This window comes from Lynx rufus, unplaced genomic scaffold (genome assembly GCF_022079265.1).
Source record: "Lynx rufus isolate CCGP_SWC_20201006 ecotype Redwood Valley unplaced genomic scaffold, mLynRuf1.p SCAF_4, whole genome shotgun sequence".
In the NCBI taxonomy this organism is placed as follows: Eukaryota; Metazoa; Chordata; class Mammalia; order Carnivora; family Felidae; genus Lynx; species Lynx rufus.
Window position 1 is genome coordinate 53,761,976 of NW_025814856.1, and position 60,060 is coordinate 53,822,035.

The window sequence follows — 60,060 nt, forward strand, 5'->3', positions numbered from 1 at the left end:
TCACTTTGCAAATGAGGAAGCTGAAGCTTTGAGGGTTATAATAATTTATTGTGAAACCTTCCGCTTTGTCAAATGTTTGACTCACAAGCTTTTGCATTTAACCCTATGAGATATCCAGCCCACAGCTGTCATTAGTGAATTTAGGAAAGTGAAAAACAAGATCTGACTGAATTGCTACATGTCCATACACACCCATCATGCTTTTTGTTGGAAGTTCCCCTAAGAAGGCTAATTTGGGGATCAAATGGGGCCAATTCTGCCTAATTTCTTAAGAGTGGGAAATCAAACCCAGTTGAGAAAGTTTTGTTAGCTTTTATTCCTGGCCGCTTTTTGGATGAGCTTTATTTCCAAATGCTGTATGCCAGGATGTTTCCTCATTTGATTTTTCCAGGATCATGATGGAAAAAAAAAAAAAAAAAAAGAGGCAAAAGAATTGCCAGCCCAAATTAAACACACACGTGTTTTGACTCAACGATTCCATTTCTAGAATTGGAAACTTAATCTGAATAGTTGTAATAATTAAGATAATTAACTACTATGACAATTGTAATTATTCAGATAATCATTAAGGATGCACCAAAGATTTAGCTTATGAGAATGCTCCTGGAAGAACAACCTAAATGTCCATCATATTTTGGTGAGGAATTTATCGGCGTGACACATAGAAAGACTTTGTAAGGCTATACACTAAGGCAGTGGTCCTCTAAGTGTGGCCTGGGGAGCAGCAGCATCAGCATCACCTGGGAACTTATTTAAAGTGTAAACTTTTGGGGGCGCCTGGGTGGCTCAGTTGTTTGAACCTCTGACTTTGGCTCAGGTCATGATCTTGCAGTTGGTGAGTTAGAGCCCTGCATCAGGCTCTCTGCTGTCAGCATGAAGCCCATTTCAGATTTTTTGTCTCCCCCCACCCCATCTCTCTGCCGCTCCCTCTCTTGCTCTCTCTCTCTCTTTCTCAAAAATAAATAAAACACTTAAAAAATGTAAATTCTTGAGCCCCATCTCACACCTACAGAAATTCTGCAGTGGGGCCCAGCTCTCTGAGTTTTAACAAGTCTTCCTGGTGATTCTGTTTACATGTTCAAGTTTAAGAACCACTGCTCTAGGGGCTCCTAGGTGGCACAGTCAATTAAGCATCTGACTTTGGCTCAGGCTATGATCTCACGGCTTGTGGGTTTGAGCCCCACATTGGGCTCTGTGCTCAGAGCCTGGAGCCTACTTTGGATTCTGTGTCTCCCTCTCTCTCTGCCCCCCCTCCACTTGCACTCTATCTCTCTCTCAAAAATAAATAAACATTAAAAAAAAATTTTTTTTTAAAAAAGAACCATTGCTCTAAGGTGTTATTAGAGATTGTTTCTTTCTGAGTGGAAATATTTCAATGTTCTTATATTTTATGACTTCCCTAAAGTAAACATTACATTGCCAACTGATATAAGATACCCAGTAAAAGAAAAAAAAAAGTGAAAAGAAGAAAAAGGAAACTCTGAGTTTAAGTGAAGGGAAGAAAAAAATGTTAAGAAAAAACAAAGCAGAAAAAAAGGATTCCCGCCTCTCCTATGTTTTTTCTTTCCCCCACTTTATCTGTACCCCTACACCAATGGGAAGCTATGTATTTATAAACTTGATTAGTGCCTAGGACATTTTGCAGCTGCCTTTTTTTCTCATTTAATATTACACAGTAGCATTTCTGGTGATGCCATGGGCTCTAGAATCATCATCATCATCATCATCTCTCTCTCTTTCTCTTTTTTAATGTTTGTTTTTGAGAGAGAGAGTGTGTGCAAGGGAGGGAAGGGCAGAGAAGGAGAGGGAGACACAAAATCCAAAGCCTGACACAGGGCTCGAACTCAAGAACTGTGAGATCATGACCTGAACCAAAGTCAGAGGCTCAACTGACTGAGTCACCCAGGCACCCCGTCATCATCTTTTTTTTTTTTTAATGGAGGTATTAATTTTACTTTGTTCTCTTGGTCACCTTTCCCCCTGTGTTGTTTTCAATTTTTGCCATCATAAATAATGCCACCAATATTTGCACATACGCCTCTCCCCAGATTTCAAATTATGCCCTTAGGATAGGTTCTTAGAAGTGAGGTTGACGGATCAAAGGATAGAAACATTTTTAAGACTAACATTGCACAAGACTGCCAGTTTCCAAACAGTGAGAAATGTCATGATTTAAAATAGTTTTGCTAATTAACAGAGAAAATAAATTACTTCTTGTTGTTTAAATTGTCATTTCTTTGATTGTTGGAGACAATGAACAGCTTCTCTTTTCAAAATAAACTAATATTTATTCTTCCGGAGTTTGAGCTGGGGAGGAAAGCTCTGGACCTCTCCCCATTAACGTCTCTGGGCCTCAGTCTCTTCATCTACAAAATGGAGTGATACCAGACTAATTGTGAAATTGAGATGAAGTTGGGAAAGCTCTTTCACACAGTATATTCTGCATCTGTGCATCACCATTACCCAACTTAGCATCAGATTTACATAGTCATTGTAAAACCTTCTGTTTTGTCAACAATCCAGATAACTTTTCACCACAACCCAAATCTTGAAAGCCGCCTTCTTTTGCAACCTGGTGCCTTAGAAGGCTATGGGCAAAGTCCCCTCTTAATCTCTTCCGGTTTTTTGAGGGAAACACGACGTTGAGGGAAACAAGGCGTTTGTAGCCTTGATGGAGAAGTGCCGTCCATTAAGGCCTGAGGGTGTAATTATCTGACATGGGGGAGAAAACAAAGTTCAGGCACGCAAGGGCGCAGCCTCTCCAGCTCTGCAGACTTGACCTCACGTTTGGGAGAAGAACCCATCAGGAAAGGTCAGAGACGCTCTTAGACCCAGTAGAGACACTCCACGTACCAGAAACAGACCTGGGGCTGACCTGGCAGGTGCAGGAGCCAGAATACAGGTTAACTACTCTGGGCAAATTTCCTCTTTAATGTTTTTCTCCGTTGCTAGGAAACCTCATTCCGCCGCTGCTCACTGGTTAGAGCTCCCTCTTGTGTCCACATGCTGTAATCGTATCTTCAGTTGAGCAAAGAGTAAAGATTAGTTTTGTTTTGTTTATTTTTTTTTAATGATATTGGAGAAAGAGAGAGACAGACCATGAGCGGGGAAGGGGCAAAGAGAGAGAGAAACACAGAATCCAAAGCAGGCTCCAGGCTCTGAGCTGTCAGCACAGAGCCCGAAGCCGGGCTTGATCATGACCTGAGTTCAAGTCCAGCGTTAACTCACTGAGCCACGCAGATGCCCCTACTTTTTGTTTCTAATATAGGATTTGGTTTAAACCGTTGTTATTGTGGAATATAATACATATAAAGGTATCCAAGATAGACACACCAGTTGGAAAATAGTTACAAAGTAAACTCGCAGGTTAACGACCACCCAGGCAAAGAAGAACGCTACCAGTACCTCAGACCTCCTGCACCTGCCTCCTTTCCTGCTCAGTCGCTCTTTCTACAGTTTAAACACTCTGCCTACGCTTAGTGATCCGTGTATCGCTTTTCTTCACAGTTTTATTACCTGTATATGTGTCCATAATTAATATGGCTTTGGTTCTTTCTACTTGGAGACTTTATATAAATAAAACTGTACATCTCCCCCCAGTAGTAGGTCATTCCCGCTGCTCCATGGGGCCACAGCTGGTATTGCCAGACACCAATCTGGGGGCTGTGGAGTGGTATCTCATGGTCATTTTGTGTAATTTATTTTAGTTTGTAGTTATTTATATTTAATGTAATTTAGTTTAATTTCTTTATTTCCCGATAATGAGATAAAGCATATTTTCATGTTTATTGGCCAATGGCATTTCCTCTAATTCAAAGTGCCTATTCAAATTTTTTTTTGGTGCTTTTCTTTTGGGTCGTTTGTGTTTGTAGCAGAAATCTCTAGTTCCTGATCTTGGCTAATCTTGGATTTCAGCAGCTATTATGGTGAGTAGATTTTTTTTTTTTTTGCTTTTTTTTTTTTTGACATGATTTCAAACATAAAGAGAAGTTGCAAGAATAAAACAAATATCCCTTTCACCAGATTCCCAAATGTTAACATATTACCACATTTATTTTATCCTCCCTAAGTACATTTTTTCCTGAATTTAAGAGCAACTTGAAAACATGATCCCTCTTTATCCTAAATCCTTCAGTGTGTGTTTACTAAAAACAAGGGCATTTCCTTACATAGACACAGTAGGGTGATCAAAGCCAAGAAACTAACAGTGATACATTAATAATGTCTTAATAGTGACACATTGGTAATGTTTTATTGATCCCAATCATGTCCTCTATAACTGAAGAAAATTCAAGATCATGTTTATATTCACTTGTGATATCTCTTTAGCCTCCATTAATCTGTAACAGCTCCTTTGTCTTGTATAACATTGACACTTTTGAAGATTGTGGATCAGTTATTTTGTAAAATGTCCCTTGATCTGAGTTTGCCAGATATTTCCTCATGATGAGATTCAGTTTATGTATTTAGGCAGGAATGTCACAGTAGTGATGCTGTTTTCCAAAGCATCATTTTAAAGCCCCAAATCCATCCAATGCATTGTTCGTTCCTTTAGAGATAAGAGATTGTTGAATATAAGATTAGAGATTTTAACATCATAAAACGTGAAAAGATGAGAGAAGCTCACTGAAACATACATATTTAGACACCAAATATTAGACAAAGGATAGCATCAAAAATACACCGAGGGGGCACCTGGGTCGCTCAGTTGGTTGAGCGTCTGACTTCAGCTCAGGTCATGATCTCACAGTCTGTGAGTTCGAGCCCCCCGTCAGGCTCTGTGCTGACAGCTCCAGAGCCTGCAGCCTGCTTCATATTCTGTGTCTCTCTCTCTCTCTGCCCCTCCCCTGCTCATGCTCTCTCTCTCTGTCTCAAAAATAAATAAAAATATTTAAAAAAATACATCGAGAATTCTTACAATCAATAGAAAAAAGGTAAACAAACCAACAGAGAAAAAATGGGCTAAAAACTTGATCCAGCTCTTCCCAAAAGGGGAAATTCAAAAGGATACTAAATATGTTAAAAAAAACTAATAAAGTGCTTAATCTCATTAACAAACAAGAAAATGCAAATTAAAACACAACAGGATAACATTCTATGCCTAACATATTGGCCCAAATTAAAAAGCCATCAATGGGGCACCTGGCTGGCTCAATCAGGGGAGCATGTGGCTCTTGATCTCAGGGTCCTGAGTTCGAGTTCCATGTTGGGTATAGAGATTGCTTAAATAAATAAACTTAAAAAAACACACTTAAAACTAAAATAAAGAGACATCAATACCAAGTGTTGGTAACCTGATAATGTCACTGGATGTGTCAGAGGATAATTTGTCAACCACTTGGGAAAGGAGTGTGGTTTAACGTAGGAAAGCTCAATATATGCACACTCTGAACCAGCAATTCCACACCAGGAATCCCTGCACCAGGAAGGACGTGCACAATGTTCATAGCATCATCGTCACAACAGCCAAACACTGGAAACCACCAAAACGTTCATCAGGAACAGAAAAGATAAACTGTGACATGCTCGCCCAAGAGAATACTCCACAGCAGTGCCTCTCAAATTTGAGCATGCTTCAGAATCACCTGGGGGGCTTTGTGTCCACCTAAAAACTGGTACACGAAATCGCTGGAATCTACTCCTGAAATCATTATTGCACTATATGCTGACTAATTTAGATGTAAATTAAAAAGTAAAAAAAATAGGGGCGCTCGGGTGGCCGAGTCAGTTAAGTGTCCCGACTTGGGCTCAGGTCATGACCTCACGGCTCATGAGCTCAAGCCTTGCGTCAGGCTCTGTGCTGATGGCTCAGAGCCTGGAGCCTGCTTTGGATTCTGTGTCTCCCTCGCTCTCTGCCCCTCCCCTGCTCACACTCTGTCCCTCTCTCTCTCTCTAAAATAAATAAACATGTTTTAAAAAGTAACACAATAAAAAAACAAATAAAATTAAATTAAAACTAAAACAGGGGCACCTGGGTGGCTCAGTCAGTTAAGCGTCTGACTTCGGTTCAGGTCATGATCTCGCGGTCCGTGAGTTCGAGCCCCGCGTCGGGCTCTGTGCTGACCGCTCAGAGCCTGGAGCCTGTTTTGTATTCTGTGACTCCCTCTCTCTCTGACCCTCCCCCGTTCATGCTCTGTCTCTCTCTGTCTCAAAAATAAATAAACGTTAAAAAAAAAATTAAAACTAAAACAAAAAAACAAAAAACAAAAAAACACAAAACTACACACTTGTACACAAATGCTCGGCAGCATTACTCATCACAGCCAAAAAGTGGAAATGGCCCAAGTGCCCATCGACAGAACAACGTATAAACAAAATAGCCCATACAATGGACTATTATTCCACCATGAAAAGGAATGGAGTGCTGACACACAGTACAGCATGGATGAACCTTGAAAACATTATGTTAGGTGAAAGGAACCAAACGCAAAAGGCCACCCATTATATAGTTCTGTGTATATGAAATGTCCAGAATAGACAAATTCATCGAGGCGGAAAGTAGATTATGGTTGCCATGGGCTGAGGGAAAGGGAAATGGGGAGTGACTGCTGACAAGGTTTTCGTGGGGGGGGGTGATGAAGACGTTCTATACTAGATTATGATAATTGTGCATCACTCGGGGACTACAACCAAAGCTATTGAGTTATACCCTTATTTAATTTTTTAATTTTTTTTAAAGTTTATTTATTTGTTTTGAAGGAGACAGAGAGGGAGGCAAAGAGAGAGAGGAGAGAGAGAATCCCAAGCAGGAATTCCCATGAACTGTGGGATCATGACCTGAGCCAAAATCAAGATTCAGAAGCTTAACTGACTGAGCCACCCAGGCACCTCAAGTTATACCTTTAAATGGATGAATTGTATGCCATGTGAATTATATTTCAATGGTGTTTAAAAATCACATATGCAGGGGCACCTGGGTGACTCAGTCAGGTTAAGCGTCTGACTTCCACTCAGGTCATGATCTTACAACTCATGAGTTCAAGCCCTGCATCAGGCTCTGTGCTGACAGCTCAGAGCCTGGAGCCTGCTTTGGATTCTGTGTCCACCTCTCTCTCTGCCCTTCCCCTGCTCTCTCTCTCTCTCTCTCTCTCAAAAATAAACATTTAAAAAGAATAAAAATAACAATCACATATACAGATTGCAGACCTCACCCCACAAAGTTTGTGATTCAATAGGTCTGGGACAGGGCCCAAGACATCTCATTTCTTTCTTTCTTTTTTTTTTTTTTAATGTTTATTTATTTTTGAGACAGAGAGAGAGAATGAGCTGGGGCGGGGAAGAGAAGGAGGGAGACACAATCTGAAGCAGCCCCCAGGCTCCCAGCTGTCAGCACAGAGCCTGGTGGGGGCTCCAACCCATGAACAGTGAGATCATGACCTGAACCGAAGTTGTATGCTTAACAGACTGAGCCACCCAGGCACCCCAAGACATCTCATTTCTAACAAGTACAGAGATGATGATGACGGTGGTGGTGGTGATGATTGGCACTGGGTCCAGGACCACGCTTGGAGAGCTCCCACTCTGCAGCAGTAAGAACAATCAAGTTACAACTATACACAACTACTCCAGATTATTCCAAACCAGCATTTACTTTGCTTTCTGAAACTTAAAAGATTCCTTAAATTCACCTCCTGGGACCCAGGCATCCTTGCTGTATCCCTGTCCGACTTACTGATGCTGAGAATGGGCCACTGGCCTGGTAGATGGGGCAGGCAGGTCCCCTCACTCCTCCTCCCTCAGATACCCCTGTGCTGGAGTTGCCTTCTGGAGGTGAGATAGATCCCCACCCTGCCCCCTACAGTTCCCAGACACTCTTCTCTCTCCTTGCTCCTCCTTTCACCCCAGGTTCCCCTCCCAATTCTCAGATTACCCAGGGTTCCCTGAAGCCCCACAGGCCACCCTCTCACTGCAGTCTTAAATTTGCAAAGGCCCACCTCTTGGGCCATGTTCTCTCCTGTAAGGGCCATGTTAGAGGTGAAGGAATGGTGCATTTTTAACCTTGGTTGAGCCCCTATTAGGTGCCAAGGACTATAAGAAGTGCCCCTCATTTATTCCCACAACTACTCTATGAGATAGTAATAATATTATCATCCCATATCACAGATGAGGAAGTCAAGGCTGGGAAAGATGAAGTAACTTGCCCAAAGTCACACAGTCAGTCAGAATTAGAAACCAGCTTCTTGGGGTGCCTGAGTGGCTCAGTCAGTTAAGCATCTGACTTTGACTTGGTCAGGATCTTGCGGGTTTGTGAGTTCCAGCCCCACTTCCGGTGAGCTCAAGTCTTGCCTTGGGCTCTGCATTGACAATGCAGAGCCTGCATGGGATTCTCTTTCCCTCTCTCTGCCTTTATTTTTCCCTCTCTCTCTGCCCCTCATGGGATTCTCTCTCTCTCTCTGCTCCTCGCTCACTTGCACTGCTCCCCCCTCAGAAAAAAAGAAAGAAAGAAGCCAGCTCCTTTCCACTTGGCCACTTTGCAAGAAGCCTTTTTGAGCCCCATTCTTTGCTTCTCCCCTAGAAAATTTGCATTCTCTTGGAAGCCTATTTTCCAGGTGAGGAAACTGCGGTCCACAGAGGGGCAAGGACTTGATTGAAGGCACACAGGACATCTTGACAGGGCCTGGGCTTCCTTCAGGAGGCCCAGTCCTCTTCCTCCCCAGGCCAGACCTGGGGACAACTGCTACAGCTGGGGTTGTCTCTGCAGTAACCCTGGCTGGTCCACTCTGACCATCAGCTCGGCCTCCTAGGCTGGGATGGGTCAGGGCCTATGCTCAGTAGCCTTGAGCCTTTCCCAGTGGGTAGGGCATCCTCCCAGAATTCTTTGCTCAGCGGCCGAGTCACTGAGGGAGCACCAGCCTGCTGTCGTCTGATCCTTTGCCTGCCCCTAGTCCTGCCACAGCTCAGGACTACCCATGTCCTCTGGGCCAATATCTTTCCTCCTCTGTGTCAGTTTCCTCTCACCCAGGCTTCGACCAGCCTATTCCCACTCTATAGTCAGAGGGGGCTCTCCAAAACTCAGAGCTGAATGCTTCACATCCCTCTCCCTGCAATTCCTTTCTATGTGTCCCCACGGCCATCAGGAAAAGCCCCAGGTCCTCCTCAGTCAAGGCCCTTTGATATCTGGCCCTCCCATTGCCCCACCACGGTATTTCCAGCCACTCCCCTCATACCGCTGATCTCTGACCTCTTTAGAAGTACCCAATGTGCCCACCTAGATGTCAGAGAGCCTCTCAGCCTTTGCACACATTATTTCCTCTTCTCAAACCACCCTTTCCCTACCTCTCCATTTGGGAAAACAAGAGGTTGAGGGTAAAAACAAATAAAAGATGATGGGGCCTCTCCAGGGAGGGTTGTGATTCTTTCCTGTAGTTGCAGTCTTGGGGATCTCATCCAGTCTTGGGGCCTTGAATTTCATCTTCATGCTGATGTCTCCCAAACGTGTATCCCCAGCCCAGACCTCCCCCTAGATCTCCAGACTCACAGACTCAACCACCCACATTTTTTACCTGGATGTCTGTCAGCATCTCAACCTTGACAGGCTACAGTATGAACCTTGTTCTTCCCAACATTCCATCTCCCCATTCCCAGCCCAGCCTGTCTGGTCTCAGTGGATGGCAACTAGATCCGAGCCACCATCGTCTCTTGCCTCCTGTTATCTCATATCGGTGGAGTCATACAACGCTTGACATTTTATGTCTGGTTTATTTCATTTAGCGTTATGTCTTTAAGGCTCATCCATGTTGTACATGTATCAGAACTTCCTTCCTTTTTATGGCTGAATAATATCCCGTTGTATGGATGGAGCACATTTTGTCTATCCAGTCTTTCCTCAGTGGATGGACACTTGGGCTGCTTCCATGTTTTAGCCATAGTGAATAATGCTGATATGAATATTGGTGCACAAGTACCTGTTTGAATTCCTGTTTTTACTTCTTTTGAGTACATGTCTAGGACTAGAATTGCTGGATTCTGTATGTAACTTTTTGAGAAACTATGAAACTGTTTTCCACAGTGGCTACATCATTTTATGTTCTGACCAGCAATGCCCAAGGAAGGTCTGGCAGATGGTCCAGCCCCACATCCTCATCAACACTTGTTATTTTACGTTTTTTTTTTAATTTTTAAAAATGTTTATTTATTTCTGAGAGAGAGACAGTCAGAGCATGAGTGGGGGAGGAGCAGAGAGAGAGGGAGACACAGAACCCAAAGCAGGCTCCAGGCTCTGAGCTGTCAGCACAGAGCCCGACGCAGGGCTTGAACTTGTGAACTGTGAGATCATGACCTGAGCCGAAGTCAGACGCCCGACCGACTGAGCCACCCAGGTGCCCCTATTTTGTTTTGTTTTTTAATGTAATAGGCATTCTAATGGGTGTGAAGTGATACCTCATTGTGGTTTTGATTTTCAACTCCATAATGACTAAAGATATTGAGCACCTTTTCACGGGCACACTGGCCATTTGTACACATCTTCTTCGGAGAAATGTCTATTTAATTCCTTTGCATTTTCCCCCTCCATTGTTGGATTGGGCTTTTGCTGTTGTTGAATTGCAGGTGTTCTTTATATATTCTGGGTATATTGGATATGTGATTTGTAAAGACTTTCTCTCATTCAGTGGGTTGTCTTTCCACTCTCTTGTTAGTGTCCTTTGATGCACAAAAGGGTGTAGGTTTATTCTTCAGAGGAAACTGTAGTGGCAAAAGACACCAGGGGAGCAAGTTGCAAAAATTAACTATAACCATCTACCAAGTGGCCCAAACTAGAGCACCAGGATCATCCCAGATTCTCCTTTTTCCTTCACTTCATTCATTCATTCATTCACTCGTTCATTTATTTATCGGACAAACTCAGAGTCTAGTGGGGGAGACAAAGATGGACATAGACAGTTCTCATGCTCGGTGTCAAGAGCCTGAACCCTGAGGAAAACCCAGGGGGCTAAGGGTGGGTGTACACACTTGAAGACATTCTGTGGTTTAGACCTTTAAGATGTCTTCAAATTTACCCTTTGTCTCTGTTCCTGTGGCCACCGGTATCCCTTGCTTCTAGTTTCACCCCGTTAGTCTGGGCCCTCTGGGATACTAGTGCCAGGATGGGATAAACTATGGAAGGATTTTATTAGGTGAAGCATCTGTGCAAGAGAAAAGGGGGAGTGGAAGGCTGGGAGAGCTGTCAGGCTGTGATGTCCATTTAGCCCAGGTGAAGAAGACAGGGAAGGAAGGTTGGATGGAAGGGTCTAGTATGGCAGGTTGTCTAAGGAAGGTCTGGCAGATGTCAGGCAGTCCTGTGTCTCCCAGGAATGGGCCTGCCTTAGTATTCCCCTTGTGTTGTCATTGGCTGGGAGCATTCCATGGGAAGCATGGCCTTGATGCAAACAAGGAGCAGAACAGCCCTTGTCAGTTACAATCCTTGGAGTTCAAGGTCTATGAGGCTCATTTTTTCTTTTTCTTTCTTTCTTTCTTTCTTTCTTTCTTTCTTTCTTTCTTTCTTTCTTCTAAATAAGTTTATTTATTTTAAGACACACACACACACACACACACACACACACACACACACGGCGTGGGTGGGGAAGGGGCAGAGAGAGAGAGTGAGAGAGAGAATCCCAAGCAGGCTCCACACAGTCAGTACAGAACCCTCCATCAGGCTCACACCCACAAACTGTGAGATCATGCCCCAAGCCGAAATCAAAAGTCAGATGCTTAACCGACTGAGTCACCCAGGGGCCCCGTGAAGCTCACTTTCTTGAACTCCACAACCCACACAGTGGTGCCAGAGTGATCTTTCTAAAATGCAATCTCACTGTGCCATTCCTCAGCTCAAACCTTCCATGGCTTCTCAGTGTCCTTGGGCTAAATCCTTATCCTGGCTCTCAAAGTCCTGCTGGGAGAAAAGGGACAATTTACCTTATGTGCTCTGTTGCCCCGCTAATCCTCACTCTTATGCGCAGTCTATATGCCTCAAGCAAACTGGACCGACTACTTGTTTCTTCGGAGACATGTACCCTCTTTAATTCCCCTATGCCCTTGCCCACACTCTGCCCTCTGCCTGGAAGGCCCTTCCCTACATCTCTCCCATCAAAGCCTAGCTCAGTGTCAAGTCCTTTCCCCAGCTTCCCAGGTTCAGTCAGCAGCATCCCTGGCTCTATCTCTGGTCCAGGCCCACGTCCTCTGGAGTAGACGAAGGATTCCTGTTGTTGTGTCAGAAGAAAGGGACAAACAACTACCACAGTCCTCTCCGGCTTCTCTCCTATCTTCCCAGAGCAAGCTGGCTTGTAATGGCCTCAAAATATCCTCATAACTCCATGTTCTCTCCAGTGGTTACAACAGAAATGCACCGCACAGAATCCAGGGCGACAGAGATCGAATTCCACCCTGATCCAAGTGCTTTCTCCCTCCCTCCTCCGCTTGCAATCCTGCCTTCCTGGGCTTAGGGTTTAGTGCTTTATTTTTAGACCACACATTGCACTGGGAAACTGCTTGACGCCTGAGGTGTAATCAGACCCTGGGCTGGCCCTGGCCTTGAGCTCTAGCTGAGCAGAGGGGCAATGAGAAGGTCCAAAAGCTGTGCTGGGGGCTGGGGTCCCTGGGGCAGGGCAACACGCTAGGGCAGACAGAGCCCCCGCCCTGAGATCCAGAGAGTGGGGGGGCTTTCTCCCAGGGCATGACCCACCTGAGCCCCTCCTTTGACACCTGGGGCCAGAGAGGCCAAGATTACCAGCAGCAGAACTAGAACTGAACTCATGTCCCCAACTGCACTGTGGGGACAAATTGGAAAGCAGAGCAGAAATGATTGTATCCTTGTTCTTGCTCTGGTCCCACTCCGTGTGCACCTCCAGCTTAACACTATGGAGAGCCCCCCCAACGCAGATGGCCTGTAGGCCAGATCCAGCTTTGTTTGGCCACAAATAATTTGAATTTAAAAAAATTGTGGTAAAATACATGTAACATAAAATTTACATCTTAACCATTTTTAAGTGTACACATTCAGTGACATCAAGTACTTTTTGCATTGTTGTGCAAACATCACCACCAACCATTCCAGAACTTTTTCGTCATTCCCAAGTGACACTGTACCCATCAAACATGAACTTTCCATTCCCAACTCCCCCCGCCCAGCCAGCCCCTGACTCTGGCCTTTCTAATTTCTGTCCCTATAAATCTGACTACTCTAGGGACCTCATATAAGTGGAATCATACAATATTTGTCCTTTTATGATTGGTTTATTTCACTTAGCGTAATGCCCTCCAGGTTCATCCATGTCGTAGCACGTGTCAGAATTTCCTTCCTTTTTAAGGCTGAAGAATATTCCATTTATGGAGAGACCACATTTTGTTCATTCATTCATCCACTGATGGACACTTGGGTTGCTTCTACCTTTTAGAATTGTGAATAATGCTATGAACAGAACGCGCAAATATCTCTTTGAATCCCTGCTTTCAATCCCTTGAGGTGTGTGCCCAGAAGTGGATTGCTGGATTGCATGGTAATTCTACTTTTAATTTTTTTAAAGAAATACTGACATTTATTTTTTATTTTTTTTTTAATCTTTATTTATTTTTAAGAGAGAGAGAGACAGACTGTGAGCGGGGGAAGAACAGAGAGAGAGGGAGACACAGAATCCGAAGCGGGCTCCAGGCTCTGAGCTGTCAGCACAGAGCCCAATGCGGGGCTTGAACTCATGAACCATGAGATTATGACCTGAGCTGAAGTTGGATGTCCAACCGACTGAGCCACCCAGGCGCCCCTACTTTTAATTTTTTTGAGGAGCCATTTTCCACAGTAGAATTTGAAATTTAAAAAAATTAGTTGCCAACAAAAAACATCTGGCTTCTGTTCAGAGATTGGAGGTCAGACATCACTGGTCCTGAACCAGCCTCGTCAGGCCTCCTGAGGGACACCAGCCCTACCAGGCAGTGCCCCTTCCTTAGAGGTCTGGGACACAGCTCTGTGGGGCCCTCTCCTGAGCTTCTCGGTTGTAAATCTCAAACCTGTTTCTTTTGTTCTCCAGCCCTAGGCATTACCTATTTCTCTCTCTTAGGCTCTGTGATACCTCAGTGGCCCCTTTTGCCTTTTTAATCCACCTGTGCCTGTTTAACATATCCCCTATATTAGATCTCTCTATTGAAACACCTGGTGTGGTTCCATTTTCCTGACTGGCTCTGGCTGGTACCACTTAGCTGCTGTTCCTGCCTGGGTGAAGCTGGACAGCAGCTGACCCCTTTGGTCAGGTATCAGCTTTCCTGGTTGCCTCACCCCAATTTCCCATTTTTCTACATCTGGCTGACTTGGCCTGCCTGACTTAAGAGATCTGATGTAGACCCTGCTCTGATCAACGACTTTCCAATAAGATGTTCTTATTGAGAACCTACTCTGTGCCAGAGACTGTGTAGAAGACTTTATGCATCAACTATACTTGAATAATAAAAACAAAAGCAAAAACAAACAAACAAAGGACTGCCTTCAAATAAAATAATATAAACCTGAAAAAACCTCCAATTACAAGCTGGTTTTTTTTTTAAGTTTATTTATTTATTTTGAGAGAGAGCAAGAGCAGGGGAGAGACAGAATCCCAAGCAGGCTCAGCTCTGTCAGCAAGGAACCTGACATGGGCTTGAACTCACAAACCGTAAGATCAAGACCTGAGCCAAGATCAAGAGTTTTTTTTTTTTTTTAATTAAAACACATTTTTAAGTTTATTTTAGTTTTGAGAGAGAAACAGAGAGAGAGCAGGGGAGGGGAAGAGAGGGGGACAGAGGATCTGAAGCAGACTCTGTGCTGTCAGCAGCAAGCCTGATGTGGGGCTCGAACTCATGAACTGTGAGATCATGACCTGAGCCGAAGCCAGATGCTTAACCAACTGAGCCACCCTGGCGACCCGAGAGTTGAGTTTTAATAAAACGTTATGATTTTTAAAAATCATGGGGTTTTAATAAAGTAATTATTATAATATATGAGACATAAAACTAGGCAACTAATAAAAATCCTTTATGGATGATTTTTTTAAAGTTTTATTTATTTAAGTAATCTCTACACCCAACGTGGGGCTCAAACTCATGACCCCAAAATCAAGAGTCACATGATCTTCCAACTGAGCCTGCCAAGCACCCCATGGATGATTCTTTAAAAAAAAAAAAATCTTATGCAATTATCTCATGTAGTCTTTGCCACAACACCATGAGGTGGGCACTGCCGCGATCCCCATTTTACAGTTGAGGACACTGAGGCCGGGACAGAGAAGGTCTTGACCAAAATCACAGCCAGGCAGTGCCAGAGCCAGCCACAAAGACCCAACCTCCTCATAAAATGAGGCTATAACCACACCATCCTCAAGTCAGTAAGTTCATATTTCTATCACGAAAAGTTGTGTCCTATTTGTACATTTGATAAATACCTGACTTGTACATTGCAGACTCTCTTTAGAAGCAAGTTAAGTTGTACACAAATGCCTGAAATCAAAACCTCACAAACCATTTTTCATTCTCCTCATCTCTTAAATGGAAATCCTGGGGGTGCCTTAGTGGCTCAGTTGGTTAAGCATCTGACTTCAGCTCAGGTCATGATCTCGTGGTTCGTGGGTTCGAGCCCTGTGTCAGGCTCTGTGCTGACAGCTCAGAGCCTGGAGCCTGCTTTGGATTCTGTGTCTCCCTCTCTCTCTGCCCCTCTCCCACTCCCACTCTGTCTCTCTCTCAAAAATAAATGTTAAAAAAAATTTTTTAATAAAAAAAAATAATAAAATGGAGACGCTACCTCATGGGGTTTCCAAGAAGATTAAATGACGTGATATACATGAAGTACATAGCTCCATACTCAGCAGGTAAGAAGTGCTGAACAGATGGTAGCTATTGATATTATTACCTAGATACAGAGGGATTATCATGCAAAGCATGAAAAGCACAGTGGCTGGAAAAGATGCATATGGAAATATCTTTATTATATAATGGAAAAATCCTTATTATAAGTGCAAGAGAAAGGGGTCCAAAGTAAAAATAAATTACTCGTGCACTAAAGGCTCATGGGAAACACACCCAAACATCAACCGTGGTTGATTTTGGGTGCTGGGATTTGGGGTAATGTTTTTTTTCTAATATAAATGTTAAAGAGGTAATAAATGACTAAAAAAGAAGCACCAGGCTTTTAAAATTTATCTACAGATGCAATTGCGACCCTATTAGAATTCCTACTGGCTTCTTTGCAGAACTGGACAAGCTGCTCCTAAAACTTGCATGGATCCAGGACAACCAAACAGCCTTGAAAAAGAGGAGTAAAGGGGGAAGACTATGTCATGGGTGTCCATGTCAGGGTCAGGCTTAGAGCTGAATGTCGAGAGACAACACAGTTGTGACTATCAAGAACATTCCCAGGGGTGCCTGCGTGGCTCAGTTGGTTAGGCATCCAACTTCAGCTCCTGAGTTTGAGCCCCGCGTCGGGCTCTGTGCTGACAGCTCGGAGCCTGGAGCCTGCTATGGATTCTGTGTCTCCTTCTCTCTCTCTGCCCGTCCCCTGCTCATGCTCTGTCTGTCTGTCTCTCTCTCGAAAATAAGTAAACATTACAAAAATTTTTTTTAAGGGCTGGTTCAACATTCGCAAATCAATCAACGTGATACATCACATTAACAAAAAAAAAGAGAAGAACCATATGATCCTGTCAATCGATGCAGAAAAGGCCTTTGACAAAATCCAGCACCCTTTCTTAATAAAAACCCTTGAGAAAGTCGGGATAGAAGGAACATACTTAAAGATCATAAAAGCCATTTATGAAAAGCCCACAGCTAACATCATCCTCAACGGGGAAAAACTGAGAGCTTTTTCCCTGAGATCAGGAACACGACAGGGATGCCCACTCTCACCGTTGTTGTTTAACATAGTGCTGGAAGTTCTAGCATCAGCAATCAGACAACAAAAGGAAATCAAAGGCATCAAAATTGGCAAAGATGAAGTCAAGCTTTCGCTTTTTGCAGATGACATGATATTGTACATGGAAAATCCGATAGACTCCACCAAAAGTCTGCTAGAACTGATACATGAATTCAGCAAAGTTGCAGGATACAAAATCAATGTACAGAAATCAGTTGCATTCTTATACACTAACAATGAAGCAACAGAAAGACAAATAAAGAAACTGATCCCATTCACAATTGCACCAAGAAGCATAAAATACCTAGGAATAAATCTAACCAAAGATGTAAAGGATCTGTATGCTGAAAACTATAGAAAGCTTATGAAGGTAATTGAAGAAGATTTAAAGAAATGGAAAGACATTCCCTGCTCATGGATTGGAAAAATAAATATTGTCAAAATGTCAATACTACCCAAAGCTATCTACACATTCAATGCAATCCCAATCAAAATTACACCAGCATTCTTCTCGAAACTAGAACAAGCAATCCTAAAATTCATATGGAACCACAAAAGGCCCCGAATAGCCAAAGGAATTTTGAAGAAGAAGACCAAAGCAGGAGGCATCACAATCCCAGACTTCAGCCTCTACTACAAAGCTGTCATCATCAAGACAGCATGGTATTGGCACAAAAACAGACACACAGACCAATGGAATAGAATAGAAACCCCAGAACTAGACCCACAAACATATGGCCAACTCATCTTTGACAAAGCAGGAAAGAACATCCAATGGAAAAAAGACAGCCTCTTTAACAAATGGTGCTGGGAGAACTGGACAGCAACATGCAGAAGGTTGAAACTAGACCACTTTCTCACACCATTTACAAAAATAAACTCAAAATGGATAAAGGACCTAAATGTGAGACAGGAAACCATCAGAACCTTAGAGGAGAAAGCAGGAAAAGACCTCTCTGACCTCAGCCGTAGCAATCTCTTACTCGACACATCCCCAAAGGCAAGGGAATTAAAAGCAAAAGTGAATTACTGGGACCTTATGAAGATAAAAAGCTTCTGCACAGCCAAGGAAACAACCAACAAAACTAAAAGGCAACCAACGGAATGGGAAAAGATATTTGCAAATGACATATCGGACAAAGGGCTAGTATCTAAAATCTATAAAGAGCTCACCAAACTCCACACCCGAAAAACAAACAACCCAGTGAAGAAATGGGCAGAAAACATGAATAGACACTTCTCTAAAGAAGACATCCAGATGGCCAACAGGCACATGAAAAGATGTTCAGCGTCGCTCCTTATCAGGGAAATACAAATCAAAACCACACTCAGGTATCACCTCACGCCAGTCAGAGTGGCCAAAATGAACAAATCAGGAGACTATAGATGCTGGAGAGGATGTGGAGAAACGGGAACCCTCTTGCACTGTTGGTGGGAATGCAAATTGGTGCAGCCGCTCTGGAAAGCAGTGTGGAGGTTCCTCAGAAAATTAAAAATAGACCTACCCTATGACCCAGCAATAGCACTGCTAGGAATCTACCCAAGGGATACAGGAGTACTGATGCATAGGGGCACTTGTACCCCAATGTTTATAGCAGCACTCTCAACAATAGCCAAATTATGGAAAGAGCCTAAATGTCCATCAACTGATGAATGGATAAAGAAATTGTGGTTTATATACACAATGTAATACTACATGGCAATGAGAAAAAATGAAATATGGCCTTTTGTAGCAACGTGGATGGAACTGGAGAGTGTGATGCTAAGTGAAAAAAGCCATACAGAGAAAGACAGATACCATATGGTTTCACTCTTATGTGGATCCTGAGAAACTTAACAGGAACCCATGGGGGAGGGGAAGGAAAAAAAAAAAAAAAAAAAAAAGGACGTTAGAGTGGGAGAGAGCCAAAGCATAAGAGACTGTTAAAAACTGAGAACAAACTGAGGGTTGATGGGGGGTGGGAGGGAGGGGCGGGTGGGTGATGGGTATTGAGGAGGGCACCTTTTGGGATGAGCACTGGGTGTTGTATGGAAACCAATTTGTCAATAAACTTCATATAAAAAAAAATAAAAATAAAATAAAATATGCAAAAGAAAAAAAAAATTTTTTTTAAAAGAACATTCCCTACCCGTAGGTCACTATTCTTCTGAAATAATGCCTTAAGCTTCATTGAGAGAGGTGTCTTAGAACACGAGTAGAAAAAAAAGGATGTACAAGTCCTCAGGAATTTAATTCTCTAGTTTCATGGTTTCCCAAAGAAGATTTTTTACCAAACCACAGTGATTTGAGGAAAAAGGGCATTTTCATACAGTACCATTTTCATAAAGCACCATTTATTCATTTAAAACCTTATTTTGCTTCTGATGATAATTTCCCTGCTTTTTTGGTGTAAAACTATTGTTTCTTTCACAAAATGATGTTGAAAGTTGATGTTTTTTGTTGTTTTTATTATCCTCAGTTATCAAGGGAGAGTTGGCAGCCCTCTTCCCACTTTTTATTTTAGTTAATTGTTTTTTTAAGATTTTCCTTTTTTTTTTTTTAAATGTTTTTATTTATTTTTGAGACAGAGAGAGACAGAGCATGAGCAGGGGAGGGTCAAAGAGAGAGGGAGACACAAAATCTGAAGCAGACTCCCGGCTCTGAGCTGTCAGCACAGAGCCCAACGCGGGGCTTGAACTCACAGACTGTGAGATCATGACCTGAGCTGAAGTCAGACGCTTAACCGACGGAGCCACCCAGGCGCCCCAGATTTTCTTTTTTTTAAAGATTGTTTTTAATGTTTATTTTTGAGAGAGAGAGAGGGAGAGAGAGAGAGAGATAGGGAGAGAGAGAGGGGGGGGAGACAGCAAGTGGGGGAGAGGCAGTGAGAGAAGAGGACAGAGGATCCAAAATGGGCTGTGCTGACAGCAGAGAGCCGGATGCAGGGCTCAAATTCATGAACCATGAGATCGTGACCTGAGCCGAAATTAAGAGTCACACACTTAACCGACTGATCCACCCAGGCACCCCTAAAGGTTTTATTTCTAAGTAATCTCTACACCCAACACAGGGCTAGAACTCACAACCCTAAGATCAAGAGTCCCACACTCCCCAGACTGAGCCAGCCAGGCGCCCCCCTCCTGTCACTTCGTAAAAAATATTCTCTAACTTTGAGAAATCCCAAAGTTTGGGAAACACTGGGAAAAACTGCAGCAGCCTCAGGGCTGCTGTGCCTGGGGTGGGGGCCGAGACTAGCCACACTTTGTAAGGAAGCTCGGAGTAAGGAGAACACAGGTTTGGGTTCAAATCACGGCTCCGCCACTTACTGTAGGAACTCGAACAAGTTACTAAACCTCTTTGAGTCTCTGTCTCGCCATCTGCAAAATGAGGATGATTGACACCTCTCAAAGCTGCTATGAGAATTAAACATATGTCATGAATTAAACAGATAACATATGTGACTGTACCTGCACCATCAAAAACACTTGAGAAAATATCCTCCAAGAGTCTGTGAGCTCAGTGAAGGTCCCACTTTCCTCTTCTGCAAGTTGAAGAGTTCTCATTTCTTCGGTCGTTCTTTATTTTCTCACTCTGGTTTCTTCTGGGTGTCCTCTAGCTTGTCACTATTGCTCTTGACATGCGAATCCAGATCTGAATACATGCTGTTGGTGTGGACTAGCTGTGTAAAGTAGGATCTGCTGCCACCTCCTTCAATCTAGACTCTGTACCTCCATTTACGAAACCCAAGTTTGCAACAGATTTTTGTGTATATGTGCTCCTATTTTACTGCTTTGGTATTTGTTGGGCTGAGAGTACCTAACAGCCCTAGATCTTTGGATAGGAATGTTTGTAAAACCCTGTTTCTGAACTTGTGCCATCAAGGGACTTTACATTTATTCCCTTTTACACCTTATCCAGTAGACAAGGTGCCCTCCCCAACTAGATGGGGTCAAAGGAAACTCCCAATGTGTTCTCACGCTCAAGAAACCTGAAGGAACATTTAGCTGATTCTTTTTAGTCCAGGGGAGAAAATGTTTATTTGAATCTTGATGGAATCCAAGGCAGTGGGGCTGGTGCTAGGTGATGGGGCTGAGACAAGGTGCTGTGGTTTTAGTCCCCAACATCTCACCTGTATCAGGTTCACCTGGGGGCCTGGCATGATGGTTTTCTGCCTTATGTCAGTGGGCTGTCTGTCTTTCCTCGATGATTCAAAAGATGAAGAACCCACCTGGATGGCCTAGGGACTCTAGAGAAATCTGGAGCCCACACAGATTACAGCTTGTAGGGCCCAGGGGTCTCCTACTGTCTCCTGAGAACAGTGACATCCTAGAATCCTCCTGCTTGATCCAGGTAACTTGGAGGAGATAGGCCTGGCACCTTCCCTCTGCATGTCATCCTGGCAGCTGGATTGCATGCCAGTGCTGCCCGAATGATACTTAGGCCTGGGCCGGTGCCAACGTTCAGACTACATGGAAGGAAAAGAGCTCTCTTTATTGCTCTAGCCTAGCCCGCCCGCATGTCTCCCAGAACGTGGCTCTGTCCTTGTGCACTCGGGAGATGCAGTGGCCATCATGGTGGGGCTCAGCCTGGCTGTCGGCCCTGCCTCGGCCTCAGTCGGTCTTCCTGAACCCTGGAAAGCAAAGCCCGCAGGATAGCCTGGGATTCTGAAGGCAGCAAGGCCTCATTTCTACCATCACCCCCAGATGCCCAAATATCTCTCACAGTTGGGTAATGCAGTCACCCTAGAAGGCACAGGTTTCCAGGAATTAAATGGGTTACAGGAGACAGATATCCCCGGTGCAGAGACACACAGCCCCCTGGTCTCTCAGTTTTAAGATGTGATGGTAAGCAAAGAGCTGCTTGTCAGGAAGAAAGAAAAGAAAAGAAAAGAAAAGAAAAGAAAAGAAAAGAAAAGAAAAGAAAAGAAAAGAAAAGAAAAGAAAAGAAAAGAAAAGAAAAGAGAAAAGAGAAAGAAAGAAAGAAAGAAAGAAAGAAAGAAAGAAAGAAAGAAAGAAAGAAAAAAAGGGGATCTCCTTTAACCCAGCCCAGCCACACTAGCTGTGTGATCTCGCCAAGTCACTCTACCTCTCTGGGCCTCAGGTTCCTCATCAGTCAAGTGCACCATGACTGAAGTACGCCCAGTAGGCAAATAACATCATGGTGAAGATAGTGTTTGGTTTAGTGTAAAGTTCTCTGAGAAAGGAGAAATGTCCAGATGCCCTTCACTTTTCTACTGTAGTCCACCCTTCAGGTGTTTTGCTTCCATTCCTCCCACAGTTTGCACAACATACTTGCACAGTGGGTATTATTACACCCATGGCCCGGTGGAGGAAACTGAGGCTAAAAGTCAATCCTGGGCCCCAGAGCTGGTAGATCGGCAGAGGCAGGACTTGAACCCCGGCCCCTGACTCCAGGCCCTGTGCTGTTGTTTCCTGTATGCTAAGCCTTATTTGCAACCAAAGACCCTGATCCGGAGGAAGGAGGTGAACATATGAAGAATGTAAACATTACCCATCAGCCTAAGCTTCTGAAGGAGGGGGATGAAGCCATGTAGGACGCTGTGGATCCGGTACACTGCTCACAAACAAAGAGAAAGGAACGTGAGCTTTGTGCCCCAGCAAGGGACGCAGGGTCAGCCCTCACCTACCCTCGGACAAAGGCCTACCCCACACAAACAAGGATTAATGGTGGAATTTCAGGCAGCAGGTTAAGCTTAGATAATAGTACCGGAGTTATTATTATTAAAAACAATGACCTCAAACAGCAATAACAGTGCCAGGAAACTCGGTGGATTCAGTACCCAACTCCACGAACTGCCTTGTTTTCCATATCTGGCTAATTCTGTTTGTTTGCCACTTTAAACTGTTTTTGTTGCATTTTTGTGGAGCTGCCCATTTTTTCCATGAGGTTTTGCCAATGACCTCACATTGACCTTGAAAGTGGTCAGGAAGAAAACACGAGCATAAGGAAATCTTTAAAAAATGTTTAGGTTGTGGCTTTCTGGCCCTTGGCGAGCGTCCGTGGCAGTCCAGCCACCACCCTAAAGAGTCTCTGGGGGCTGGGGGGACTTACCCAGCCCAAAGTAGATGCCAACGGTCTCCAGGGAGGCGAAGGTGAGTAGGCCGACCCCAAGGGACATGAACCAGTCTGCAAGGGCAGCGAGGAAGAGAATGGTCAGCCTGCAGGTCTGGTCCCTCCTATCCCCCCACCCTGTCCCTGTTCCCATGGCCCTCACCTGCATAATAGTGATAACACACCAGCAAGGTCCCAATGGCAAAGCAGAGCAGGACAAAATGGAAAAACTCATCTGTAAAGGCAGAGGTGGATATTACTATTTGCTTCTTTCTCTTTCTCTTTTTTATAGTTACTAAAAGTATTCTTGTCTCTGCTCCAAAGTGACTTTAGTCAGAGATGCGGCTCCTGACCAGCCCAACTAAAACAGCACCCCAAATCCCACTCCTTTCCAGGCTTTATCTCATTTTATTATTTTTCTAACACTGACACCACTCAACTTGTTATATTTTTATTTCCACACTTATTCTCAAAAAAAAACAAAGAATAAATACAAAATAGATTTATTTTGTCTGTCCTCCTCAGTAGGATGCTGGGGCAGGGATTTTGCTCAGAGAATAAAGCACTGCCAGGCATATAGAGCTGCCATACTGTATTTGTCAAATGAGTATTAAATGCAATTGTAAAAAAATGCATTTTTTTACAAAATTTTATAAAATTCCCCTCCTTAAAAGCAAGCAGTGATTGTGAAAGCCTTTCCAGGCATATATATATACATATTTTAAAAAACCAAACCAGGGAAGTATCACAATACCAGATTTTAAGATATACTACAAAGCTGTAGTAATCAAAACAGTGTGGTATTAGCATAAAAATAGACACATAGATCAGTGGAACAGAACAGAGAGTTCAAAAATAAAGCCATGCTTTTCTGGTCAATTAATCTTCAACAAAGGAGGCAAGAATATGCAATGGAAAAAAGACGGTCTCTTTAACAAATGGTGTTGGGGAAACTGGACAGCAAAGGAATAAAACTGGATCACTTTCTTACATCATACACAAAAGTAAATTCAAAATCGATTAAAGACCTAAATGTGAGACAGGAAACCATAAAATCCCCAGAAGAAAACATAGACAGTAATTTCTTTGACATCAGCCATAGCAGCTTCTTTAGAGATAGGTCTCCTGAGGCAAGAGACCCAAAGGCAAAATTAAACAAATGAGGTTATACCAAAATAAAAACTTCTGCACAGTGAAGGAAACCATCAACAAAACAAAAAGGCAACATAGTGAATGGGAGAAGATATTTGCAAATGACATATCTGATAAGGGGTTGGTATCCAAAATATACAAAGGACTCACACAACTCAACACCGACAACAATCGTCTTCATCATCATCGTCGTCATTATCATTATCATCATCATCCAATTAAAAAATGGATAGAAGACATGAACAGACGTTTTTCTGAAGAAAGCATCCAAATGGCCAACAGACACCATGAAAGGATGCTCAATATCACTAATCGTCAGGGAAATGCAAATGGAAACCACAATGAGATTTCACTTTAAAGTAAAAGAGACAAGAAATAAAAAGTGTTGGCGAAGATGTGGAGAAAAAGGAACCCTTGTGTACTGTTGGTGGGAATGCAAACTGGTGCAGTCTCTGTAGAAAACCAATACGGGGTTTCTTAAAAAAATTAAAAATAGAATTACCATACAATCCAGTAATTCCACTACTGGGTATTTACTCAAAGAAAAAGAAAACACTAATTCAAATAGATATATGCACCCTGATGTTTATAGCAGCATTGCCTACAATAGCCAAATTATAGAAGCAGCCCAAGTATCCATTGAGAGTTGAGTGGATATGCGTGTTACTCAGCCAAGGACCTGAATGGACTTAGAGGGAATGATGCTAGGTGAAATAAGTCAGTCAGAGAAAGACAAATACCATATGATTTCACTCATATGTGGAATTTAAGGAACAAAACAAACATGTAAACAAAGAAAAAAGAGAGACAAACAAAAAAACAGACCCTTAAATACAGAGGACAAACTGATGGTTACTAGAGGGCAGGTGGGGGGGGCAGGGGATAAGTAAAATACGTGAAGGAGATTGAGAGCACACTTATTGTGATGAGCAATGAGAAATGTATAGAATTGTTGAATCATTATATTGTACATCTGAAACTAATACAACACCGTGTATTAACTATACTTGATTTTTTTTAAAAAGCAGGACCAATTTGTATACCTGCTGCTCTATCATTTGCTTTCTTCATCTCATGGATAGATTAGGACCATCTTTCCATCTTAGAACATAATAGATCTGCCCTGTTCTTTTTTTTTTTTTTTTTTTTTTTTTTTTTAATTTTTTTTTTTTTCAACGTTTATTTATTTTTGGGACAGAGAGAGACAGAGCATGAACGGGGGAGGGGCAGAGAGAGAGGGAGACACAGAATCGGAAGCAGGCTCCAGGCTCTGAGCCAGCAGCCCAGAGCCCGACGCGGGGCTCGAACTCACGGACCGCGAGATCGTGACCTGGCTGAAGTCGGACGCTTAACCGACTGCGCCACCCAGGCGCCCCTGCCCTGTTCTTTTTGACGGCTGCACAGTGTTCCATGGTATAAACTTAACCCAATTTAGTTAACTGGTCCCTCATTGATAAACCTAGAAGTGTTTTTTGCTGTTACCACTGATGCTGAACAAACATCACTACACATGAATCTGTGCACGTGTTTCTGTGGACCCGATGCCCAGAAGTGAAATTGCAGGCTTGGAGGGTTCTCCTAGCTAACACAGATGTGGAGAGGAGCCAAGACTAGGGTCTGGGCCTTGGGCAGGTGTTCAGGTGTGCTCTGGAGTGAGGCCTCCCTGCGCTTTGCCAGGCACTGGGGAGAGAACATAGGGCCCTGGACTCGGTCAAGGGGCCGTGATGAGAGGAGGCTCTGCTGTCTGTGTCCGAAGGACAATGACAATGACAGGGTGGCATTAAAGACACAGGGGTTCCAAACTAAGACCATGCTCTAGGGAGGAGAGCGGAAAAGGGAATCACCTTCTTACTTTCGGGTATAATGCCTGTCCCGCACTTTGGGAATCTCAGTGTTATTCCCGTGAGGCACATTTCATAGCCCAGGAAAGTTCTAAAGCCCTGGTTCCTTTAGCTGGACAGAGACAGAGTCAGGGGCTCACACCCAGGTGTCCTACGCCCTAAAGGTGGCCTTTTGCAACAACCCTAAATGTTTCAAGGACAACTTCCATTTGTTTAATCAAACACGTTGGTCTCACATCCCTTTCTCATCCTTCTCCCTAAAGCCCTCACAGATTCCAGGCTTAGAGCAAAGGAATTCCTTCCAGTTCTTATCACTCCTTCTCTAGAGTCTAGGCTAATCTAACCTCAGGGCTTCCTTGCCCCCTCTAGTTCCCTATCATGACCAGAGGCCTGGGGGGCATTTATCATCCCCTTGACTCCGTGTATAGCAGCAAGAGCACAGGACCACGGTTCAAGTCTAGGTCGTGCTACTGGCTAGCTGAAAGCCCACATGCCATCCTTGAGTCTTAGCTTCCACATCTGCACAATGGGAGTCATTATACCACCTTCTTGCCATGATTCTAAGCTGAGGTGTTTGCAAACACCACACATGACAGAGGTGGGCTGTGATCGCTGTTTTTCTAGGCCACCAGTGGACTTTCTAACCATAGAAATCTGGACCAGACAGACAGGTAGAAATAGCTTTGGGACACGAAATTCCTTCCCATGTTTTTTTTTTTTTTTTTTAATTTTTTTTGAGGGGGAGGAGGGGCAAAGAGAGAGGAAGAGAGAGAATTCCAAGCAAGCTCTGTACTGTCAGCACAAAGCACAACGCAGGGCTCAGTCCCACGAACCATGAGATCATGACCTAAGCCGAGATCAAGATTCAGACGCCCAACTGACTGAGCCACCCAGGCACCCACTTACCATCTTTCTTTATATTCAGTCTTCTTAACTGAGAGGCTTCCACTTCTCCTTAGGAACAAGAGAGAGATGAGTGTTTACTTTGAAGAGGGGTGCCAGGGGGGGTTTTCTCTTCTCTGCCTCACTCAGACCGGCTCTCCTGGGTTCCTCTTCCTGGGTCAGAGGGCACTCACCACAGGGCCAATCAGGGCAAAGCTGTGAAGGTGGGGTGTGTCTGTCCTTGGGAGCCCCACTGACCCCTTCCTCTCTACCCAACCTGAGTCTACATTCTGTTTCCTTTCTCCTGAGCTTGGAGAGCCCTTCCCAGAATCAAGGTGACACTCTGGCTGGTGATGTAGTCCCTGCTTGACTGACCCACCCTCTCAGGCTGTCTGGTCCTGCCCTAACCCCCCCGGAATGGAGGCCACCTCCCCCTCTCCTCTTGGGAGTTTGTGTATTTACCACTTGCTGGGTCAGAGCCTCTCCTTCGGAGTCCTGGAAATCAGAAACTCAACATTAATGCCAGGCTAGCTTGGTCCCTTAACAGGTGCCTCCACCCTAGCAGAGGAAGTAGGTCACCTCTGAAAATCCTGAGTCAAATTCTCCAGCCCCCAAGGGATCTTTCTATCTATTGATTCCTGACTGAAATCCCCTTGCCTCTTGCCTAAAGCCCCTTTCTAATCTGCACTGGGCCCCTGCCTGACTGAGCCCAGGTCAGAGCTCCGGGTCCGCAAGTGGTTTTGGAGTCCCCAACTCACACCCACGAACCCTGATAGCAGCTGGCTCTCTCAGGGGAAACAAAACGCCCAGACCTGTTCATCATCAGCACTGACAACCCGTATCCCCTAACTGGACACTCACCTGATTCTCCAGAGGGCACCACCTCTCCGGGGACACCTACACAGAAGGAAAATCAGCGATCACATATCCATTATCCTCTGGGTGGGGAGCAGTTATACTGTGGGGCAGATGGATCTCATTCAGAGACTTTCCATTTGATCTGAGTGGGCCGAGAGGTGACTGGAGCAGGCTGGAGGGCTATTCCATCTCGAGGGGCAACTACCCACCAGCCACCAAAAGCCACTGTAGAAAGGCCTGTCCAGTGTTACAGGTCATCCAATTTCCCACAAGAGGCCAGAAATCCAGGTTTTACATCAACTTTTTTTTTTTTTATTTTAATAGAGAGAGAGAGAGAGCACACACTGGAGGTGCAAAGAGAGAGAATCCCAACCAGGCTCCACACTGTCAGCACAGAGCCCGATGCAGGGCTGGAACGAACTCACGAACCATGAGATCATGACATGAGCCGAAACCAAGAGACAGACGCTCAACCGGCTGAGCCACCCAGGTGCCCCTACATTAACTTCTTGATTATAGAAAAGGTGGGCACCTCTTGTATTCCACTGAATCAAAGACATCCTTTGTGAGAAATGACATTATTTTCTATATTTCTATGTAAGGAAAACCACTGCCAATTTTAATTGTAAGTTGCCAGCAATTTTCAGATGCATCCTGACCTTAGAGATACCTAAATGTGAAAAAGTAGGAGTTGTATAATTGATGAAATGTAATAATAATAATAATAATAATAATAATAATAATAGTAACACTCCTTGAGCCAGATAAAACACATCTGCACACATGTGGGCATCAGTTTGCAACCTCTGCCTGTTCATGACTACACAGATGTAGATGACGACACCTAGCCATGTGGCCCAGCCCCACCAGGCCCTGAGTTCATGGGAACCAAGCTGGGCTGCACATTGGTAACTCTGGTCCCACACCCTGCTGAGTGTTGAACTCCTTGTCTGGGCAGCTGAGGCTGATTTGAGCCCTCTGTACTTGTCCCGAGCTGCTGCCTCCCCAATTAATCTGGTTTAGGGTGGCCTACCCACCCCATTCATCCTGATTCTTGGTGCTTATTCTAGTTCCTGGGGACCTCTCTCCCAGCCTGTCAAATCCTTTCCCTCAAGGGCAGGGAGAACCCCTTGTAGCATCCCCACCCCCCCTCCAACAGGTAGTCACCACACCTGTACACTTCCCATTCTTCATTGGGTCAGCCTCAGGACACGAACATCAGAAGAGGGCACTCAGCACACAACAATAAACATGCTGAACTGTTTTTATGCAAATAGGTCTTTATGTTGATATGCAAATAGAAACATCATCTGCAGGTGACCTGAGGGGTCAATACTGAGGGTACGGAGAACACACCGAGAACAGTATGAATTAATGAGACTCTAGGAGTGTAATTTACTTAGAATCTCCTAGGTCTTGGGGGGGGAAAGTAATTCACAAATTCACAAACTGTGGTGATATCTACCTTTCAGTGAATATGAATTACTTTTATGATGAGAAAAAAACATTTTTAAATATATGTAAATGTAACTGTTTCTCTCTCTTTCATTTTACACCCAGTGAAACCATTCCCATAGTACTTGAGTAATTAAAAACATTTTCCTAAACCAAGTAATACTTGGCTTTGTGAAAGAGAAAGAATGAGAGAAAGAAAGAAAGGAAGAAAGGAAGGAAGGAAGGAAGGAACAAAGAAGGAAAGAAGGAAAGAAAGAAAGAAAGAAAGAAAGAAAGAAAGAAAGAAAGAAAGAAAGAAAGAGTTCAGGCAAGCAAATAAAACAGTATTAACTATTTACCCACAATGCTGCCACCCAGAGGAAGACACCGGTAATATCTTGATGCAGAAATTAAAATATTCTGTTTACCTTTCTTAGAATTATTATCTAACACCTTATTATCAGGTGTTAGGAGACTATGTAGATTATAGAAATGTTGGATTAAACAAAGTTAAACAGGTTTTCATTTTCGTATCTGCAGTACACATTTGTTAGGCTTTTTTGGCAAACTGGCTCATTCCTACAAATTGCCCCCATTGCATCAAAGTGCTATCAAGCAAAGTGCCATGTTTACAACTCCTTGCTGTAATAACCACTATGTCGAGATGATTATTCCATGAAGTATTTAGAGATCAGATCCTTAATTTTCCCATGCATGTGTACATAGCCCACTATTCCAAGATAGTGCGTGCTAATCATGTTCTATTTCGCTGGTTGGAAAGCTCAGGCCCAGAAAGATTGGCCGACTTATCTAGGTCGCCCTGCAAGTCAAGATTATAGTTCAGAAGAGAATCCGGGGCAGTCTCCCCATGGTAGAAAATGCTTGTCCCCATCCCCATCCGCCAATGTTCTAACCATTCATCTGGCCATATTTCCTATATTTTCCTAGCACTTTTCAGCCCATTGAAACACCCTCGTGATCTTGTTTCTGTCCCACAAAGTCCAGAGAGCTCACGTCTCTGTGTAGTTCCCTTTTCTCCAAGGCCACTGGACAATGACTTACCTCCATAGAGCTGAAGCTCGTCCTTCAAAAGGTCAGGGTCCTCATGCACAGCACCTGAATGGAAACATCCTTTTAGCCAGCTCTTCCCAGTCACAGTATCCCAGGACAGCTTCCATCTCCCACACATCTGAAGTCTTAAAAAGTAACATAAGCCTTGTTTGTGCTGGGGTGAGCCTGGCAGTCTTTAAGAGGCAAGACAGCCTTCACAAGTACTTTCCCTTTATGCTGTCTGACTCCCCCCACACGCTCAGAGGTGACTGTGGTCAGCTTCGTGGACCTGGGTCTGAGAGGTCCTGAGGATCTGAGAGGACCTGAGCCTCCTTCAAAATCAATAGTCAGAGTTGCCATTTATTGAGCACTTACTATGTACCAACACGGAACTTAGATATTTATATTTAACATTTTGTTAGAACCCTGGGGTGACTGAGTGGCTCAGTCAGTTAAATATCCAACTCTTGATTTCCACTCAGGTCATGATCTCACAGTTCATGAGATCCAGCCCTGCCTTGAGCTCTGTGCTGACGGTGTGGGGCCTGATTGGGGTTCTCTCCCTGCCCCTTCCCTGCTTGTGTGCTCTCTCAAAATAAAAACCTAAACTTAAAAAAAAATATTTTGTTAGATCCTTATGGAAATCCAATGAAGAAGGTATGAGTATCTCTTCTTCCCCCATTTTATGGGTAAGGGAACTGAGGGTCACAAAGTTAAATTATTCCCTGAAGGTCACACGGCCAGTAAGTGGCAATTCCAGGGTTCAAACCCAGATCTGTCACCAAAACCTGCAATCATAATCACTTTTATCTTCAGAAATAGAGCCCAGAACTCAACTCTAGCTTCCTGGGCAGCATTTATTAAACATCTCCCAGGTTCTGTGTGCCAGGTTCTGTACTAGGCATTAATACAGACTCTTCGCCTCATGCTCTTTTCTTCCCACAACCCACTTAGGCCAAAATGTATTTAAATTTTTTATTTTTGCAAAAGTTTCCTTCTGGTTGTTAAAATAGAACACGTTCACTGTATAATTTTTATAGCCAAAAAAGCAAAAGCCAAAAATCACCCACAATTTAACCATCCAGAGATATCCAGAGATAACCACTCCTGACACTTTGCTATTTTTCCTTCCAGTCTTATTTATGGCCACGTGTGTGTGAATTTTTACAGAGTATATATGAGATCAAACCAGTCATATAATTTGGCATCTTTCTTGGTCACTTCAGAGATGTATGAAGAACAGAACTGTAGCCAGGGAAGGGTGTATTTTGCTGTCGTTGGACACGAGGCTGCTTGCCATTGGTGCCTTACTATAAACACGGCTGTGAGGAACATCTTTAAAAAAATTTTTTTAAGCATTTATTCATTTTTCAGAGTAAGAGAGACAGAGCATGAGTGGGGGAGGGGCAGAGAGAGAGGGAGACACAGAATCAGAAGCAGGCTCCAGGCCCTGAGCTGTCAGCCCAGAGCCCAATGCGGGGCTTGAACTCACGGACAGCAAGATCATGACCTGAGCTGAAGTCAGACACTCAACCGACTGAGCCACCCAGGCACCCTTGAGGAACATCTTCACGCAGGTATGCTCATTCCCACTGAGAAACTCAATCAGGAGCTGGGTGGGCAAAGGAGAAATGGCAAGGCTTATCGCCTACCAGGTGAGCTGTCCCTGGGGGGGTGTCCAGCCCCCTGGCTCTGCCGACGTTTTCCGGTTACTCTGGGGTGCTGGTCCTCATCACTGCTCCCTGCAAGGAACAAACACAAACTCTAGGAGAACCTCAGCCTGGCATGAGCCTGAAATACATTCGTTCTGATGTTTGTTCTCAGAATTTAGCTTATATGAGGCGTGTGGTCTGGAGGAAAGAGCACTGTTTGGGGGGGGAGGGGCGGTGGTGAGGGAGGAGTAGGAGATCAGCCACAAACTTTCTGTGTGACCTTGGACAACTCATTTAATATTTCCACTGTTGCTTTCATGAAGATAAGATGAGGTCACCTGAGGCATCCTATGATAAGCACAGGGGCTGTGTCATCTCTGTGTCCCCACATCATCTTTGCTCCCACTGGGAAGGCCCTTCCCATTTGTCTCCTTTATCTTGAAGATTAAGGAGTAGGAAGGCTTTTCTAACTGCCCCAATTCACACTCATCGTCACCCTCCCTCATCTGGGTTATGATCGCATCAGCTATCTGTGCTTGACACAGTGGGCATGAGGGCCAGTGGTGATGGTGTTCGTCTCTCCAACCATCTTGAACTCCTGAAGGACAAGGCCTGGGTCCCTACTGTTCTAAGGGTGCCCAGCCGGGAGGAGGAGCTTGATCAAGACTTGAAGAATGACAGAGTTGTTAGCACTTGGACCAGTCAGTGTTGCAGGAATTCAGGCCTGGGAGCCAGGAGCTCCTGCCTTCATGTCCAGAGGACTCCCTTTTCCTGAGGATGACCGAATGGCTCTGGCAGCGTGAATGTCCCTCAGTGTGCTTGCGGAGCTCCTGCTTAATCGTGGATAAATTTTAAATTTCCAGGAAGCTAGATTAACTGTGTTTTAAAATCAGTGCATATGTGATGTCAGCTAGGTACAGAGGAAAAGGCATCAGGAAGTATATCAAGATTACAACAGCAGGGGTGATTGGGTGGCTCAGTTGGTTGAGCTTCCAACTCTTGGTTTTGGCTCAGGTCATGAGCTCAGGGTCCTGAGAATGAGCGCTGCGTCTGGCTCCGCGTTGAGCATGGAGCCTGCTTGAGATTCTTTCTCTCCCTCTCTCTCTGCTCCTCTTTCTCTCTCTAAAAAATAAATTAAATTAAGAAAAAAAAGATTGCAATGGCAGTATTTATCTCAGAAGATGGGATTTTGGTTAGCTTCTATTTTCTTCTTTTCTGTATTTTATAAATATTAATCAATGTAAAAAAAACTTTTTCATTGCGTTTTGCAAAATATAAAACAACACAGAAAATGAAACAAAACATTATTCCAAATTCTATCGGCCAGGGACAACCTCCCTCAACATGAAAAATGAACATTATTTTAGCTTTCTCTATGATGTATTCATAATATGTAATTTTTTGTAAAAGGTATTATAGTATTAAATGCTTTCTAAAATGAGGACAATTTTTATATGTGCTCTCTAATTCGATTATTTAAAAAAGTAACCCTGGCAGAAAGAGTCACAGTTTGCTGCTACTTGGTACCCCAGTATCCATCCCAGAGCCTGGCACATGTTGGTGCTTAACAAATATTTACTGAATAAATGTAAGGAAACACAGTAATATGTGTTCAGTGATTATCTCTGGGTGACAGAGCACAGGGTGATTTTCTTCTTCTTTCTACTTCCTTATATGCTCCACATTTTTACAGTGTTTCTATGTGCAATCTTGCACAATAAAAAGTTTTAATTAAAAAGCAACAGGATGCATTAAAAAAGATATATAGGGAGAGGAGTACTGGCTGCTGGACTATGAGTTAGGGTCCTCAGTATGCAGGAAGGCTGAGGATACAGTGAAGTGCCAGCCAGGCTTGGGGTCAAAAGGGCTAATGGTCACCAGCGAAGCCCAAAGCATGGGCAGGGTGTGAGTTCTAGCAGCAGACCAGCCTTTGTGGATCAGAGATCAGAATCTTGATATCAGCATGTCTCTGTGCTTCTGTGTTTCTTTTCTTGTTGCTTTTTCCTTAGTGTTCAGTTTTGCTAATCACAGGCAGTCCCATGTGTGCTGCAGAGACCTGAGGAAAGGGGCTTATGGTCACACTTGGGGGAGGACATTTGTAGGGGAGCAGCACCCCCGAGGGTCAACCTGAATGGGAAGACAGAATGTCACCTCCCACCCAGGGAGAAGGAAAAAAAAAGGACAAGCAAGAGCCCCCTAATACCGGGAAACTCTTCTTCCAGGGCTAAACCTAATCGGGGATGGGTGTATATATCCATTCTTGATTCTCGAACAATAAGGGTTTGAACTGTCTGGGTCTACTTACATGCAGTTTTTTTTAAGTTTTTTTTTTTAATTTAATTATTTTGAAGGAGACAGAAACAGTGCAGTGGGGGAGGGGCAGAAGGAGAGGGAGAGAGAATCCCAAGCAGGCTCCACACTGCCAGCACAGAGCCCGATGTGGGGCTCGACATGAAACCAGGAGATCATGACCTGAGCCGAAACCAAGAGTTGGATGCTTAACCGACTGAACCACCCAGGCGCCCCTGTAAGCAGATTTTTTACCTCACTGCGTTATAAATGTATTTTCTCTTCCTTTTCCTGCTTTTTTTTTTAATTTTAGATATTTAAATATTTATTTATTTATTTAGAGCACACAGGTCGGGGAGGGGCAGAGAGAAAGGGAGAAGAGAGAATCCCAAGCAAGCTCCGGCTGACAGCACAGAGCCCAGCATGGAGCTCGATCTCACAAACTGCGAGATCATGACCTGAGTCGAAATGAAGAGTCTGATGCTTAACCGTTTGAGCCACTCAGGCACTCCAGGGGATAATCTTAACAGTTTTTTTTTTTTTAGAGCTGTTACTATGTGCGAGGTGCTAAGACTTTAGATGTGTAAAGAATGTAATCCTCCCCACAATTCCATGAGGTAGTAGCTTTTGCTATCATCCCCAGTTTATAGATGAGGGCCCCAAGGCACATTGCATTTAGCAGTTTACCCAAAAGGACACATAGCTGGTGAGTGGAAAAGAAAGGGTTTGGACCTAGGCAGGCTGGTGCACTGAGTTCAACAGCAGAGTGCTCCTGAAAAGCCTAAAATTACTTTACATGAGACGCAGCCGCTTGAGGGGCTTTCTGGGAAGCATGAAAATTACCTGCAAAGATATCACAGAATAACAGAATACTCAGGATATGACAGCAAACATTTTTAAACAGAGGACCAAATTGTCTGTGTGGTCAGTTATAACTGTGTACAAGTTGCATGTATCGACAGGTGGGGTCTGGAAGGGAATATGGAAAAATAGAGTTGAAGTATCAAGGCAGGAGATTATGGGGGATTGTTTTCTCATGTAAATGCTTTTATTGAATAATATTATGAATATATATACATATGTACCAATCTTTGCTATACCTGAAGAAGAGGAGGATGACGAAGAGGAAGAAGAGGAGGAAGATGAAGAGGAGGAGGAGGAGGAAAAACACTTGTCTCTCTTGGGTTGTTCTTGAGGAAAGAGTCCAGCTTCCCTGTCTTGCTTGTGGAAATCCTTCTCTCCATCTGGGAGGCACACATAGGCAAGGATGAGTGTTTCTTGCCCTTCCTACCCCAGAGACCACCAAGACCTCCCCAGGGTCTCCTTGGACTTGGGGGCCAGGAATGGCTGGGATCTTTTCCCAAACATGTAGGGCCAGTGGAAGGTGCAGGAGATCAGAGTTCTCAGAATCGGGGGCTCTAGGAAGGCCCAAGGCATAAATTTCTCTGAATATGGAGACTAGAGAGGGACTTTTCAGCCCCCATCCTGCCCAGAGGTCACTAGACTGTGTTGCCGATGTAGGATTCACTCTAAATTACAGGGCAGGTATGATCTGGTCAAGCGAACCCTCTCATCCCCCATTGTGGGGCCGAGCAGGACCATTCCCACCTTCTCGGGACTCTCCCCAGTGTGAGACCCTCTCCTAAGTCCCCAGAACCCCCTTGAGATTTGGGAAGCAACTGAGGGTCTGCAAAGCTAAAGAGCTGTAGGGGACAGACTGGACAAAGTGTGTGTGTGTGTGTGTGTGCATGTGTGTGTGTGTAAAACACTACTTCTCCAGAGGATTCAACTGTGAATTGAGCCACTGTGAAACATGAGCTAAGCAGAGCCTTCTGTTCCACCAGCACTGCTGGACTCTACCTCCCACGTGGCTTTGCCCAGAGGGTGAGAGGAGGCAAACATACAGTCCAGATCTTCTGTTTCTCCAGGGACTCGACTGTGATCTTGAGTCTGGGAAGAAGGTCCTGAAGTCTCCATGGTTTTCCCTGGAAGAATAACAGTAAGTAATTAGAGTAACAATAATAATTAATTTCACCTCAGTTAATCCCCTTAATGTGTAAACAGCTTGGCAAATAAGAAAAAGACAAACACCCAATATTCAAAAATACAAGAAAACAACTTATAAAAAAAGAATATACAATTAGGGAAATTTAAATAATGATCATCTTTTGATAATATTGGTAACTTATTTATTTTTTTAAAAAATAGACTTTAGTTGTTAGAGCAGTTTGAGGTTCACAGCACAATTGAGTGGATGATAAAGACAGAGATAACCAACATGCCCCCTGGCCCCAAACATGTATTTTTAGGTGTGATATTTATTTACTTATTTTATTATTTTTAAAAATTTTTTTTAACATTTTATGTATTTTTGAGGCAGGGACAGACAGAGCATGAACAGGGGAGGGTCAGAGAGAGGGAGACACAGAATCTGAAACAGGCTCCAGGCTCTGAGCTGTCAGCACAGAGCCCGACGCGGGGCTCGAACTCACGGACTGAGAGATCATGACCTGAGCCGAAGCCGGCCGCTTAACTGACTGAGCCACCCAGGCGCCCCTAGGTGTGATATTTATATAAGGTTATATTGAGTTAAAGTGTCCGTAAATGTAAGGATAAATACTGAAATTTTTATGATAAAATTATATGATGTCTGGAACTTTCTTCAACATGATCTTATTGGGGGGTTGGAGGGTGTACGTGGGAGTCCAAATAAACAAACACAACCACGAGTTAATAGTCATCGGAGCTCTATCAAAATATAAATTGTGGTTATCTCTGAGTGGTGATATAATGTATTTTTCGTTTCTTATTTTTACTTTACATTTTCTAAATTTTTAACAGTATTCCTTTTGTTGTAATAAAACAGCCAAGAATCTTTCCTTAGTTAAAAATGTAATATGCCAATATCAGAATAGTATATATCAGTGTATATCAGTACTTAAGCCCTTTTACAAAGGGTTTCTCTGAGCCTGATCACAAACCAAAGTCAGGTAGGAATTTGGCTTAATTGCTCCTCACATTTGAATTATAGTTTCTAGACAACAAAACTTCCCCAAATATTGTGTCCTTTGACTGTTACAATCACCCTTCAAGGTATTTTTATTATCCCTATCTTATAGAGGCACAGAACCCATATGAATACACCTCAAAACATTGGTCTTGGGCACAAAACTACTCAAAGGCCACTCTGGAGTCCGGCCCTGCTGGAATGCCTTTCCAGCACTTCCATGCATTTCCATGGAATTCCAGCATCCACGATTATGGTGACGGTAAGGGCAGGAAGCAGGCACTTGAAGGTGAAGAGCAAAGTTTGGAAATCTATCCCATCAGGACACTATACTCCATACTTTCCTGAAATTCTGAGAGGGAGCTAGAGGTAACTCTGGAGGGTGGCTTTCGGGTGAACGTACAAGAAGGCCATAACTGTGGCCTTGGAAAATCCAAACGGCTGACCAGAGTCAGCTAGTGCTCTCAGTGGGGAAGATATACGGAGAAGGGCTCCCCTACAAAGCCTTTATTTTAGCTGCGCACATGGCCACCCAGCTACGGACTATGTTCCCAGCATCCCTTGAAACTAAGTGTGGCCATTTGACTACATTCCTGCCAATGGAATGTGTGTGGATGTGATACGTGTGGTGGTGTGACAGTAACTGTTTAATGGCTCTCCAGGAAAAAAAGTACATACACATGCACACACACACACACATTTTTTATAAGTTACTGATGTAAAAAATGCATAGCATACAGTTTACAAATAATAAAATATACAGTACCCTTTATTGCAAATCCCACACACCTGTAACTTCAGTGTGATTTGGAATTTCTTGCAAAACCTGCTATCAGTTTTTTATAAGTCCATCACCAGCAATAGTGTCAAAATCAAACTACTATAAGTTATTGATTACTATCAGTTTCAGCAAAAAAGTTGCCGACACAATTGATGAACGTGAATACTCCTAATGTAAATGTCAGCTGATATTTTCTTTCACATTAACGAGTAAGACAAAAGTGAAACAACCAAGGCATTCATTGTCACAGTTTGTCAGTGATATGAGCAACTTCTTTGCTGAATCGCATTAGTTTTCAAATTCCGGAAGACTATTTTCTCGACTTGTGCTATTTACAATGTAATGGCTGTAGGTGCAACCCAGTTTTAGGTTGAATCTGCATTATTAGTGTTTTCTTGATCACTTTCTAACATTTAGACCATCAACAAAACGAGCCATCAAGCTCTGATTTGTAGAGGTGACTATTTTCTGTGGTGTAAATGAAAGGGTGGGCCTACGCCGGCTGACTCCATCTTGTTCTGTGTCCTTCACCTTTGACCACACCTCCTCCCCTTGAGTAACCCCCCCCCTCACCTGCCTAACAGGACTCGGACCCTTCCCCAGCCAATTGGCTGAGGCCAGAGCCATTACCTCACCAACTGCCCCAGGCCCCAATAAAACCTTTGTCCTTTTGAAACTCGCTCTCTCTCCCTGGTCTCTCACCGCTGCCTCAGTGCAGGTAGGGGATTGAGCTTGAGCTAGCTCGAATAAAGGCTCTTTTGCTTTTACATCGGACTCGGCTCCCTGGCGGTATTTGGGGATCACAAATTCTGGGCATAACATTTGGGGGCTCATCCGGGATCCCCAAGACCCCTGAGGGACCCCCGACCCAGAGAGCCTGACTGGCCACGGTTAGTGTCTGTCTGTTTGTTCTGTCTTTTCTGTGTGAGCTCATTTCTGGAATTCTGGTAGTGCCCGACGCAGTCTAAGTGGACGCGCTGGAGGACCACGAGCTGGGAGTTTCAGAAGACATTCCGATTCTTCCTTCTGGAGGGACGTGGAATCCCCTCATCTGTTTTGGAGGGATGTGGAATCCCCTCAAAGGTCTGAGACGAGGTGGGTTGCTCCCGCTGGTTGGCATGAGGCCGTCGTCTTTGGAGGGACGTGGAATCCCCTCATCGGTTTTGGAGGGCGTGGAATCCCCTCAAAGGTCTAAGTTAGCTTTCAGTTTTGCTTCCATGGAGTTGGAAGACTTTCTAGGGGCCCTCTGTTTGTTTTTGTGTTTCTCTGTTTTGTTCTGTGGACTTACTGGACGGATGTTATGGGACAGACTCAGACTACCCCTCTACCCACCCTCTTGGCTTAAGCCCTTCCTAGCCCCACTCCCTCCGGAGCCAAACCCATTCTTGCTTTGCAGGGGACAAAGAAGAAGAAAAGTCTTACCCAGCCTTCAGCACCCCTCTACCCTGTCCTACAGGGGGGTACTGAAGAAGAATTAATTTTTCCTCCCCCGTATAACCCCTCTAGGATGCCGGAAGAACACCATCCTCCCCCTCCGGGGGAGGCAGACGCTGTTCCGAGAGCGGGAGGTGGAAACGCTCCAGTGGGAAGCCCGCCCTTTACCAGACAAAGGGCTCAGAGGGAGCAATCCGCCTCCGCCGCCGACTCCACTGTTCTGCCCCTGCGAGCCACCGGACCCCCAGACTCGGAGGGGAATCAGCCCCATCACTATTGGCCTTTCGCCACTAGTGACCTCTACAATTGGAAAGCTCAGAATGCTAAGTTTTCCAAGAAACCAGCAGGGCTTATTGATTTATTAGACTCTGTTCTTTTTACCCATCAGCCCACGTGGGACGATTGCCAGCAGCTTTTGCAGGTCCTGTTCATGACGGAAGAAAGAGAAAGAATCCTCAATGGGGCCCGAAAACTAGTTCCAGGCGCAGACGGGAATCCCACCACCAACCAGGCTCAGATAGATGCCTCCTTCCCCTTAACTCGGCCCCAGTGGGATTTCAAAACGGCAGAAGGTAAGGAGAGGCTCCGGGTCTACCGCCAGACTCTAATGGGGGGTTCTCCGAATGGCTGCTAGAAAGCCAACCAATTTGGCCAAGGTAGGAAATGTACAACAGGGAAAAGATGAATCTCCGGCTGCCTTTTTAGAATGGATCATGGAGGCATTCCATACCTATACCCCCCATGGATCCAGAGGCTCCGGAAAGCAAGGCAGCTGTTATCATGGCCTTTGTAAACCAATCGGCCATAGACATTAGGAGAAAATTACAGAAAATAGATAGACTAGGAGAAAAAAGTCTGCAGGACTTACTGGTGGTAGCCGAAAATAACCGGGAGCCTCCTGAGGACAAGCAGTCTCGTGCCATGGCGGCTGCCAGCAGTAAGCAGACTCGAGACCTGGCCAGAATACTACTAGCTACCACTGCTGACTTCCCCGAGGAATGAGACCACTGTCTCCGGCAGCTGGCAGACGACGCAAGAAAAGGTAAAGGAACCACCAAGGGGGGGAAGCAGAGGCTGCAGAAGGATCAGTGCGCATACGGCAAGGAGATAGGGCATTCGGCCCGAGATTGTCCAAAAAGGGCCGGCGGGAAGGGAAGCAAGACTGATCGAGTAAAAGTCCTAGAGCTAGATGAACTAAGTGATTAGGGGAGTCGGGGTTCGGACCCTCTCCCCGAACCCAGGGTAACTCTTTTTTTTTTTTTTTTAATTTTTTTTTTCAACGTTTATTTATTTTTGGGACAGAGAGAGACAGAGCATGAACGGGGGAGGGGCAGAGAGAGAGAGAGACACAGAATCGGAAACAGGCTCCAGGCTCCGAGCCATCAGCCCAGAGCCCGACGCGGGGCTCGAACTCACGGACCGCGAGATCGTGACCTGGCTGAAGTCGGACGCTTAACCGACTGCGCCACCCAGGCGCCCCCAGGGTAACTCTTAAAGTGGAGGGGACCCCTGTTGACTTCCTTGTCGACACTGGAGCACAACATTCGGTCCTCCGCACCCCACAAGGAAAACTAGCCAGCAAGAAGTCCTGGGTACAAGGGGCAACTGGTATGAGCCAGTATTCATGGACTACCTGAAGAACAGTAGATTTGGGAACGGGCTGGGTATCCCACTCTTTTATGGTAATACCAGAATGCCCCTACCCGCTGTTAGGACGGGACTTACTGACCAAGATTGGAGCTCAGATAACTTTCAGACAAGGGGGGCCTCAGGTCACTGATGGCAAGGGCCACCCCATCCAGGTCCTGACCATGAAACTGGAGGATGAATACCTCCTCCACCAGGAGGCGCTCCCGAGAGAGGATAATATAGACAAATGGCTACAAGAATTCCCCTCGGTTTGGGCAGAGACGGGGGGGGGGGGGGGGGGGATGGGACTAGCCGCTCACAGGACCCCAGTCCTGGTAGAGCTCAAGCCAGGAGAGAGTCCGGTAAGGATCAAACAATACCCCATGTCTCAGGAGGCCCGGAAGGGGATCCAGCCACACATCCGGAGACTACGAAGCCTAGGGGTACTAGTTCCTTGCCAGTCTGACTGGAACACCCCCCTACTGGCGGTCAAAAAGCCTCACACAAACGACTACCGACCGGTACAAGACCTCCGGGAAGTAAGTAAGAGGGTCGCAGACATACACCCAACTGTTCCCAACCCATATACTCTCTTGAGCTCCTTGGCACCCTCCAGGGTCTGGTATACTGTACTAGATTTAAAGGATGCCTTCTTCAGTCTGCCGCTGGCACCCCAGAGCCAACCCTTGTTCACCTTCGAGTGGCACGATCCGGAGGAGGGATACAGTGGGCAACTCACCTGGACACGGCTACCTCAGGGATTCAAAAATTCACCCACCATCTTCGACGAGACACTACACGAGGACCTGGGTAAGTACAGAAGGGAGCACCTTGGCCTCACCCTCCTACAGTACGTAGATGACATCCTGATTGCTGCCGACAAGGCCAAAAGACTGTGAGTGAGGGACCCAGGAACTGCTGCCTACCCTGGGGGCCTTAGGGTACTGGGCATCCATGAAGAAGGCTCAGATATGCAGGGAGAGAGTAAGTTACCTGGGATATATCCTGGAGGGCGGACAGTGGCGGTTATCAGATGCCAGAAAAGAAACTGTCCTAAAGATCCCTACTCCCACCTCCCGAAGAGAAGTGAGGGAATTCCTAGGATCAGCCGGCTACTGCCGCCTCTGGGTTCCAGGTTTTGCTGAGATCGCCAGGCCCCTATATGAAGCTACCAAAGAGGGGAAAATATTTAAATGGGCTGAAAAAGAACAAACTGCCTTTAATCAGTTAAAAAAAGGCCCTCCTAAGTGCCCCAGCCCTGGGTCTACCAGACATTACAAAGCCCTTCCACCTCTTTGTAGACGAACATAAGGGAATAGCAAAAGGGGTTCTAACTCAAGCCTTTAGCCCCTGGAACCGCCCAGTGGCTTACCTAAGAAACTAGACCCAGTGGCTGCCGGCTGGCCGCCATGCCTAAGAATTATTGCGGCGACAGCACTCCTAGTCAAGGATGCAGACAAACTGACCCTAGGACAGGAGATCTGGATCACGACCCCACACGCCATTGAAGGGGTCCTGAAACAGCCTCCGGATAGATGGATGAGCAATACACGTATGACTCATCACCAGAGCTTCCTACTCAACCCTCCACGAGTGCGGTTCAACCCCAGTGCAGCCCTCAATCCTGCAACCCTGCTGCCCGACCCTGACCTAGGTGCTCCACTACATGACTGTGCGGGAATCCTGGAACAAGTACATGGATTCCAGACGGACCTGACCGACCGGCCCCTCCCCGATGCCGAGGCTACTTGGTTCACTGATGGCAGCAGCTTTGTGCGAGACGGACACAGGTATGCGGGTGCAGTGGTGGTTACCGAAACGGACACCGTATGGGCGGAGGCTCTACCCTCCGGAACGTCAGCCCAGCGAGCAGAGCTCATAGCCCTCACCAAGGCGCTGATGCTGGGAGCTGGAAAACGGCTTAACATATACACAGACAGCCGTTATGCATTTGCCACAGCTCATATTCATGGGGCAATTTATCAGGAGAGGGGGTTACTGACGGCAGAAGGACGGACTATAAAAAATAAGCAGGAGATACTTAACCTGCTTACGGCCTTATGGCTTCCTGCCAAGCTAGCCATTATCCACTGCCAAGGGCACCAAAAAGCTGATAACCCAGTAGCTAGAGGTAATCGAAAGGCTGACCAGGCAGCCAAGGCAGTAGCTCTTACTCCAGTCCCCACCATGATCATACAACTACCGGACCCGGGAGACCCAGTTTTACCAGCCCAGCCCAAATACTCCCAGGAGTTACAGTGGATCAAGAAACTCCCCATGGCCCAGGAGATAAGGGGATGGTGGTGCTCGTGCTGCCAGACCGGCTCGGAGTCTCAATATTAGAGCACATGCATCGGTCTACTCACATGGGAGCCCGAAAATTAAAAGACTTAATCCGACATGCTGGAATCAAGATTCACCAACAGGACACCAAAATAGAGCAAGTTGTATCTGCCTGCAAGACCTGCCAACTCACCAACGCGAGAGCCACATCAAATAAAAAAGGAACCAGGTTCAGAGGCACCAGACCGGGAGCCCAATGGGAAGTCGACTTCACTGAAGTCAAACCAGGAAAGTATGGTTATAAATATCTTTTATTATTTACAGACACCTTCTCTGGCTGGGTGGAGACATACCCAACCAAGCATGAAATGGCTCAGACGGTGGCTAAGAAGCTACTAGAAGACATCTTACCCAGGTATGGTTTTCCTGCCATGGTAGGATCAGACAATGGACCAGCTTTTATCTCGCAGGTAACACAGGCAGTAGCCAAGGCGGTGGGGGCAAACTGGAAATTACATTGTGCTTATAGGCCCCAGAGCTCAGGACAGGTAGAAAGAATGAATAGAACCCTAAAAGAGACCCTTGCCAAATTAACCATGGAGACTGGCAGGGACTGGGTGACTCTCCTACCGTACGCCCTTTACCAGGTTAGAAACACTCCTTACACTCTGGGTTTTACTCCCTACGAGGCCACCCCCTGTTATTCCCAGTCTTCAAGCTGAACTTATTGCTGAGTTTAAAGATCAAGAACTTTTTCTTTCCTTGAGAGGGCTCCAGAGGGCGCACGAGGACATTTGGCCGCGCCTCTGTGCCATCTACGAGGCTGGCCCAACCCCGACACCTCATCAGTACAGGCCAGGAGACTGGGTCTACGTCAAGAGGCACCACCGAGAGACCCTCGAGCCGCGCTGGAAGGGACCCTACATCGTGGTGTTGACAACCCCCACTGCTCTCAAAGTAGACGGCATTGCGACCTGGGTCCATCACACCCACGTTCGGCCAGCGGACCCCTCCTCCATCCAGAAGGACTTCGTCACGCGATGGGCCATCAGTCGGGACCAACACAACCCGCTCAAGCTCAAGCTATAGCGCATTCCACCCACCTAATATTGGTAACTCTGTTAACTCTGCTTGTCATTGCTCATGCTGCCGGGAGTCCCCACGCCCCCCAAAACATCACCTGGCAAATCATAGACACCAGCTCGGGGACAGTACTTAATCAGACCTCCCAGAGCCACCCCAGGGACACTTGCTTCCCAGGACTTTGCGTAAACCTCCAAACTCTGTTCCCCTTGTCACCATAAATGCAGCCGGTCCCATGATTGGGTCCCTAAGCTACATGACAAGGGGGGAATGAAAGGGCGGGCCTACGCCGGCCAACTCCATCTAGTTCTGTGTCCTTCACCTTGACCACACCTCCTCCCCTTGAGTAACCCCCCCCCCTCGCCTGCCTAACAGGACTCGGACCCTTCCCCAGCCAATCGGCTGAGGCCATAGCCATTACCTCACCAACTGCCCCTAGGCCCCAATAAAACCTTTGTCCTTTTGAAACTCGCTCTCTCTCCCTGGAATCTCACCGCTGCGTCGGTGCAGGTAGGGGATTGAGCTCGAGCTAGCTCGAATAAAGGCTCTTTTGCTTTTACATCGGACTCGGCTCCCTGGCAGTATTTGGGGATCACGAATTCTGGGCATAACATAAATACTCCCACCATGACTGATTTCAAGCTACCAATATGAGGTCATGGAGTGCAGAGTCGGGAAGGGATGTACCATAGAACACATTATGTGGTGTTTCTACCCTATGAAAATCTACCTATGAAAATCTCAAGTGCCTAGGTAATAGCAGAAAGTAGTGAAATATATTAGGAAGTCATACATTTTCAGCACGTATTAACTTTGTTTTTTAATATACTTTAATTGTACATTTCTTTTTTTATTAAAACTTTTTATTCTTATTTTTTTTAATGTTTTTATTATTTATTTTGGAGACAGAGAGAGAGAGAGAGAGAGAGAGAGAGAGACAGAATGTGAACTGGGGAGGGGCAGAGAAAGAGGGAGATACAGAACCTGAAGCAGGCTCTAGGCTCTGAGCTGTCAGCACAGAGCCCAACACGGGGCTTGAACTCACAAACCATGAGATCATGACCTGAGCCAAAGTTGGCCATCTAACCAACTGAGCCACCCAGGTGCCCCTAAAACATTCTTTTTAAAAAATGTTTATTTTTGTGGATGGAACTGGAGAGTGTGATGCTAAGTGAAATAAGCCATACAGAGAAAGACAGATACCATATGGTTTCACTCTTATGTGGATCCTGAGAAACTTAACAGGAACCCATGGGGGAGGGGAAGGAACAAAAAAAAAAAGAGGTTAGAGTGGGAGAGAGCCAAAGCATAAGAGACTGTTAAAAACTGAGAACAAACTGAGGGTTGATGGGGGGTGGGAGGGAGGGGCGGGTGGGTGATGGGTATTGAGGAGGGCACCTTTTGGGATGAGCACTGGGTGTTGTATGGAAACCAATTTGTCAATAAACTTCACATAAAAAAAAAAAAAAAAAAGACGAATAATAAAGTTACCGCTCCTTGAATGTCAAAAAAAAAAAAAAAAAAAAAAAAAACTGAGAACAAACTGAGGGTTGATGGGGGGTGGGAGGGAGGGGAGGGTGGGTGATGGGTATTGAAGAGGGCACCTTTTGGGATGAGCACTGGGTGTTGTATGGAAACCAATTTGACAATAAATTTCATATATAAAATAAAAAAATAAATAAAAAAATGTTTATTTTTGAGAGAGACTGAGAAGGAGAGCAAGTGGGGAAGGGGCAGACAAAGAGGGAGACAAAGGATCCAAAGTGGGCTCGGCGCTGACAGCAGAAAGCCTGATGCAGGCCTCGAACTCATGAACAAAGAGATCATGACCTGAGCCGACATCGGATGCCCAAACGACTGAGCCACCCAGGTGCCCCTTAATTGTACATTTCTATAACTTAATAAAGGTTGGGCTTAATAATCAGCGTCCAAAGTTCCTAAAGATTTGACAATCTATGCTCACAGGTGATACAGCCTGGTGTCAGCTCCAGGCATACTTCTGCTTGCATTCTATTTCCTCTTTCCTGCTTTGTATATGCTGGAACTCAGACACCAGGTGGGGGTGGGGGGAAGTGAAACAATCTCCTTCATGCATAACAAGCCAATACCCCAGGGAATTCCTGAGCAAGAAGTCAAAAGGAAATCTAAGCCTGGAAAGGCCTCATGCCCCAGAGCCACCAGCCCACCTGAACCTGCCTTTGATCAGCTATGTGCACGGAAATAAACTCTCTTATTTGAGCCTGTGATTTGGTCTATTTGTTACAGCAGCATTGCCTGTTGTGCAGGCTTCATTTGGAAGCCTCCCATATTTCTTCTCCCAGTTCAGAGTCTAAGCCCTCAACTTGGGGTAGATTCCCTACTCTCTGACCAGTTTAGATTAGGGTTACTAACCTCAACGCTCCTGACATTCAGCACCAATGATTCTTTATATGTGCAAGGTGTTTATCCTCCTGACTAGATGCCAGGAGCATCCCCCAACGAGTTGTTGTGATGGTCAAAAATGTCTCCAGATACTGCTCAATGTCCCCGGGGGGCAAAAGTCACCCCCACTTGAGGACCACTTGTATAGAGAATCTATTCTTTTTTAAAAATTTAATTGTGTTAAGATTTTTTATTGAGGTATAATTGGCATATAACATCATATTTGTTTCAGGTGTACAACATGATGATTCAATATTTGTATACATTGTGAAATGATCACCACAGTAAATCTAGTTACCATATGTTCCCATACAGAGTTACAAATTCTTTTTCTTATGATGAGAACTTTTAAGATCTATTCTTTTAGCAACTTTCAAATATGCACTACTGTATTATTAACCATAGTCACCATATTGTACATTACATCCCCAGGACTTATTTATTTTATTCCTGAAAGTTTGTACCTTTTGACTGACCATTTCAGCCATCCCCAGCCCCCATCTCTGGAAATCACCAATCTGTTCCCTGTATCTATGAGTTTTGGGTTTTTACATGTATGTATGGTTGTTTGTTTTTAGTGCAGAATCTACTCTTTTTGAGAGAGAGAGAGAGAGAGAGAGAGAGAGAGCGCGAGTGAGCAGGGGAGGGGAAGAGAGAAGGGGGAGACAGAGGATCCAAAGCAGGCTCTTTGCTGTCAGCAGAGAGCCCGATGTGGGGCTCGAACTCACAAACCATGAGGTCATGATCTGAGCTGAAGTCGGATGCTTAACTGACTGAGCCACCCAGGAGCCCTGGTACAGAATCTACCCTTAATCCACCACAAGACCTTGGCAAGGCAATATCCTTCCCTGTGCCTCAGAGGCAGGCCATCTGGGCCTGGATCCTATCAGACACTTCTGGTTGTGGATCTTGGGCAAATTAATCTCTCGCTGTCTCAGTTTCCTCATCTGTAAAATGGGGACAATAATAGTGCTTCTCTCATAGTGTTGTGAAAATCGCATGAATTAAAACACGTAAAGCATTTAGAACAATGCTTGGTATAAAGCAGGCGTGAAATAAATGCCAGCTGAGATGAAGTCAGGCCTCCAGAGACCTAGGCCATTCTTTCTTACTGTCAAAATTTGTATCTGACCTTCCAAGCACAGCTCAAATGCCACCTCCTTCATGAAGCCCCGTGCCAGTTGCTAGTACCTAACCAATCTCCAGCCTCCTTACCTCACTCCCTTAATCCTCCTCTCCTCAGCACCCCTGTCCTTCTTTCTTGCTATCAAAACTGCAGTTTTGGTCATTATTACAACAGGAACAGCAAGAAGACAGCATTTGTATAGTGTATACAAGCAGATGGACCAGGGTCCAACCACATTCCTGTCACCTGTGCACGGGATGCCCTTGGGCAGACGGGTCCCCTTCTCTCAGCTCTAGTGATCTCAGTTGTGAACTGGTGATGGTAGAACCACAGGGAGGAAAGATGGCCAGGGCCTGCCCTTAGCAGGGCTCAGTGAATGTGAGTTTCCTCTTTTACAGACCTCCTATTACTCTCGACCATTGGGTGTCCAGCCCCAGGCCTGCCCATGCCCTGTCAAAGTAGTGTCTGACCTTCCAGGCACAGCTAAAATGTCACCTCCTTTATAAAGCCCTGTGCTAGTTGCCTAACCAGTCCTCATCCTCCCTACCCTACCCTACTCAGCCCTGCCCTTCTTTCTTGCTAACAAAACTGCAATTTTGTTTTTCCAGCTCCAGTTAGATACTTGTTTTCTCAACCTCCCTTGTAGCTGGGAGTGGCCATGAGACCCAGTTTTGGCCAAGGAGAAGTGAGCAGGGGTTTGGCTGGGGTTCTGGGAAAGGTTTTGCTTCTCCTGACAAAAGAAACCAACAGTGCTGGTGCTGTGCCTTGGCTCTCCTTCCTTCCTTGAACATGAACCAGCTGAGCCACCCAGGAGCCCCTGTAGTCAGAAGTTTTGATACACACTTCCCCTTTCCTATATTACATTTATGTTAATTGAGCACCTACTATGTGCTAGCATTGGGGATACATGGTGAACAAGTTACATCCCTGTCCTCAAGGAATTTTGTGGTAGACCAGGGGGCTGTGGGAGCCCAGGGGACAAATCAGACCAGAGTTAGTCAGGGAAGATTCCTGAAGGAGGGAATGCTGGGGTGAGTTTGGAAGGGCCAGAGGGAACAACGTGCAAAGGCATACAGGCAAGGGGCTTTGTCCCACATGGGAAACAGTTGCAGGAAACAACTCTAAAGAAGAAAGGGATTTGGGGGAGGCCCAGAGTGGACCTCCACCTTATCCCCAGGCATATTGCTCTCCTGAGCCTAGTCAATTCTGCCTCATACCAGACTCTTCTTCCTCAAGGGAGGGCACTTTGTTGCACAATTCCAGGGACCACTGTTCTTATTCACCTTCAGATCTCTCTGCTCAGGGCTCAGCAGAGGGTCTGACACACCCAGGGTGTGTCTCCTCCACTAGAGCTGGAACCCAGGGTGAAGGGAGAGACTAAAACTGCTTCATTTCTGTGTCACTGAACCCTACACAGGGCCCGGCTAAAGGAAAGACGTGATGATGATGATGGTGATGATGACAATGGCAACCATGACAACAAAGTACTTACTATCTGTCAGGCAACGATGTAAGCGTGTCACACATGTTATCTTACGGAGTGCTCACCACGACTCTGTGAGGGCTCACGCTGGTTGCGTCCATTTTATTGATAAGAACACTGAGGCACAGGGAAACTAAGAAACTTTCTCAGGGCCATAACTAGTAAGTGGCTGAACAAAGTAGTTGCTTTGTCCACGATGGGAGATGGAAGGAGTGAAGCTGTCACCTCTTCTCAGGCCCTTGTCATTAGCACCAGGAATGAAGCCACTAAGTCATGGGAGTGCTATGCAAATGATGCTGACATGGCTTGTAGTCAGCCACTGGTGGAGCCCTGAGCAGGGTCCTCATAGCCAAAGGAACTTCCTCCGGCACTTTGCCAGCTCAGCCATCAGAAGCAAGGGCAATGGAACTAATGGAACTGTCATGGAGGTTGGAACTGAGGCAGCCCTCTTTCACCTTTTAACGTCCTTGCCCCATCCCTCCTCCACCCACATTTCTATTATGAGAAAGGATAAATAGAATTAAAAAAAATTAAAGCTCGAGAATCCATGTGCAGGGCAATGCTTAACTCAAAAGGACAGCACTAATGGTAGAGCATCAGGCACTGGCAGAGGGGTCGCTGGGACGAGCTTCTAAAAGGTCAAGTTCACAGTGTGTGACCTCCTTTGAAGCAAGATGGACCAAGGGGTGTTGAGACAGAAGTGAGGAAAGAAGAAAGCAGAGAGAGGAAAGAGAACATGGCATGTTCTCCAAGATCTCACTTCACGAGCGCAAGTCTTATTTTACACAGGAAGAAGCTGAGGTTCGGTCAGACAAGTGACTTGTCCAAGGTCGCCCAGCTGACCGGTGGACTCGAATCCAATCCCTGCTCCAGCCGAGAGCCTCCATTCCCTGATCCCGGTTAGAGGCCCCTAAAACCCCCTCTCGCAGGTAACCCCCTATCCGCGACTGAGCCTGCGAGGAATGCCTTTCTAGCGCTTTTCTCCAAAAAGGCCCAGCCCTGCTGAGTCACGGGTGATGCCAGGGCCTCTGCACCCACAGATCTTGCTAAACTGGATTTCCCCCTCAGTTCAGCCCAAAATTCCTAAGCTCCTGCTGTCACAAGGGCCTGGGCCCAGGCTGGGAGGGATACTAGGGAACACGGAGCCATGACAGCCTCACAGTGCCTTCCCTATGCAGCTCATTTGATCCTCATGCTAACCAGAAGGGAGGCAGAGAAGGGATTGTTGTCCTATTTTACAGACGGAAAACTGAGACCCAAAAATGGAGAGGAACTGTACAAGGTTTTATGGCAACTCAGGGGCCAGGCTGGATCCAGAACCCTGACTCTGGATTCAGGAGCTGGTCCCCTTTCTCCGGTGCCCCGCCTTGGGGAGGGGGCCGGGGGTTGGGGGGTACTGAGTTGGATTTCAACAGGTGGCAAAAGGCAGAACGGGAAAAAGGTTTATTAAAAGAAGCATGTGGCAGGAAGTTGAAAGGGTAGGAACCCCGTGAGGTTGGGGAAGATCATCCTGGGCCCTGAAGGTCAGGCTAATGGCCATTTTCCTGTAGGTAGACTGCAGCGTTGTGCCTAGAAGCCACAAACGCAGAGCCAGAGTTAAACAGGCCCCGGCCAGTAAAGGGAACTGGAAACAGAAACAGCAGCTGCTGCCCAAGGCGTGGACACGTGTCGTTTTTGTCCACCTGGGACTGAAGCCCCTTCTTCTGGTGATTACACCAAGGGGGCAAGTTAGAGCCCTCCAGAATCTCCTTCGGGCTTCCCAAGCCACCCCAGATGGGCACACACCCTAACATAAAGTGTATCCTGATCTGGCAGACACAGCTCCAGGACAAGCATCTCCCAAACTGATCAACCTACTCCCTAAGTTCCTTTGATATGGAAATTCTAGAGGGGTCACTGCCCTGAACTCAGGTCAGACCATCAGCCTCTCTCTCTCTCTCTCTCTCTTTCTCTCTGTCTCAGGATTCTGACTTGTGATGTAAACATAGTGGCTTAAAACAACACCAGTTTAGCATCTCACAGTCCTATAGGTGAGAAGTCCAACACAGGTCTCACTGGGCTAACAGCAAGGGGTCAGCAGGGCTGTGTTCCTTCCTGGAGGCCCTAGGAGAAAATAAATTTCCTTGCTGCTGCTTCTCCTCCCCAACCCCCCTTAATCTCCTTGCTTTGTCCAGCTTCTAGAGGCCACCCACAGTCCTTGGCTTCTGGCGCCTTCTTCCATCTGCAAAGCGAGCACTGTCAGCTCAACTCCTCACCTTGCACCGTGCTGACCTCTTCTGCCTCCCTCTTCCACTTTTTTTTTTTTTTTTTAACTTGAGAGAGAGAGAGGTAGAGAGAGAGAGAGTAGGGGAGAGGGCAGAAGGAGAGAGAATCTCAGTCAGGCTCCATGCTCAGTGTGGAGCCCAATTCAGGGCTCGATCCCATGACCCTACGGTCATGACCTGAGCCAAAATCAAGAGTCCGATGCTCAACCGACCGAACCACCCAGGTGCTCCCTCCCTCTTCCACTTTTAAGGAACCTCGTGTCAGTGTGACATTGGGCCCTCCCAGGTCATCGAGGATCATCTCCCTGTGCTAAGGTCAGCTGATGAGCATCCTTACTTCCATTCGCAACGTTAATTCTCCTTTGCCATGTAACCTAACTTAGCTCCCAGAGATTAGGATGCAGACATTTTGGAGGCTGTTAGTCGGCTTGCCACAGTCTCTAACCCCCAGCGCCCACCACAACCTAGAGCCCTGCAGAGGCTGAGCCTCTTTCTTCCTAAACCAGTTTCCTTGTCTGACTCCACCATGCTCCTGGGCCCCCAAACTCCAGAGATAGGAAGGATGCCTCCAATATTTCCTTCCCAGCCAGGCAAAGCCCAAACTTGTCCCATTTTCCCATCAGGAGGGCCTGGCTTTTCTTCTTCTTCTTTTTTTCAATGTTTATTTTTGAGATAGAGAGAGAAACAGAGCATGACCGAGGGAGGGGCAGAGAGAGAGGGAGACACAGAATCTGAAGCAGGCTCCAGGCTCTGAGTTGTCAGCACAGAGCCCGACAGAGGGGTCCTCGAACTTCAAGGTCATGACCTGAGCTGAAGTCAGACTTGCTTAATCTAATCGCTTAATCAGCTGAGCCACCCAGGCGCCCCTAGGGCCTGGCTTTTCTGTTCCCATTGCCTCCCTCCCAAGAGATTTGATAAGGGGACTGAGGGCTTTGGAGTTGGTTGTAACTATGTTCTTATCCCTGTCGTTAGGTGCCTGGCTCCTCTCAGCCTCAGTTTCCCATGTATAAAATGGGGTATTAATATCTGTCTCTGAGAGTGTTGTGGGGATTAAATGATATTATTGCCCACAACAAGCCTACCACACTGGCTTAATAAATAAATGAGAGTATCCTCTCCCTTTGTCCATGCTCAGTGTCTCCCAAATTTGGCTAATGATCCAATTTCCCCAGGAGCACTGTTGACAGGTAGAGTCCCAGAACTCTCTCCTTGGAAGGTTCTCATTCAGGGGGCTGATGTTAGGAGCAAAGTTAGGGTTAGGATGTGGCTCAGGGAAGTCTGCATCGTTAACAAAGGCATCACATGCTAGGCAGAGTGTGGTCCACTCAGACTGCCAGAACCTCTCCCAAGTGTTAAAAAAATAGCCTTCCTGCCTGCCTCTGGCCTCATCCCTCCAAACGCATTGCCAGATTGCCCTGGGCTTCAGTTTCCCCATATGTAGAAGTTGGGATGCGCTCTATAAGGTTCTTCCAGCTTTGACATTCTAGAAAAACAGTCCTACCCTCCAGTTAACTTCTTCAAGATTCATCAAGTGAGCAAAGAACTTTGGGCCCCAAGGTTGATGTGACTTGCAGGAAAGCCCAGAACAGCATGTTCTAATAATAAGATACATATAGTATCTTGTAGGGAACAGCAGCCCCTTGAAATACTCCAGGTAAAAAGGGGATTTTGTAGTCAGAGAAGTTTGGGCAACATTACTTTTCATAGCCCTCATCTAGGAGCTCCACAATGTGTGATTGAATATTAAAGGCTCTGAAAAGGCCTGTAGGAGTGAAAGCTCTTTTGCCCTATTAAATCCAACCCTTCCCCAAACTATGCAAGAGCATTGTCCTTTTCCCCAGAATGTCATTCAATGTCTTTTGGCACAGCTTTGGGAAATGCCATCTGATTCAATCCCTGACATGCCCAGGGTCAGCCTTTCCATCCTGAAGTCCAGGCCTGGGCCCTGTCGCTGCCCACTTTGGACAGTGCCAATTCCCAAGTCCAGAGTTCCTCCATTCCTCCATCGGGATAGTTGGAGAAGGCAATGAATCAGAAACAGACCCTCAGAAGCCAGGGGCAGAGCTTATCAGCAGTTTTGGGATCCTAAGGTGTGGGTGGTCAATCCTCTCAGCAGCCCCGGGGCAGGGGCTGGGAGAGGAAACTGAGTCAGCTCTCATGAGACCAAGAGCCTGGTCCTGGCCCTGCCCCCAACCCATTCTGTGCCCTCGGGTACATCACTTCCCCCCTCTAGGTTCTTTTTCTCATCTACAAGACAGAGAATAATGTGTTATTCACATTTTGGAGCTCGTATGGGGTTGTAGATAGGAAAGTTCATGATAAAATTATCATGCCCTTAGCCAGGACATTATACTGAGGGTATCTTGATTAAGTCACTGCAGCAAAGGGGTCTGACAGAGCCCACTCAGGTCATGCTTCATCACTTTGCTCCCCAGCTCTGTGACTTTGGGTAAATCACTTTACCTCTCTGAGCTTCAGTTTCCCTGTCTGTAAAATGGGGATCAGTGTCACTGTCTTGCAGGGTTGCTGGGAGCATTGAGATGAAAAGAACGCTAATTCTGAGCTCCCTGGGAATAAAAATCATGTTTTTCTTGCTCTCTACTATATTCTAGCCCCTGGCTTAGACAAAGGGCTTCATAAAAAGAAGTCATAAAATACTAAAGTTAAGAGCTTAAAGAAATGGTAGGCTGGCAAAGTTTCTTTAGCATCTCCTTCTTTCTTTTATATTACTTGTCCACACTCCTTTTTCTTCATTCAGCACCCTCCCCCTTCCTGCCCCAGGCTCACCTTACCCACCCCAGCTCCCCAGGTTTGGCCGTCTCTCCTTTCTCCAAGCTAGAATCCCACAGAATTGTAGCTGAGAGACCAAAACTGAGGCCCTTAAAAGGAAAGGGACTTGCCCAAGGTCACACAGTGGGGCATCTGGCTATGAACTCAGATCTGAGTCTGAAGTCTAAGCATGGAGGGAACCTCACAGAGTAAGAAGGAAGACGTTGCAGCGTGCACCTCTTCCACCATCTTGTCCCAAGTCCATCCGGGCAGTTTAATGGTGGGACGACAAGCCGTGCTGCCCAGCCAGCTGACCACAGCCAGACAGACCTGTCATGAATCTAGGTGACTCTTTTGGCCACAGCATACCCAACAAAGCAGCCAGGGCCTAAGGTTGCCTCTGAGCAGTGCAGGGTGGCACTTAGGCTAAAACGCAACAACATCAAGTGTGCAGAAAGAAGGTGGGTGAGCCCAGCTTAGAGGATGTTCATAGAGAAAGACCTAGGATTTTTAAAAGACCCTCTGAAAGGTAAATAAATGTTAGCACAAGCATCTAACTTGATGTTTAGCACACAGTAAGTTCATAATCAATGTTTGTTGAAGTGTAGTATGAGCCAACAAGGTGATAGAGCTACAGAGCCAAGCTAACACAGCCTTAGGTCACATTAACAGAAGCACAGAGCCTACCATGAAGAAGGTGACCCATATCTCACCATCTCCCATCCTAGGTTCGATCCTAGGTTTTGAACAGAATAGAGTCTGGACAAACAGAGATAATCCAGGGGATGTGGGGAGGGGGGGGCGGTATTAAGATCAGACCCAGGAGAAGTGGCTGGAGGAGCAGGGCACTACTTTGGGTGGTCATGAGCACCCTGCCAGGAGAGGTGGCAAGCTGAGGAATGGCAGAGGTTGGCTTAGATGTCCTTAGCTCAGAACCTATTAGTCTTTCAAATTATAATCTCCAAAGTACCGGAGGAAAATGTCAGTCTATGTCTCTCTACTTAATTTTTGACTAAAGACAGTTAAACAATATATAGTTCAACCTTGATGTGCACCCCCAGCTGTATACCAGATACTGAACATCATGTCTACTAAGGGGGAGGTTCCCAGGGCCAGCGGGAAGCTGTGGCCTTGTCTTTCGTTTCTCTACCTTCAGCCTACTGCCATACATTGTGGTGCCAGGTTGGATAGATCTGAGGATTAAACAATGCATTTTAAGCAAATCAGCCTCCACGGAATGGACAAATGGCTTCAAAGAGCCCTGCAGAGAAACTGAGGATGGAGATAACGCCAATCGAGAAAATACAAGCAGGCAGCAGGAAAAGTGCGGGACAGACCGCCGGCCGCTCAAGTCTTGCGTCAGCCACCTTACCAACTGAAAACAACAATGAATGGGATCTCATACGCTCAGTATATTGCCGACTGACATAAGAACAGAAAAACTACTCTAGAGGTGGACTCCCATCCACTATTGTCCGTGATTAATTTCATTCCAAGTGTATATTGGGCCTTTAGACATTAGTCAATCATCACGTACTTGTATGTAATTTCTAAGTCAGTAAATATGTATCTGTTGGGGGTGCCTAAAGCATTTTTCTGGAGAAGCGTATGCAATCAAAAAGTGTGACAACCACGGCTCCAGATCCTTAAACCCAGCGAGACACTAGGGGACACTGCTCCCTGTTTGGGTTATGGGGTTGAATCAGATTTGTTTCAGATTTAGGAACAAAGAAAAATTAGGGGGGGCGGTGTAGCCCCCAGTAAAAATTTTAGAGCCCCTCCCTGCCCCAGTGTTTGCAGATTAATGTGAAGAAACCAAAAACTCTGAAAAGTTTTCCCCAGCTCTGACTTTCCAAGGTGGGTGCCTATTTAAACAGCCAGAGCCAGGGGCGTCTGGGTGGCTCAGTCGGTTAAGCATTCGACTCTTGATTTCAGTTCAGGTCATGATCTCACAGTCATGAGACTGAGCCCCTACATTGGACTCTGCACTGAGCTCTGAACACTGAACGTGGACCTGCTTAAGATTCTTTCTCTCCCTTGGGACACCTGGGTGGCTCAGTCAGTTAGGCATCCAGTTAGGTGTCCATCTCATGGTTTGTGGGTTTGAGCCCCATGTTTGGCTCTGTGCTGACAGCTCAGAGCCTAGAGCCTACTTCGGATTCTGGGTCTCCCCCTCTCTCTGTCCCTCCCCTGCTCATGCTTTCTCTCTCTCTCTCTCTCTCTCTCTCTCTGTCTCAGAAATAAACATTAAAAAAATTTTTTTAAAGATTCTTTTTCTCCCTCTTCCTCTGCCCCTCCCTCTCCACCTCCACTCCTCCCTCCCCTTGCACATACTTTCTCTCTCTCTCTCTCTCAAATAAATAACTAGATATCTAGGTAAATAGATAAAAACAGCCAAAGCCAATCCAGCCTCCTTTCTCATTCTGTCATCTAAGTTTCACTGTCTGTCTCCTCTCTCTCTTTTCCATCTTTTTTCCTGTCTCTCTCTTTCCCCCTCTCCCGCCCCTCACACATGCAATTGGCAACAGTGAACACCAGAAAGCAGTCATCCAGAGTGAGAGAAGGAGCTTGCTCACTCATGAATGTCGGACAGACCTGGATTCAGTTCCCACCACTACCTTCCACTGACTGAGATCACCGCATACCACATTCATTCTCAGAGCCTCAGAAACCTCCCTTGGAAAAACAGGCATGCTTACCACTCAAAAATAAAATGACAACCTCATTTTAAAATCGTCAAAAGGGGGCGCCTGGGTGACTCAGTCCGTTAAGCTTCTGACTCTTGGTTCCTGCTCAGGTCAGGATCTCACGGGTAGTGAGTTCGAGCCCCAGGTCTGGCTCCGTGCTGACAGTGCAGACCCTGCTTGGGATTCTCTGTCTCCCGTTCTTTCTCTCCACTCCTCTCCCACTTGTGCTCTCTCTCTCTCTCTCAAAATAAATAAATAAACTTAGAAAAGATTTAATTTAAAATAAAATTGTCAAAGGATTTGAATAGACATTTCTCTAAAGAAATGGTCAGTAGTACTCGGAATGCTGTTCCACATGTCATCAATACAGAAATGTAAATCAAATCCACAATAAGAGGTGCACTTGGCTGGCTCATTTGGAAGAGCATAAGACTGTTGATCTCAGGGTTGTGAGTTTGAGCCCTACACTGGGCATAGAGAATACCGAAATAAACAAAACTTAAACAAAACAAAACCACAGTGAGATCTCACTTCATACCCTCTAGGATGGCTACAATAAGAAGTCCAGATAATAACAAGTGCTGGTAAGGGTGTGGAAAATTTGGAGCCTTCGTGTAGAGTTGGTGGGATTGTAACAACAACTTGTACACGAACGGCCACAGCAGTTTTATTCACAACAGTCACAAAGCGGAAACAACCCATCAACTGATGAATGAAGAAACAAAACGTGATATAATCACACAACGCCATTCAACCACAAAGAGGAACGAAGGACTGATGACGTGTGACAGCAAGGATAAACCTTGAAAACGTGATGCTAAGTGAAAAAAGCCAGTCAGAAAGGATCACTTATTGTATGATTCCACTTAAATAATATGCCCAGGATGAGCAAATCCATAGAGATCATCCACAAAGTAGACGAGTGGTTGCCAGAGGAAGGAGGAAATGCGGGTTAACTGCTAGAGGGTATGGGGTTTACTTGGGGATGAAAAAAATTCTAAATTCTAAATTAGATACAAGTGGTGGTGGTTGCATAACTCTGTGAATATACTAAAAATCACTGACTTGTACACTTTAAAAGGGAACTTGATGGCATGTGAATAATGTCTCAATAAAGTTGTTACTAAAGAAAAAAAGAGGACTTCCCACACAGGGTTGCTGTTAAGAGTGAAATAAGGCCTCTGGCAGCACCATGCCCAGCACATCCCTGGTGTGGAGCCAGTGCGTGAGAGAGATCTCTCTGAAACGGTAGCCTGGAGAGGATTTCAAAGCACAGGTACCCTAGCATTTTAGAGGGCTACACTAGCCGAGTTCTAGGAGTTTCAGAGACAGGGGGAGGGGGTGGGGGGAGGTCCCATTATGTATAGATCTCCACGGTCTGGACCCCAAACAAAACACACCACACACTTCCCTTACACACACTCCTGACTCAACTTTTCTGGCAATTTCTAAACAAAGCAGTATAAAATAATAAGCACATGACTGTCATCTTTCTAGTAGCCCTTAAAAAGAAAATGGATTGGGCCTCCAGCCGGAAGGCTGCCTCTGAGGAGGGGCTTGGGATGCTCCCAGCAGAGGGGGCTCCAGACACTGGAGGGGCAAGTGGGGGGAGGCGAGACTGGGGTGGGTGGGGCTCCCTCCAGGCCAAGCCACCTGGGTGAGCCTCTCTGAAGGGAGCAGGCCTCCCCTCCCCCAAGGCCTGGCTCTGCCTGTTCAGCATTTTCTCCCCAAAGGTGCCTTTGAGCCCAAGGCAGAGGACTGGCCTCCTCACCCTCTCCAGTCTACCGGGCCTGGCCAGAGGACCCAGGGTGCCTCCGAAGGAAATGTCTAGAGAGCAGCTGCCTTCACCTGCTGGCAAAGCACAGAGACCAGGATGCTTTGGGGGGAAACATCTTTGTTCTCCCAAGTGTTTGGTTCCACAAGGGCAGAGTGGGCTAAGCCTTTAGAGATCTAGTCTGGACGTTCGTTTCACAAATGGGGTAATTGAGGCTCAAAGGCACCAAGGGGTTTTTGAAGGTCCTGCAGCAAGTGAGCAACAGAATCAGGAGTCAGTCATCTGCTACGGGCTGGCTGAAGCCTCAAAACAACCCAGGGAGGTGAATATTTGTCATCCTCCCCCGATACCTCCAGAGATGGAGACGGAGGCACTCACCCAGCCAGGAAGGCATGGAGCTGGGGTTCAAGTCCAGGCCCACCTAGGAACCACAACAGGTCAGCCGGTGGAAGAGGCTGTTCTGAAAACTAACCCTTCACCCTGCCCCTCACCCAGCACATGTCCCATTACCTGTGGTCGGGAGGCCTGTGTTGGCTGCAAGGAGAGCAGTGTGTGGACTGTGCCGATGCCAGGCTGGGCAGGGGAAGAGGGAGGCAGGAGAGGCCAGGCCACACCCCAGTGACAGGGAGGGGGCGGGGCATGAGTTGCCCTGGGCCCCACTCACTCACCAGGGTGGCATTCCTTCCTGCTGGTGCTATCAGGGGGCCCAGGCCTTCCTGTCTGACTTGAGTCTTGCTCATGACACCCCAGGCACAGCAGTTGGAGCAGCTAAACCCCCAAACCCACCCCCTGGGCATGGCCATGACTGCTGACTCAGGAGGCGGTGATGTAGGGGGTAGTTGCACTGCCCTTGGCTGGGCCAAGCTCTGGGCAGGAAGGAGGTGGGGTGTGTCCCAGATCCCACCTCCACCTCAAGGATGAGACTGACTCAGGATGCAGCCATGTGGGCCAACCCGATGCTTTCCCAAGGGGTGAGATTGGGCAGGCAGCAGGACAGGAGGCCCGGGGTTCAGAGGACTGGGGGTCTCCTGTGAATGGAACTGGCAGTGCCCTCTCCTGGTGAGGAAACTGGTCCAAGGCTAGAATACCCACTGCTGTGTGCAGACAGGACAACACAGTTCCCACGGGGGTGAGGGGTGGGGCCTGACCTCCTACACTGAGGCCAAGAATAACCCCAGCTCAGCCTGCCTCTGCCTCTTACTCACTTATCGAACACTTTGGAAACAGGATAGTAAACAAGTCCTACACTGCCCAGGGGAGCAC

At 45.9% G+C, this 60,060-nt stretch overlaps 1 protein-coding gene across 5 annotated transcripts; it reads right to left on the reverse strand.

Annotated features, from left to right (window-relative positions):
- Nucleotides 1–20,837: 20,837 nt before the first annotated feature.
- Nucleotides 20,838–59,406, reverse strand: TMEM40 (transmembrane protein 40). Of its 5 annotated transcripts, none has more exons than XM_047096315.1 (12): nt 59,308–59,406; nt 35,961–36,041; nt 35,157–35,300; nt 31,768–31,857; nt 30,128–30,181; nt 27,635–27,670; nt 27,236–27,268; nt 26,798–26,845; nt 23,062–23,133; nt 22,899–22,973; nt 22,338–22,400; nt 20,838–21,456 (listed from the first exon to the last, which is right to left on the reverse strand). In XM_047096315.1, exons 2-12 carry the CDS (start codon nt 36,031–36,033, stop codon nt 21,437–21,439), a joined length of 708 nt encoding a protein of 235 aa, XP_046952271.1. In that variant the 5' UTR covers nt 36,034–36,041; nt 59,308–59,406; the 3' UTR covers nt 20,838–21,436. The 5 variants fall into 5 exon arrangements, with proteins under 5 accessions (XP_046952271.1, XP_046952267.1, XP_046952269.1 ...); XM_047096311.1 differs by having other exon boundaries at nt 26,798–26,842; nt 59,308–59,383; XM_047096313.1 differs by lacking the exon at nt 35,157–35,300 and having other exon boundaries at nt 59,308–59,383.
- Between the last annotated feature and the right edge of the window lie 654 nt (nt 59,407–60,060).

Coding starts and splice junctions, on each gene's coding strand:
- TMEM40 (XM_047096315.1), bottom strand. CDS start 36,033: ATGGAGACTTCAGGACCTTCTTCCCAGACTCAAGATCACAGTCGAGTC. Junction 26,846..27,235: donor AGGCTCTGACCCAGCAAGTG/GTAAATACACAA, acceptor CTTGTTCCTAAG/GAGAAGTGGAAGCCTCTCAG. Junction 22,974..23,061: donor GTGTTATCACTATTATGCAG/GTGAGGGCCATG, acceptor CTGCCCTTGCAG/ACTGGTTCATGTCCCTTGGG.